Genomic DNA, 72,089 nt, shown 5'->3' with positions numbered 1-72,089 from the left:
AGAAAGGGAAGGATCAAATGTGACTCTTGCAGGAATCATGAAGATTTCATATATTTTAGCTGCCATGCAGTTTGCAGTCGTCTTATCGTGGTAGGCGTACTTTGAGCATATTTTTAGATTGAGTCCAGGAAAGAAAAGAGTCTACCAGTTCAGCATGAATAGTTCCTATCTGGAATGCCCTAATAATATTAAATTTTACTGATTAATTCCAAAGACTGGTGTCCACTCATGAGTTACTAATTTAAGGTGGAGTGTCCCTTTAATGGAGGATTACAATTTTTAGTGATACCAGCTCTAGGAAGTAGGAATATGGATTTCTGGAACCCATAAAGTCAACACTGTTAGGCAGTATTAAAGTAAAGAACAAAAAAATAAAACTATTTAAACCTGTTTAAGATCAGCATCTACTCAAGTCATTACCTAAAAATACCCAAATATATTTTTGAGAACAAAATATGATAAATGCTGCACCAAAACAACATAATTGGTTTTCATGTAAAGCTTACAAACTTTTCAAATACAGGTTGACAACCGAAAATCCGGTTCTTTCAGTTTCTCAGCATGAATTTCAGATAACATTTTCAATACAGGTACTGCAGTACACTGTTTGGCCACTAATATTTTGATGGGGCTGTTCTGCAGAAACAGCTATTAGGTCTCTCACTAAATACACGCCTAGACGTCCCTGCTGCCTGCTTCCTGGAACTGTGCCAGATGTCCTCAGGTGCTGCGAGAGGAAGGATGGCCTGTGTGTGCAGGTGAGTAAAAAAAAAAATACAGAATTTTTGAAAATACGCACACCTCAGGTCCGGAGGTTGCCAGATTTTTGATTGTCAGCCTGTAACTCATAAAACATCATAAAGTGATATTTGATAGTTATTACTGACCTCTTAAGCTTAGTTTAGGGAAGGCCTGTGTTGGAACCAAGGTTTTGGGCACAGGTAATCACCATCACACATTAGTCACAGGCCACAGATTAGTGATTGCAGTATTAAATCATCTTCTTGTGCTTATTTTATATACCAGCTAATAATTGTTCATATGACAGCAGATGCCTAAAATGTATACCTGAATCCATTTTTTAGGGTGATTATTTATAAAGGTAGTAGTTTATTAGGTAGTTTATTTATAAAATATCTGATTCCCTCAAACATCCTTGGTGGAGAATATTCCATATTGTGGTTCCAAGGCAATAATCGATTCCACCAGGGTATGTTTAAGGAAATGTCGGTTCCACTGTTTTATAAACTGAGCCCAAGAAGAACATACCATTAAAAAATGGTAAATCCATTTGTATTAGTTCACTGCACTTAACTTTCTGCCTTGAGAAGTTGGGGTAAATATTCCAGAATTTTCATTTTCCTCATCCTGTGTTGAATGTAGCAATACCATTCTTTTCGTCTTTCACAAGGGTGGAACCCAAGAACTGTGAGAATGTTTCTTTTTAAATGTAATGCCATTTTGTAAGTCATTTCAGGTAGTTGTGTTTTCTCTTTCTACAACATTTCCAGTTTGTATATAACATGGGAGTTCAATACTATGTTATTGGACAGTTCTATATCTCAGTTACAATGTAATAAGAAATACTTTGTGTTTTTTTACTCAATGTGTAAGTCGTTTACATAACTGTCTGTCTGCATGTCTTATTCAGTACCAATAAAAGTGATATAAGCTTCCCTGTGATTTTGTCTTCCTTGTATTTGTGATTATATCTATATCTACAGCCTTGGAATGTAGTAAGTTTAGTACATTTTCTGCAAATTCTAAAATGAATACTGAAAAACTGTCTTTGAGTTATAACAAAACACAAGTAAAGGTTGCCTGAATAATTACTTGACATGGTTATTAACCCCGCTGTGTTCCGACAAGGCTATATGAATATCATGGATATTCTGGTTCACGGTTCTCATCAAGTGCATGGCAGTCTGTGTGATATTTCCAAAAATTAATGGCAGGTCATTGTCACTCTTTGTTTTTTTTGTAAAATCCAATGACAATTCAGCTGAAGAGATTGGACTTTGTGGTGCAATCATAACATTGTGTTAAATACCACTGAGCTTTATCTGTCATCTCTTCTAAGCCTTCAGTTTGGAGGTCTTAAATAGAACTGAAATTCTCCTCATCTGACTCCGCTTACTGTAATATGAAGATTTATTTATCATTGATACTTTATCCTTTATACATTGGACAATATGTAAGAATTGTTTGTATTTATTTAGTGTTTATATAGGTATATAACAAAATACAACAAATGCAGCTGAACAGGATAGTTTCATTAAAAATAGATCATGAGAGAAAGCTCATGTTTACAACTGTATGTTGCTAACCCAAGGCAAGGAATAACCTAAGACTTGGGAGTTTCCCAGAGGAACATAAGAGACCACCAACAATAATTTTAGGGTCAAAAAAGGGATCCTCAGACTATTTGAAGAATGGGCCAGTTTTCTATCATAAGGATTTTGGGGGGGTCAGACATTGGGAGTAGAAAATGCCCCAGCATTAGTCAGAGTTGGTGGTTAGCAGGAGTAAAATATCACCCATAGCTAGGTATTTGGGGGAGCAATAATGCTCTATTCTTGGTGTCAGTGAGAAAAAAAGTACAACAAGGGCCAGTTACATGCCGGCATTGGGCCTCCATTTGACCATTGAGCTGCAATTTGGGGACTACCGAAGCAATATTAAAACTAAACTTCTAAAGCTGAACAAACAGAGAAATGCAGTGGTAAAATGCATATACAGCAAGTGTAAAAAACACAGAAAAAACAATTAAAAATAACAATAAGGCCTGTTCTAAGCTGTTATTATTGTGGAAGGCTTTAAACCACCAAATGGCAAAACTGTTTTTCTAATGTTCTTATGTTTTCTGTGTTTATTCAACTTTTTAGGGCTCCCTAAACTGTTTACTGTATTAGAAGCTAGTTAATAAAAATATTTATTTATCAGATTAGTAATTTAGACAATGGACTTCTTTATCAGTGGGCTGTGAAATAAACACTATATGTTTGTGAAATAGATCACTATATAGACTATATATAGAGAGAGAAAATTCAGCCTGATATGATAGACCTGCATTCACAGAAAGAAAAGAACATTTACTAAATGAATATACATTTATATTTCAACAAATGTTGACAAGATTTATTTCATTAATCAAATTATGTTTTTAAAACAAATAAAAACTTTTTACCAAATGTATATATATATATATATACATATATATATGTTAACTTGTTAAAAAAAGTAGTCATGTTAACCTTAGGTGTCAGAAATCAATGCAGCTAGATAATTATATAGGTTGTGACTTGCAGAAAAGATGAATGATCAAAGCCTGCCAAAGGAAAACTATATTAAGCCTGCAATAACCTTGGCAAGATGGTTTGAAAATATGGAAAAGAAAATGAAGATATTGCCAATTCTAAAAGTATAATGTGTTGGGTAATGAGCAGTAAATCAAATAACTGACACATTCTATACATCTATAAATCACTATGTAAAATGATAAGGCAATGCTCTTCAAGGTGGAAATTTAGGGACTGAAACATTTTTAAAATATGCAGAGATTTGGAGACCTAAAAAAACAAGCCCGTCAAACAGTACAAACTACTGCTACAAAATCATGTTACATCAGCCAAAGGCTGACCCTTCAACTTAATGTTTCTGTACAGCAGACTGTGTAACCTAATATTCAAAACTACAGCTTATTGGAAGCGTTCATCTCCTCTGACCCTCAGTCATTGGCTTCATGGAATTATTGATATAATGCTGATGGAAGACCTTGTGTCTTCAGGTGAGCAATACGCAGAGAAATTTATACAAACTTGGTACCACTGAGTGCAGTCTTCTCAAATATTTTCTCTTCCAACATGTTAATAATGCAGCCTGTCCCAGCTCTAGATTTGATTAGTAGTATGATATTATGGTATGAATCTATACCATCTTTGCCTTCACCTCATGTGCCTTCATACCTTAACATAAGGCTGTAGGCTTGCAATATGAGGAGAGGGGAATAGATGAAAAAGCCTATCTATTCTAACCAGGATATTTTGGATCTAGTTTACCATTTATAGACAAAAAAACCCTAGTTTAATAGATCTGCATCATTTATCAATAGCCACATTGGCTGTATATATAGATATAGATATATATATATATATATATATATATATATATATTTATCTATATCATACATACTTGTCATATTTTAGGATATAATTTATGTATAAAAAATAGTTGTGGAGGCTGGAAGTCCAGAGTGACAGTTTTCCAAAGTAGAAGGTTGCATGAAATGTGTATTTTTTGTACATTTTACAAGTATACATTTTGTTGCTCACAACTTTCAAATTATAACCTTCAGTGCTGCCCCAGTGATGACATTTGAAGAGCTGATGGTATCTATAGCAATGGTGCCATCAAAAGCTAGCAGTATTCAGGCAGAATATAATGACAGCCATTAAGGAGGCATAGATACATTACGCAGGAGGTTGAGACAGGAAGACATTGAAAAATGTTCAATCTGAGGTCACCATCAGAAGTGACTAAACAACTGTAGGTTGGCTTTACAATGCTTGGGAATGTCAGATTTCTACTTATGGAGGGTAAATTGTTCTGTCTTTGCAAGGTCACAACAGCATTTTCAGCATGGAAGCATCATCCTAAAGGGGGTGCAAAGGTTTCTGGCCAAGCCTAAGACCTTTTGTAAGCTTGGTAAGGTTTTTGGGGGGCAAGTAGAAATTACTTGTATAGCACTGCCTGTTGTCATGACATGACAAAGTGATACCATTTACTGTATTAGAAGGCTTCTGGGCTTTAGATGTGAAATATGTGGAAAAACCCTGCAACTGCAGACCCTGCAAAAACACTTGCATATGTGAAAGTTACTTCAAATGATGAGGCTTTTTTAATAGAGGCTAAGCACTCTGTAGTCCTAATAGGTTTTTTTGGCTAAACGACCAAAAATTCCGATTATTGCAATCTTTACAATTCATGATTAAACAAAGTGTTTACCCGCTCCACCTTTTCATAGTCCAGTGAAAATACTGGAATGCAACAAATAAAAAAACTAATTTACTTTTATTGCTTGCAGGTCATTGCAGCTGAACGTGATCATACTGGGCAAGTGTCCAGTATCAGACTGGCACCGAACCTACTGTAATGTTCTTTATTGGGCTATCAACTTAACGTGCCTTTACAAAATGACTGACACAAACAGAATACAGAAAAAATGTTTATGATTCAAATGGAACAGAACTTATAAAGTAATAAATTGCATTGATATAGAAGACATGCAGAAATGTTTGTTGTATCTAAATAATCTCCTGAAACATACTGTATATACTCAAATATAAACTGAGGTGCCTACTCTTACCTGAAAAAAAACAGGTAAAATACATTAACATTGAGAATGAACCTAGGGCACAAAATGCGGCCTCGCTGGAGTTACAGATGATAACATGACAGTGACAAGGGCTTTGTGGTGAAAATCAGAGCCTTTCATAGGTTTGGGAACCTTTTGGATAGGAGATCGGGGCAGCAAAAATGTGTGTGCACCCCCTTCCATCCATAAAAGGTCCTTTGGAATCTGTTTTGAAAAAGAAGCAAAGGGAGCAAACAGTGTTTAGCCACCTTACCTATTGGCAAAAAACAAACCATGCTGCCTTCAACTATGGCAAGACCCAAGGGTGTCATCCCCACAACATGAGCCCAGTGTTGGGAGGCTTGGTAGGTGGCAAGCTTATTGGTATCTAAAAGCCCCCTTTAATAAGTTGGACCCCAGATATTCATTTTCATCTTGATTAGTAAGTACAGAGGTACATAGTACGTCTTACTTATTCAACAAAGCAGAGCTGTTTCTCCTATCCTGCAGTAATGGTTTGCCAAATACTCCTTTGCCCTCTGCCTGTTTTATCCTGGGCAAGCCAATCAGATTGCAGCTCCTCTTTGAATAAAACTGAATTAATAACACAAATGAGTGTTTATTTTAATAATTATATATAATATATATATATATATATATATATATATATACTTTCTTTTTTGTACTAAATGTCATTATAAAATCTGCATTTTGCTAAGGTGACATAACAATACAATCTGCATTTGTAAAGCATGCCCAGTACATACTGTTATGGCTTGTCGCATTTTAAGGCCCAAAAAAACTCCATAAATTTAGAGAAATTCAATGCTCATTGACAGCAACTTCCCATCGTTATAGACAGTATTTTTTATTCATCAACTGCTAACTTAGTCTAACTCCTCTTTTGTTAACACAATACCAATCCTCTGTGTGTGTACAGTGTACCGTACATTTTCACAAAAAAATCATACTTGTTTTCTATTTTAAACAAAAACTTTAAACATTTTTTCTAATCTAATTCTTGAATCAGGGCCTGCACTTAAATCACCTAGTGAGGAAAGTTGTAGTGTCTGCATTCTTTAGAAATTATTACCACACCTAAAATTGCATTTCTTTTGCAGGTTATGTGGAAAAAAATCACTTTGCAACGAATACCCAATCCCCATGTTTGGTTAAAGCCAGCAAAACTTCATCTCATTCACTAATCTAAGTGAAGTATCTCTGGCATAAGGATACTTTTTTAATGCATGACATGTCAAAACAGCATCTTCTCAACCTAGATCACATGATTCCACTGGTCTGCTTTCTAACATGTGGCCTAGAAAAATTGCTTCAGAAACTTAGATCATTGACATAGGAAAGAGTCATATGACAATAAAACACTCAGTCTGATGCAGAGAAATAATATTTCCTTAATCATCGTCTATGGGCAGTCAGAGTGATTGTGAGGTGCTCAACAGGGAAGTAGAGAGAAGGGAGGTGGAGGGAGACAGATAAGTTTTGGCTACTGGTATGAGAGCACTCATGCAAACCTGTGCCCAGCACCCAAAAGTACAGGCTTGCTTTACGGTTGATGCTTTAAACGCAAAATAACAAATACATTCCCAGAGAGGTCAAGGAATAGGAATTGAAATGTATCTTTAAATTGCATGTCTATCACAGGCCTATCTAGTTAATTTGAGGCCTCTCTTGCTCACGGCCATGACTCTAATCATTACAATGCAAATTCCAAGAGCTGGCATAACTACAACATATTCTCAAGTTCATTCCAAGACCTTTGACACTATCTACTTAGTTATGATAATTTACAGATATTATTTTTAGAAGCCTGCCTGGTACACAGTGTAATACAAAGCATAATTATTGAGTCCTAGCTCTAAAGAAGAGTCCTTATCATTCTTTGTACCGCACAGTAGTAGGAAAGAGACTTGTTATGAGGGACAAATAGAGTAGGTTACACTTTTGCTACATATGCATGGCTGTCTTGAACCATTTAATTTCAAACAAACTGCCAACAAGTAACTTTGTTAAACTTTAAGACTTGTATATAAAATAACTATTAATACACTGAATAAAAAATATGATTGGGAACTAATACATTAAGCCTTAGATTCAATACTACACAAGCTGTTTGAACAAATATATGAACCATTATATAAAGTTGAACTAAGTGGGATGTTTTTTTCTGCCATTGTTGCATAGGCAGTCTCTGTGTTGTAATAACAGAAGCTGCTGGGAACAGTAGTGAGAAATGGTTTACTAGTTACAAATCAGTCTGCATTTTGCTACTGCTCACTCTTCCCATTTTTCTTGTTTCCATGACACTCCATGAATACTGAATTTGGAATATATTGTCCTAAAATAACCTAAAGTACAAATCCACCTTTCTGACAGATTTGATATTGGAGGGGGTATTGTTAAAGGCAATCTTGCCCATTCTGGTCTGTTATGGCTACAGGTAATACCCATTGTTCTGTATTGTAATGGGGGGACAATAAACTAAGTTATTTCAACTGTCTACATAATGCAGCTAAGTCAATCAAATGGTTTACTAACTTTTGTTAGACACACAAAAACATTAAAAAAAAACATAACTGTCTTATATAGACGTTCTGTAAATTCTACCTGTTTTACCTTACAATATCAAAATATTAAATAATTATTAAATGTAAGAATAAATTAGGCTACAAGAGCTAACATGCTGGTAAATTTGTATTCTGTCTAGGCTTTGAACTAAAAGAAAGTGAATCAAATAATTAAATACTTTTACCTTGACATGGAGCTTTGAGTAATGATAGCCATACATTGTGATTTTTTTTTAACAGAAATATGAGTTCTTCAAGATGAAGTTGTTTAACTGACTATAATGTATTTTGCTACATTTATGGTGAATATTCCCAGCAAAAACAGAGAAAACAAAACAAAGAAACATTATGGAATTTGTAAAACAAGCATATTGCATATTTTGGTATTTAACTGGGGGACCAAGATAAGTATTGGGCTCCCCATATGGTATGCAAAACTTGTGTAGAGTGTCTATGTCAGTGGAAAAATGGAAAACTGAAAAGTTTGAAATTGGGTGTACCTATGATTTGGCGAAAGACCAACAATCATCATAATGATTGTTATTTTTGTGCTGTGAATGTAAAAGGTTTCAATCATTACAAGAAAAACAAGTGGGAGTACCCTGATTTGGAATCAGCAAGATGACCTGTGCCGCGTGGTGTTGATGTTTCCATACCGGTGTTCAGTACACTGATATTCCTGTATCCGACATGGAGGATATACAGGGTTTGGAGTGTAATCCAGGAGTTAGCAGTGAAAGTGAATATGAAGGAAGTGTTTCATCAAAAAAACAGTTCTCCCAAGAAGAGCTCAAAAATTTAATACGTGACCTAAGTCTGTTAAAACAAGCATCTGAACTTTTATCATCCAGGCTAAAAGAAAAGAACTGTCTGAGACTGGAAGTTAAATAACGGTTTATAGGACAAGAGAGGTGACACTCCTACCAGATTTCAGTGAAGATGGAGACATCGTGTACTCTTGTAACATTCCTGGACTACTAGCCCATATGAGGGTATCAGAATACAGAGCAGAAGACTGGGGGCTTTTCATAGACAGTTCCACTGGAAGTTTGAAATCTGCTTTACTGCATAATGGCAACTGCTATGCATCAATTCCAACTGGTCATTCAACAAAACTTAAAGAAGAATATGAAAATATCAAAATGGTCTTACAAAAGCTTTGCTATCATAAACCCCAGTGGTTCATATGTGTTGATATAAAAATGGTGAACTTCCTACTTGGACAGAAAAGTGGATACACAAAGTACCCATGTTTCATCTGCTTGTGGGATAGTAGAGGAAAGCAGGATCACTGGAAAAAAGTGACATGGCCTCCAAGGGAAAACATGAAAAAAGGTGCAGCCAACATCATTAACGAGCCAATGACTGACAAAGAAAAAATCATTCTCCCTCCACTACACATAAAGTTGGGATTAATAAAGGATTTTGTTAGAGCTCTAAACAAGGACGGTGATTGCTTCTAATACATTTGTAGATTCTTCCCTGGATTGAGTAATGAACAATTAAAGGCAGGAATCTTTGATGGACCCCAGATTCGGAAACTGATAAATTTCACAAGTTACATGACTGATACTGAAGTTTCTGCCTGGCACAGCTATGTCATGGTTGTAAAGAACTTCTTGGGTAATCATAAAGCACAAAATTATGAAGAACTTTGCTCTTAAACTTTAAAAATTTGGGTGCTACTATGAGCATAAAGGTACACTATCTCCATAGCCATTTGCAAAAATTTCCAGAAAACCTTGGCGATTTCAGTGAGGAACAAGGGATATAATCACCAGATATAAAGGTGATGGAAGAAAGGTATCAGGGCAGATGGGATAGACACATGATGGCAGACTACTGCTGGAGCCTTCAATGTGATTTTCCTGATCATCAGCATATAAGGAAATCATTTAATCACTTCTTTGTGATTAGTTCTGTAAATCTACTGAATACAGAATATATTGACATTAAGTATTTCAAAAATGTGATTTTGTATATGTAGGCATATCCAGTTTAATTTTGATTAATTTTCATGTTTCATTAGTTTTCTATGAGTTTAGTATTGAGGTAAATATTTCAAAAACTAGAGCCAATCTAGCAAAACCAATACCATATTTAGAATCTGTACTTAACTTAAAATGACTTTAATCAGTTTGGCAAGAAAATGTTTGTTGACCAGTGTAATTGATAAAAAAATGCTGCTTTCAATTTTGGAACAATAGTTTGCCCAGATATTGATTATTATTACAATCCTAAAAAGAATACATTTTTGAAGCATGTAAAGTTTTTTTTCTAATTGATTGTAAACATTAATGTGTATGGTGAGCTCATCCTTTTTGCATTTTATCCTAATGATAGTGTTTTACAAATATTACAAAAGAGTTTTGTTTGCTTTACTGGCTTTTAATAGGCCTGATGGGTGGGTAATGCACTAATTTAATGGGTTGACTTAGTTCCTGAGCCTTGAAGGCTAAGATTTTAGTTTGTACAATGTACTGTATGTGGTTTTTGAGTAAAGGATCGTGTTAAAGTTTGATTTAAACTTTAATAAAATGCCACTTCCAAAGCATTTTCATATTTGTCTGGTGTTTTATATTTTTAGTTGTTGTTTATGTTGTACAAAGGGATATTGGGTAGTTTATAATCCCAAATCCCTTGTCTACACTCACTTCTCTCTGATATCTTTTAGGAGCCATGGTTGTTATTTAAACTGGACTTTAAACATATCTGTCTTTTTTCATCCTCATTACATGCTCATTACATGCTGAAAAAAAGACACTGCATTTCTAGCAAGATCAACACATATTTTCTGTATTTGTTAAAAATGTTTTAGCCTAAAAAAAGGAAACAAATGCAGCAATTACATCTAAGGACTAGTAAATTGCAATTTTAATTTACTTTCATTTTGTACTTTAAGTACAAAATTTTGCTGGCTGTAAATAATTTAATATGCTTTTAGTATTTTAATATCATCCTATATTGGAGATAAAAAAATTCTAACAAACAAATTACACAGAAAAAAGAATTCTACTATCCCTGAGAAAATTGAAAATTTAGATGCTTTGCATTATATCCCTTTCCTAAATGCAGGCTTTGCAATCTTTACTTGAAAAGCTTGTTTGCCCAAAGCTTGTTTTTTAATCTAGGTTAAAAGGTACTCATAATCATGAAACTCAGCTGTGAGAGTATGTAGTCCTTTGTAGTACTTCATGACCCAAACATCTGCATGCCCCAGAGCTCCATGTAAAAGGCATATGACAAACCGGTTATGGTTACAGAAGTCATGTAACATATGAGCTTTCCATGTATCTTTTTAGACCTTAATAACACAATGTATACCTTGTCACTGGCATACTTACATTTACAGCAGGGACACTATCTGACCTTGTAATCCTACATAAAGTCATATTCCCCTTGCTATTGGATATTGCATCTAAACCACTGGCCTACTCTTTATCATTCTTCTTTTCTTTTTGAAGAAATAAATTAATACTGCCCTATTTGCACAATTTTCAAATTCAATACAACCATATAACGTAGATAAGGTAGATTGAGTGTCCATCACTACAATGTGAATATCACTCCCATTCATCTCTGAAATACTCCAAGAACTATATGGAAGGAAGGATCTCTCCAAGTCATGGAAAGATGCTTTTTAATAAAAAACATATTATGCAACGTTACTCTGAAATATACAAATGCTTCCCAACCAGTTTAAACACAAAGACAAAAACTGTGATCGGCTAGGGTGTTAACTTCTAAAAAAGTCAGACTGGATAATCAAAGTCTATTTTGCCAATACTTCTTTCTACATTACCATAGAAATTGATAAATACCTATTTTCTTCATGGTGAAAGATGCCCTTAACACTTGGTAAAAAGTAAAAACAAAAAATCCAATATACCTAGATCTCCATTAATGTCCTTCACTTCCAGAGCTGTTTCCCCCACAAAATAGAGAATTTAAAATCTGGCACTCTAAGGGACTTCTTTCCATTCACAGATTTTTTGACAGTGGTCACCTGACATGCGTTTCATGCATGATGGATCTTTTCCCGACCGACGAAGAACGATCGATGTGCAAGTCAACAGCGAGGAGAACAGCAGGGTTTCAGTTGGTGGTTCTCCCCCTCCCTTGCCATAGAAAAGAATGGCGTTGTGTATATAGCGCTCGCTCATTTATCACTAGAAACAATTATGAAAGATCGTTTCCAACGTGGAAATTATCCGTGTGTTTGCAGCCTTGTTATCACCACTATCCTAGACATGCGCAAGCTTTCAGCGAACTGGGTGCCAAAATGTTTGAACAGTGATTAGAAGAAGAAACAAGTTGAAGCATCCAAAGCCGTTATGGCCTATTCTGAAGCTGCAAAGGACTTTTTGGCCAGGTTAGTGACTGAGGATGAAACCTGGCTTCACATCTATGATCATGAAACCAAGGAATATTCAAAGGAATGGCGCCACAGCAGGTCCCCAGGGCCAAAGAGGTTCCGAACCCAGAAATCGGCCAAAAAAGTCATGGTGTCCATTTTCTAGGACAAAGACTGTATTCTGTTGGTGGACTACCTACCTCAGGGCTCTAGTATCACCAGACAGTATTGTGCTAACCTCTTGGACCAGCTAAAAGGAGGTAATCAATACAAAATGCTATAGAAAGTTGGCCAAAGGGATTCTTTTTTTGCAGGACAATGCACCTGCGCACAAGTCCAAGGTTGTGGCTGCCAAATTGAACACCCTGGGTTTCCAATTGGTCCACCAACCCCCCTACTCACCTGATCTAGCCCCTTTCAGACTGTTATCTATTCCCAAATTTGAAGAAACACATGAGGGGGCATCCTTTTGAGGACATTTCTGACGTCAAAGATGCTGCTGAGATCTGGTTTGTGGCCCAACCAATGGACTTTTATTTGAACAGTCTAGAAAAGCTGCATCTACGCTGTACCAAATGCATCAGTCTCCGGTGGGAATATGTTGAATAAATGTGTTATTTCATAACTCTGGCTGTCTTCCTTCTGGGCAAAGCTAGGAACTTCTCAGCAACTCCTCGCAGATAGTAAACGATCATCGGATCCGCCAGGATGGTTGTTCATTTCCAGCGACATTCCTCGTTCATCGATGTCTTTAGCCTGTTGTTGTGCGCTTTTTTTGTTAACAAGTATCAAGCGATCGGTTGTATATCGTTCATTTCCAATGACAATTACTGCACATGTGTATGTAGCCTTAGACAAATGCACATTTTTTTTAAATACAGTATGGTTAGATCAAGATTATATTTTTGTGTCCCAACAAGAAAAATTTGTCTCTACCTTTAATTTCAAAATACAAAGATTTTAGTTTTCTTCTCACTCACACAGGAAGTGAAAGGAAATATCCCCAGCCCCTAACAAAGACAGCAATAAAAACAAATTCTCCTTTAGAAAAAGATGCTCAGGATGGGTATAAAAAAGTAAGGGCATAAATTCTGTTCTTCCCACTTGCCTTATGTCTTTTCATCTACAACAGATGCAAAGTATTTGTACAGATATTGCCTGCAGCCTACCTCCTCTCCACTATTATTCTGCATAATGCACCTATTGTGCATCCACCCTCACATTTACTTCTTACATAAGATTGAAAGGCCATTTGGCATCTCTTGTTGCACTAATTTAATTTAAGATTACTGCAGTTATGCACTTATTCCTGTAACTAAATAACAAATTATATCCTTTAGTGCTTTTCCCATTGTTTCCTCCAATTTTCTTAAATGCTTGTGCAAGCATGCTAGTTGTGTCTCATTTTTCATTTGGTTGCTAGGATACAAAGAGTTATGATACAGCGACATCCTAATATTGGCTTCAAGAAATTTGACACTGTGATCGCATAACAGTTGCTCAAGGGTCAAATGACATATGTCGGGACATTGAATGTTCTGAGGTAGGGGTGGCCTGTGAAAGTGGCTGTTTGCCTAAACTGGCAAAGGAAAGCTTTTTGTTCCCAATTCTAGATCATAGGAAAAGATGTATAGATCATTTTTTTACAAATATGCCTTAAGTTATGTTAAAACAGATCAATTTCCAAGGACTGAACCCATGTGCACGTTTTAGAAAAGTTACATTAAAATGAAAAGGGACCTTTTGTAATAATAATAATAATTGTCCTGTGGTAGACCGACCTACTCAAACAATCGCTCTGCTGAAAAATGGCAGCTACCAAATGAGCACCAGTCCAGGGAGCCTAGCAGAGGATTATAGCCTTTTCCTAAGCCAGTAAAGATTGTAAGTAAAGGCAAGCTTGCCAAATTTATAAACGTGAGAACAGATTTTGTTCCCTGGCAATCAATTTACTAAAATTGGAGAACTTAAGTATAACTCACGTGAAGTGACCAACTGCTGCAAAAGTGGCAATCAAGCTGATTGAAAAGCACAACACTGATCCCCATTGTGGCGTTTAACACTCCCCATGGCATTTTAAAGTGGCAAAAAATATCTTGCAAACTAGAAAGTGTCAGTCAGGCTGATATCTATTTGATTCATTTGGTGATTCAATAATGAGAAGATGCTGATCTTCAAAACAACAGTAATAATGCTGAAAAGTAGCAATCTTCTCAGATAATTGCCACTTATAAATGGGGTAAACAGGAAAATGGCAAAAAAATTGTAGTACTATTATATACTTCCTAAATTAGGCATTTTGGCTCATTGATATATGAAGGTAGTCCAAAACAAAATGCCTGTAAAGACTTAAATAAAAAGCCAACAATGGTAATAGACAGTAGATGTAGATGAATCTGCCCTAAAAACAAAGTAATCATTTTTAAAGGTGCTCTTAGATTGCCTAGATATCCATTTATTCTAGAAGAGCCAGAATAAATGAATATATGCACTTCTGAGATAAAAATACAAATGTTATGTGACTATTTTTATGTAATCAATTTATTGCCAGCAGATCATAATCATCATCTCCATATAGTGTTTCCTTCTGTGAAGTGTCTGAAATGTGCTGACTAGGAATATCTTGAAGTGTTATACGACAGAAGGTGTACGGTATGTCATAGACATTGTGGTGAATGATATAACCTGTGCTTTCTTCTGGTGGGATTTGGAGCTTAAACTTTAAATAAGATTTATTGTATGAAAATGTTTCCTATTTAGATTTAATGGTTTTGTAATTTTTAAACGTGTCTTGGAAATGATTGATTGGTAAAATTATTTTAAATTACACAAATCATTTTCTTGATTTCATATTCAGTTACAATAGAAATATAATTCTTCAATCACATTGTTGTGTATTTTCAGCCCAACAACACACCAAGACAGAAGTGTCTGCATCCAAATGCCCAACACACAAACACAAGTGAAGTAACCTGATATGGTTGCAATTTATCAAACAGATGGACTTTTTAATGTACATTTTTATAAGAAAATATTTTTTTTTACAAAAAATAGAACATAAAACAAGAAAGATACAACAGGAAACACATCCAAAACAGAATAGTGAACCAAATGACAAGGCTTAGTAAACATACATTACTACATTCAGGGTCTTCTCTTTTTATTATCCCTTTATGAAATGTCTTCTGGCTTTGTAAATGTAGGGTATTAAACAGTCCATTTCTACAGCTATTCCACATCCTCACAGACCCAAGCGTATAGTCATTAAGGATACATAGCAAAAAAGTAAGAAGAGGGGAATGATTGGGCGTAATAACTAGGAGGAAAAAGAGCAAAAAAGAAAAAGGAGGAGGTAAGAGTAAGGGAGGAAAGCAGGATAGCGCCAGGATAATATAAAATTTAAGGGAACAGGTATAACACCATAGCAACTTAAAACGTATGTATTAAACAAAATACTGATCCTATGGACCACATTTCTTAATGCCTGAGCAGTCTTTTAACATCAGAACAAGATACGATGACACTGGATTTCTGGCAAGATGAAGAGTTATTTCTGTACCTGCAGTATCCTGAGCTTGAAATAAGAAAACAAATGCAACCACCGTGTCTAAGAATTGGTAAACCACAATATGCTACAACTTTGTATTTGGGTTTAGATATTCTTTATTTGTAGACTAAGGTCAATAAAAATTCAACTCCAATCCCTCTGTCAATGTTTGCTGCCTTTCCCTCCAGAACATCCATCATAATTTGACTAACTAATGGTAGGCATGACCTGGATACATGAGAACATTTACTGGTAAATTTCTTTATTCATTATTGTCCATAAAACATTTTCTGTAATAAGGATTTCAGTATTTATATACTCAGCATTAAAAGTGTTTCGCACTGAGCATATTTCTTTTTCTAGGACAGACAGGCTGGGTTGAAACATTGTTATAATCATGGTACAAGTGATGGAGGTCTGTACAGAAGCATACAACTGCCATCTTTGACATGACCTTTATAAATGTCACTGCTCTGAGCCTCAGAGACATTTCAACACGTATGACATTTACAAACGACATGCTGAGAAAAAAAGATAATAAAGAAAAGTGAAAATAATAAAAAATGTGCTGTCACTGATAAGAAGGCACAGTAAGTGTTTGCATGCAGACTGGACCATTTGTTGTGGATGTTTTAATGCTCCTTTTTTAGCATGAATATTATGCCCTGTTACATATAATAAATGCCCAGATTTCTGATAAAAGAAAGAAAAATGTTTTATAGAGGCTTTTATTGCTGGTCATTTTCAACAGTACCTTAATACCTTATTATAGTAGTGTCCAAAATTTACCAGCAGACAATTTTATTTTCAGAAGCCAAACATAAGAGTATGTCCCAGTGATTCCTAAACTATATGCCTGGCACTATGACAAATGTGCAGGGGTTTTACAGGCAGGGTTACCACCTGGCTGGCATTTCACCAGTCAAGCAAGATCAAGGCCTCCAAAGCCTAAGCTGGTGATGGTCAATTTCCAGTCTACAGTATTTAGTGCAAAATATACAGTCAGACCTCAGATATATATATATATATATATATTTAATTTGTCATTGTATTTATTTTTTTATTCCACTTATATTCAGACCTCAGATAAGGGTATGTATGTTTTTGTGTGTATGTGGACTAGTATGAGGTCTGGATGGGGAATCTATATGCATATGAGGTCTGGACAAGAAAACATTATTCAATCAAAACCAAATCAATATTTTATGTTATGACTGATATTTTATTATTAGATTATTATTAGATTCTATAGTGGAGTCACCTGTAATTCAGATCAATTATTAAATAAGTAAATGGTGCATTGGATACTTGTAGTTGATCAGAATTATTTAAATATATTGTTAAAGGGTGAGAAATTATGACAATGTTTTTATTGCTATCTGCACATTTTTTGCCCTAATGACAGACATACCCCCTTATTTCTGGTAAAGGTGTCACAGGGAAAGGAAATTAGGGGAAATTCCAAACGTATAGATTCAGACAGATACAAAATCTGATTTTTAAAATATTTATCCAAAATCAGGACTTGGAATGTTTTTGGGTGGACTGACTTGATGTTTTACAGGTCCTAATTTTTTTTGAATGTGTGGTAGGAATGTATTTTTTCTAATACAATTTGTCAGTTATACATTCTGTGAGTTTTTATGGGAGTGTGAAGACACTCTATTATGGCAACGAGTGGCATTCTGTGGGATTAGCATTCATACAATAAATTTTGACGAAAATCGGCTTATTTAGGCATGGAGTATGCAAATTGCAGTGCTCCATAAGCAATGAATCAGACCTCATCGTTCACTGATTAGACTAATGCAGAAAAGCATAAAACAAGATGACGGCTTATCCATGCCATACAGTTTTGCTGTGAAATGTAGCACCGGGCGCAAGATTGTGTTTCCTTTGCATTATGCACAAAGAAATCCAAGTGATCAGCACTTACAACCCCAGGCTGCTTATCATTAATTGCAAATCCTCATTGTATATATTAAGGGGTGAGATGTGCCTTTTCACCAAAATCACATCCTACCAAAGTGGGTAAAAATTAAAGGTCTATTTATAAAGCTATGAATCCGACATTCACTGAAACATTCTCTGGTGGAAAATCCTCCGGGTCTCTGTGTTTCAAAGGCAGTAATTGATTTCCCACCAGGAAATGTTTTCAAATGATTCATTCATTAAGACCCTTGAGAAACAAGATTAGAATAAATTATAATAAAAATATATAAAATAAAACCAGGAATACAAAGCAAAAAACTGGTAAACACACAAACAGTACTTTGGAATAGGCTGCATCAAATGTAATACTTTGCATACTAAAATGCACAAGCACAACTGTAACAATAAATATAAACGATTATGTATAAAAAAAAATAAAGTAAAACTTTAAACTATAAAAATGCACAGTCTTTTTAACATAGAGGAACACATAAAACTTTTAAGTCCAAAAGGTATGTTTACACTATAAGGTATATATTGGGCCCGATTTATATAGGTTCTTCAAAGTTGGAAAGAATGCATTTTCATCAGTGAAGCAATTCTGGAATGGATTTATTCAAAGTCATTTGCTAGCAAATGTTTTGAATCCTGGACCAGATTCGTTCCAGGATTGCTGGATTACCCAGCTTTACTGATGAAAGTGTATTCTCTGCAGCCTTGGAGATCTTTAATAAATCAGGCCTATTGATGTGAATAGTAAGTTGTTAATATAGGAATAACATTACATTACATTATTGGAATTACATTACATTATTATTGGAATTCCATTATTGGTTTCTAGTGGTTTGGATGTGGATATATTTTGCTTTCTGCAGTTTTAGAAGTTTAGCAGTAACAGCCTTCATGTGCGGGTTTACATCATGGCAGTGGGCACCTTGAAACATGAGAGATAGAAAACATTCAGATGAGTGGCATTGAGTATGTGCTCTGCAGTTCAATCTTTAAAGTGGAACTTAATTCCCATTTTACAAAATTAAAAATCATGCAGGCAGAAAAGTGATAGGCGATGTCCCTTATTAATGAATTATAGTTTAATAATTTCAGTCTGCAATGCAGATATTTGTATAGATACCTGCCAGGCTCATTGAACTCCATGGTTCGCTCACCTTCTGTAAACAGGTGCTGGTGCTAAATGACAAGCTTTTTATAAAAGCGTATTTCATTGTTGACCCGATGCATTTGTTTTTCTATTCAAACCAGCGCAAGATAAGAAAGAATGTGTTTTGTTCATATACACTTCAATTCGAGTGATACAGACTGTGCAAGACCCATTTAATCTGCTGAATGTCCAGCAGGCCCGTGTGATTGAGCACCATCTGGCAGTGAACAAGTTAACCCAATTCACTTCAATGAAGATTCAGCTGAAAGGCTAGAAAGGATTTTGTTAATCAGGATTTAGCAAAAACTCCTGCTATATGCATAATAACATTTCTGTGAAAACAGAATGAATTTGTGATGTGAAAGGAGCGGATTCGCAGTGTTATACCTCAAAGCCAGCTTTGTGTGACACAGAGCTAGGGTTGTGACCGTGAAGCTGAAATATCATTTTCACTCCATCAAGAAGATAAAGCCCAGAGGTGACAATTTCCTCTACATTTTCAGAGACAACAAAGCCACGCTGAATGTTTCCCTTGGTTGCTTAGCAACTAGCTTCTAAACGTAACACGGCACACGAACCAAATGATGTTTTCTTCTGACCCTGTGAAAATGTTGTTTTTGGAAGAGAAATTAGGAAAAATGAAATATATGTATGAAATATAATTAAAAATCAATTACCCTTTTAGCCAGACATGTTCCAGTTGAAATATCTCGTGTGAAGGTTTTAAAGTTTTTTCCAGAAAGCACAAAAATACACACAAAATGTGAAAGACACAAAAATAGGCCATAGAAATGATATTGTGTTAATTTCCTTGATCCATACAATGTTTCTCTTCCTAATCCCCTCTTCACAAAGACATTCATTGCATTGTGAGAGCGTCAGCTCAATGAGTGACATAAAGGCTAAGGTAAACACAAAGCTGAGAATGGTAAGGGGAAAATATGGAGGGTTTGGGGAAATTCCCTGTATTCCCAGCTTTCATCACATAAATCAAATACAATATTTCACCAAATTTATGTCACTGGGATCAGCAGCCTACATTGTCTGTCAATGTGTATGTGCAAATCCAAAATTTTTGTAACTAAGGCCGGAAAACAGTCTTATTTTTCATCTAAATAAACCAGGGGTGCATGGCAGCATTTATGTAAAAGGTTTTTAATATTTTGTGAAGGATGTTGAAATTTGGGATTTTTCCTAGGGTAAATTTTTAAGAAATACATTGGAATCAATCGGAAGCAACATTTTGCATACATTACACTGTTCACCCCACTGACCATACATTTTATCTTCTACAAAATCTAATGATGTGAAGTGGTTTGCCGAGCATTACTAGGCACTAGTGGTAGTCAGATACAGTAGTTCTAAATAGAGTCGATTCCAAATTGGATCTGAGCTATTTGAAATTTGGAGTTTGAGCTCTCCATTGGTCTAGGATGTCCCTGCCACTCTCCAACTGGTGACTTTTCTCTCTTTTTCCTTTGTTCATGGGTGGGAACCAGAACTAGGTTATTCTATTTCATAAATTGTCTATTAGCAGTGGGTTCCCAGAAATGTGGTACCTAACTTTGTCACTAAGATCTAGGACCCTGAAATGCCTCCATTGCTTTTTCCCCTCCAAAACTATGTAGGCGATGTGGTAGGGAGGTTGGCACTATGCTGTATGTTTTCTGGTCATGTCCATGTCCAAATGCAGAAACTTGCTACATATACTCTGCAAACAGACCCAAGTTTCTTCCTGCTATTAAAGCATATAGTCTATTGTTACAGTGGCTAATTCTTGTATTCCTACCTGCTGGAAAACTCCTAACCCACTTTTGGTTTAAGGTTGGGCAGATTTACCAACTTCATAATCACGAAGGACCTCACGGCTAGTGTTCATGGAACATTTTACTCCATTTGAGGGTTAGAATTTTCTATAGAGATATCCCAGATTTTAATGCTACTTGTATCCTACCACTTAATTTTCCTTCAATTTAGAGTAATCTATAGATCTTTTTTCTCATCTTGTAAGTTTTATATCATCAGTATCAAAACTGGACCTATTGTTGGACTTTTTGGCATAATGTACCATGTTTTTCCCATAGCTTAGTGTTCTCCCCATGCAATTCATGTTGGAGTACTTATTTTACTCTGTTGTTTGGTTCCTTTTTATTTTCTGTTTATCACTGTTTGTATTATTTTAAAAAGAAAATCCTCAAATAACGAACATTTAAAATAAAAAGAATTTAACCTCTTTCAGTTCACATATCCCACAAGTGCCCTCACCCAGGATTATCAAATGACAAACAACCATGGTCATGTTGGGCCTGGAGAGGATAGATTTTCCACAGTGAAGCTGGCTGATACAGCAAATCTGGAATGGATTTCATTAAAGTCATTTAATTGTTAGCAAATTTTTTCAATCCTGGACGAGATCCATTGCAGATTTGCTGGGTTACCCAGGTTCACTGATGAAAGTGTATCCTCTCCAGCCTTGGAGAACTTTAATACATCATCCCCATTGTTATCTACAGAGGCCTGTGACCGGTAGAAAAAAACAGGGACAGGGGCAGAGCATGGAGGGAATCTATTGGGACACTTAGGGTTTTAAAAAAAGGGGTCAGACAGTGCTTGCTGCAAAGTACCTAGAGAAAAGTTATGTTTAGGAACATGTTTTGGGGAAAATGCTTGGGAACAGTGTGACTGTTCATCAAGTAAAATTGCAAGATTCATTTACAACTGTTACTCAGGCAAGCTTTTTTTGGATTCAGACTGGGCCGCTGCTACAACACCTTGTAATAATGTGGAGGAAGGGTGGGATGTGGATATTTTCACATTTTCTGGTGGCTTTTTAGGTTTACACATGTATCAAGTGCAAAGGTTGTGTTTAGAAGGCATGATACCATAGAACCTTTGAATGATACAGACCTTTAGGCAACTATAGTACAAAAGCTATCAGAGAGATAAAAAAAAATATATATATATTGTAATATTAAAAGCAATAAAAGTGCATTGGTGTTGAGTTATCCTAATAGACTATCTTATGCTTTGGCCTTTATATCTTTTTTGTTTCTTGGACTGTTTTTTAAATGGCCATCAAACACTGTAGTCATAAGAAAAAAAATATCCATCAATTGCTGAGTAACACATAATAAAAAGAGACGACCCTTTGATTCTAAAGTTCAATAAAAGCCATGATCTTTTTGTCAATATTCTAGCAGACTAAAGACTGTCTGCCACAGAAAATCAAAAAGAATGATAAAGCTTTTCTGTAGTCAATTCTGAGCTTTAAAAGGGAATGGTATGCAAAAACATATAAATAAAATATGACTTTTAATGACATACAAGTTAAAAAGGTACGTGTGTACTAAATCGTAATTAATCATTTATCACATTTATGTAATTGAATGGGACTGTGAAATTTCTAGCACAGCAGAAAACCATAGCTGAAGCTTTTGTGATCAGGACATCCATAATACACATTTGAACCCCAAAGCTCTTCTAGGGCCAGTTCAAATTTATTCCAATAGATTACTCACAAAGCTTCAAACTGATAACGTGCTGCTTATGCTTTGCACTGTTACACTAGTATTTCCCAATGCTAAACTACAACCTGGCTCCATGAAGTTATAACAAGCACAAGGCAATGCTCACAATTCCCAGCAATGATAACGTTAGGATTGGAATTATAAAGACTGTGAAAAACTCAGTGGAGCTAAAATATATCCATTGCCGTAATGGTTTTTATTTAACAAGGCATTGAGCAATGTACAAAATGGAGCAAGTAATCCATAACAAAAAGTCAGAATTGCCTGCTGTAAACAGGTCACCCAAAGTGAGAAAAAAGGGCATCTGCCATCAGTAATATTCTGCCATCAGCAAGTTTATGATCTCAAATTTGCAAGCCATTACATTTTAATATGGTCATATGGAAGATGATCGTTTTTAGGTGGCTACCAACATTTCTATTATATATTTTTAAAAATGTTATCTAAGTTAAAAAATAAAGTGGAATGGCACATGGAATAAGTATTAAAAACATGAAGAAAAGTAGGAAAAAAGCATGGGAAATAGCCTGGTTTAACATACAATAAAATATTTTTTTTTATATCCTTTTTTCATACAAGGACAATACTACAAGAGATATTAGAACAGTGGTATGGACAATTAGACAAGGTAAGAATAAATTCATTATTATTTACCACAAAATGACTTTCCTTTTAAAACAGCAGTATTAAAAATACAGTGTTTAAAAGTTGTTCCAATGGCAATACAGTAAACATACTAGTCAATGGGCCAATAACTAAGTCAATGAAAGAAAATTAATTGTTAGAGAAAGTATTTTTTAGAATAGTGTCTATTATTTTAGAATAGACTTTCCTATTATTTTAGAATAATGTTTTTAGATTCACTACAAACAAGCAATTGAAAGTCAAAAAAGAGTTCAGATTGTGAATATGGTTGTATAGGGATTACCAATTTTTCAAGAGATGGCTTTGCTAGAAACAAAGCCGTCTTAAAAAAAAATCCTTTATCCTATAAAAACTGACCTACATGCAGATATAAAAAGAGAAAATAACACAGATGTGCATTGCTTTATAAATAAATGCACTTTTACATACAACTACTATATAGACTTGAATCACTCTTGATATGAACCGCTGTCTTTTTTTGTACAGCAGCACACAGACGCTAGGAGCTAATCCGGCATAAACATGGGCAGGCATAGAACACACTGTCAGGAGAGAGCAGAGTGATTGGAGTTCATGCCCTATCAGGGTATTGCCAATTAGCAGACTACAGGCTGAGATATGATACCACTGTATGGTTTATTAGGGGATGTGATGGCACCATTCTAGCTGTGCTGTATTGGCCAATTCAAGCCTATTTCAAATGTATATTTAACTGACTGCCTGGAGATTTTAAAAATGTAAACCAATATTTGAAATGACATGAACATGTCAAATTTTTTGAAACTATAATGATATGGTTTAGACCTAGTTTACATTCATTATTAACTTACATAAATTACGGCAATATAGATAACGTTGCATTGTCTTTTAAATTAGTTGTGATTACTATTCTCCCAAAACAGTCCATTGTCAATAACATGTCATTCATGTGCAAACATTACAATTACCAAAATCAATCCAATATATCCAATCCAAAGTAAATACCAATATTCCTTCCGGATGACTGCGGCGTACTGAAATATTGATGCCACGCTAACTGTTTTGGTCTAACCTTCATATCCTCAATTTACCTTACTTGCTAACGAGGCTGTTTTGAACTTCCCAAGGCTTTGTATGGTCTGGGCAAAAAACTCTGCTTCACAGTCTAGGGTTGCTGAAGCATCAATACGTCCTTCTCTGCAGCATTTCATAAATCAGGGATCCGTTAGCCATGTGCTTGTTGACATTTCTTTGATACTAGGCAGTTGTTTTATATTTGTGTTGTTCTAATTCTCCTGAATAAGAAGATTAATTCTATGAAACACTTTGAGATCAAAAGGGGTGTCCCTGGTGACGCCCCCTTTAATATATTAGAGCGATTATTGGCTTGTCTATTCAAATGTCAAATTAAATTATGTCAATAGGAAATATTTGTTATACATTGCAAAATATGTTAAATTTTATTCTATAAATGTTTTATCAGGAAAATTCTAATAAACTAAAAAATTAGGTTTTAAAATTTTAATTCCTTGTCGATAACTATCTGCACCTTTAAAGCCACACTCTCCTAAGTGTTGTTTGACTCTCAATATTATAATTGGGATGTGGTGTTTTTTCTCGTTGTAAACTATATGGAAAAATGGGCCTAAACCGAATATAACTAAACTATGAATAGGGATGAGCGAGAATTTAAAACTCAATCTCACGGCGAATTCGGCCGTTCTCGCTTACCGAATTTTAAGCGAGAATTGCCATTAGAAATTTGCCTATAAAGATCGAATTTTCAATAAAAAAAAAATTAAGACCCCCCCCCTTCCCCGCTTTTTAGGACTGTGTTTATTAACCTTTCAGTGCGAGATCCCCGAGCACTACAGGTTAGAATGAGGGCTTGCCAAGGATTCCCATGGCTGTATTTATAAATGCAGCCGTGATAATCCTCCTATAGTGATTTCCTATGGTTTTGTAAAATTTTGCCGAAATTTCGCGGGGCCATCAGAACTTCGAACACCAGAGTAAGTTTTTCATATTGATGCTATTTAGGATACTTAAACATTGGGACTTGAGATCTATTGTTTAAAACTATACATCCTTATGCACGTGGATATTGTTTGATTTGAGGGAGTTAGTACAAAAAAATAAAAACCTGTATTCATGATCGCCCTTTTTATACTTAAAGACTAATATAACTGCAGCAGACTAATACCCTGACATAGATGGACTTACTTATACAGCAGCTCCAATTCACATTACTTCTCTTGAGGGAGGTACAGCACATTTCCCTATATAAATTAGAATTAAAATTAGAAAATTAGGTAAATTAGAAAAAAAAAATTCAGTCCAGGATTACCAGGAGTCAATGTTAAAACCCTTTTGGCAAAGGGTTAAGGATACACATGTAGGTAAAATCTAAAACCAATAAAGAAAGATCAAGAACAAAGTGAACTATTAAAAGTAAATATTTTAAGAGGCTGGCTATGCTGAACAGAAATCTCATTAAAGCACAATAACAGCAGAATATATATCATGTATGTAGGCGTCTCAAGGAATTAGTCTGGCCATCTGTTTCCAGTAGATTCTGATTTTTATTCTTCTTTCATGTAAAAAGTTTGTTAAATTATGTTTGTTTAACCAGTCCTGCCATAGCAGTATTCTTCCATAAATATTTGAATAGAGGGTTACCACAAACACTGCCCTGTTGTTCCTTAGGGTGGAGAAAAGCTTCTGTTCATTTGATAAGGCTTTTCCACTCAAAAAACATTGAATAACCATTAATGTGTACTAATTTTTCCCCCTAAACTGAGCTACACTCCAGGATCCCAAAGTATTGTAGCTCCAGTGTGCCTATAGTACTGTTTGTTTGATCTGAAAATATAAAACTGGTTGCCAAACTCACATGTTTCTAATATAAATTATTCTACATTTAAATATGTACATATATATTTATTTAACCAAATGCATTAGCTATTAGGATAACTGCTAAAAAAATAACAACATACAATAGCATACATAAACGAAAAAGTAGCATTGTTGACTACTGGCAACTGTCATGTTTAGTACGTGAATTTTCTAAATTGAGAATCATCTACAATCCACCTTTCTAAAGACCAGGTTTAAACATTCCCGAGTTCAGCTCTCTCCAAGCTACATGTGCTTCAATCTAACATCTTAGGTCCAATAGGTCATTGTAATCCATGATATGGGAGTACTCACAAAGGTTGTATTGATAATTTCTTGTTGAAAAGTATGAAAAAGATCAACATCAAATTTCATATCCTAAAATTTTATATTTATTTATAGTTTTTGTGGAATACACAGGTAATGTTTATTTATTTTATGTTATGTGAATGCTACAATTGGATGATGTAAAATTGTAGGTGGATGAGATGCGGTTTTGTGTTATTGTTTTTGGGCATCATATGTTTTTTCTTTAACTTACTAGATATATCCTTGGGTGGTATTTTGTTACAGCAGTAGCCAGAAAGGTGTTAAAAGGATAACGTAGCAAGGTTTTCATTTATACAGATTTTACCACATCAAGTAGAAGCAAGGTTGGCTCCAGCAGAACTATTAAAGTAGATCAAGAGTTGTGGAGTACAAAGGTGATTGTTTTTTTTACTATTTATACAATATTTTTAGAACATTGGAGGAGTTCTGTATACAGTAAAAAAAAAAAAAAAAAAAATAGTGATAGGTAATCTATGGAATGCTTTAGAGAGTTTAGACCTTTAAATTCAATTAAAAAAATGAGAAAAAAAATAAAAAAAAACAGAGCTAGGACATAAAAAAGCACACTTTAATATTTGAGAATTACATGATACAAAATAAACCAAAATCTTCTGACTGAGACTTTACATACCAAATAAAAAATATTTTATCGCAAAGGTGAAATGAAAGTTTCAGCCTGCTTCACTTTACACTTGGCCAAATATGAGTCATTACTCCTTGTATATCTGCATCTGTTATGAGCCTTTCTGGGCATTCATCCCACAGGAAACAGCAGTCTAGAAGAAGTCTGAATAAATATCCTGCCTTTAGCTTTTCTCCTCAAATATTAAGTTCAGAAAAATAGTGATGAAGAGGCAACATAAGGACTATAGGTATACAGGGTTTTGGTTTGGACTGAAGCTTCCATTTTTTGTTTTCTTTCAGTCTATGAAATTTTTCTTTTCTGTATAGCTTCTGCTTTAACCGCCAGACTTCTCGCACATATGGTGAGAACCACGATCAGCACACCCACCAAGAAAGTTACTAGTGGCCATAGGAAGCAATGCAGGAGGACATTTGCATCATGGGACCTTTTCAGCAGCACATCTTCAGGCCTGAAAGACAGTAATTAGGAACACAAGACTTTAGAAACAGGTCTAAAAGATAAATAAAAAGGACTAGATAAATGATTACAATCTTTTATATATATATATATATATATATATATATAAAATGACAAAGGATTCACAGAGCACCATAAGTTTCATAAAAAGTCAGAACACTGATAAACTCCTTTCAGGCAGGGACAATTTTCTGTGCTGAGTCATTCAGTTCCCTCCATCTTAAATTCAACCCACAAACCTGGGAACTGGATAAAAGATTGCAAAATTTACCTGAAAATAGTTTTTTTGCCCTAAAATATATATAAAACCACTATTATTTACCTTTAAAGCAGATCTAAAGTTCCACTTTAAAAATTTGTGAGCAGCCAGGGATTTATTGCAGAAAGGAACAAGTGACGTCCCCTCTGCATTAAGCATTATCGGTCTGATTGGTCTCTGAGTGAACAGCTCAGTATTGGAATGAATGAACTCCTACGCTGGCCTGGCCAATCTCATTCTATCAAGATGGCTAAAGATTGCAACTAGGAGGAAAAGAAGAAAGAGGATAGAAGTGCCCTGGGACAGAACAAGGATAGGAGAGTATAATATCGTTTAGTTACACTTTTTGTGGACATCCTTAGTTGTAAAAAAACTGCCCTCCTTAACCTCTATTAGTACTACCCAGGATAACACTTTTATTACATCACAAAACACATATCCTTATATTTTGAGAATCATATTATTTTGGATACATACGTTCAGACCCTTACATTTAATTCCATTAAATGAATTCATGATTTCAATCGGATCAAATTGGGAGATTATCTAATCTAATCTAGTGCATAATTGTCATCAATAGCCACAAGGACATCTTTAAGTTCCAACCATATTTAGCTTACATACATTCTACACTCTATATTACACTAGCCAGAGCTGCTTTAACAACAACAACCAAAAAGCATGTCTCAACCTTACCAGTTTAAGGGGCCCACCAATAAAACTATATGAATGCAATACCAGTTCTGCCCCTAAAGGAAAGGAGAATTTGAGATCCTCTGGGCACAGTAAACCCCAGCTAGAATACAAACAATAGGTAGCAAACCAGCACACTGCAATTCCCTTAAATATATATTTTATTTCACATATAGACAACAGCTTCCAATAATTATGCTGATGAGTTTTACCCTTCGAAAACCTTAGAAAAAAATTTAAATAAAGCTGTTAAATCCTGAAATGTACCAGTGTGATTTTTAGAGACTTTTATCTATATGTAATTACCCATTGTATGAGCCATCCAAGGGATCTTCTAGCATAGGCCATGCTATCTAAGCATTGCATTCTGGGTCCTAGAACTGTAAAGGTGAGGGTATACAAGTTTGTATATAAAAACCCTGAGCTTTGTAGATTAGGTGCCGGCTAGAAAATGAAGGTTTGCCATCCACTCTTATGTTTTGTTATTTGAACATATATAATGTCACATAATTAGAAGAAAAAGATGGCAGCATTTTCCCCAGCAGGCATGCAATTTCAGGTGATCCCTAGTTTATTATTTGAAATCTTATGACTGTATTGGCCTGACACCTAAGCTGCAGTGCTGATTACTAACAGTCTAAACAGGACAAAATAAAAAATTCACAGTTCCTCTATTCATAGGGATAGCTGTGAAATGACTGACATTTGCCTTTTGTATAAACATGTTTTATTTGTGCATTCTTCCCTGTAATACTATTGATTATTTTTAAAGACAGGGATATCTTTGATCAGATTTGACTATGATCCCTATTTTCCAACTATTTTTTAGCCATTTGAAAACTTTTTATTGCAACCTACTACATTTATAAGGTTACAAAATGGACTTTGTAGAAAGATTACCAAGGTAAATTTGTAACCCAACAATTACATGTGATATTTATCTACCATTTTCTCTATTAAAGACTGAAAAGTTTCAATTACCAACTTTTTTACTTTTTAATAGATGTGTCTACAACCAAAATTGTACATACCTACCCTTCCCTCTTCCATCGCCCTAAACAGGGAAGCTAATGGGACTGGAAACCTTTTATTCAAGGATGAAATTGTCCCAGAAGAGATCATTAGATTTGCATGGACATTCAACCATTCAATTATGTCTTTGACTACTTTTTGGCTGCCTTTTTCCTATAAAGCTGATACAAAGGACAACTTGATTGATGTATCTCTGTCTGTATTTATAGAAAAAATATTACCCATAAATCTAGGAATGTACTACAACAGTTAAATGATTTGAAAGTTCAGTGATCACATTTTCACGTTAGTCAAATGACCGATAGCAGGTATTTTAATATGACATTAGCATATGTTCTACCTTCTCTCCCAAAACAAATAAAATATCAAATATTCTGCACTGGACCAGGCCATCATTACATCATAGGATTTACTATATAATACTCAACTTCATCCCTAAATGCTTGATGGTCAGGTGCTCAACCATAGCCACTAACATAACATTAACCACATTGTTTCTCAAAATTCTGTCACACAGAATTAAAGAATTATATATATATTTCCAATATAAGCTTTACTGTATATGGTTAATACATTTTGACATTGTATATACATTATGAACATGTTTGTGGTAAATGTGATCTATTTATCATTTAATGGAAGTAGAATAAGAATCAAGGGATGTGAAAGTAAGAGCCTTCCAAAAGCGCAGTCATCCTTAAAAGGAACCTGTCAGATTAGGAATACAGGAGACGCTATTTGTGACCTGATTTTGCAGCTGTATGCTTTAGGACTGTCATCTTTTCCTTGCTTCACTACTTGTGGTTCACTGACCCGAAACAAGCATGTGTTTATCTAAAACAAGGACCATGGAGTTCTACAGATAATCCAGAGGAAGAGACCATCTCCTCCTCTAGTAGTAATAGTATATGACAAGCCCCTAAAAACAATGCTAAATCTAATCAGTTTGTGTTGTCAAATAGTTGTTATGATCCGAAACCTTTGATCTGAGTTACGTTTTAAGCTAATTACTACAACATGTCTATAGTAGCCACTCAAGATTAAGCTTAACTCCAGTTTTCATGTACACACATGGTATAATGGTCACTGGAAATGATCTTTCTTGATCATTCCAGTGACAGATGAATGAACAGGTTCTGGACACACATAGCCGTTCTGTTCTTTAGAGAAGGGATGGGGAAGGAATAGCCAGTGGTACCCCGCTATGATCTCTTTAATTGACATCAGTCAGTCCTAATCAGTCATCACCAGAATGGATCAACGGATCAATGGACGATGTCGGGGGTCCTCTGTACACAGATATTTGCTTTGTGCGTGAGTAATTTAATGTCGGTATGCAACCTTACTCATAATTTTAAGAAAAAGACCTGTTGTGAAATTGTTGTCAAATTTCCAACTTAAAAACATATAAAGATTATGTTCCAAATTAGCTATCCAAATTAGCATTTACAAACCTCAAGGTCCCCACATTTTATAACTGCAGCAGTTTGCAACCCCATTCATAAATGATATATATATATAGTTTGGATAGAATGGGCAGGCAGAGGGATGACTTTGCACCACTGTACACTTTCTATTGCTGAATGTGTTCCCATTGAGGAGAGATTGTTGTCTGTCTGCATGCCAATTAAAGAGATTTAACTCAATTCTTGTTTTGCCTGACACCAGTGAACTGGACAGGATATGCACAGAACCCTGTCTAAAGGGACACAGACAGCAGTAAAATCCTAACAGGGATCCAAACCTTTGGGAACAATTATAGTTACAAACTATATTTGAAACAGAACATTTTGAAATGTTAAGCATACACAGAATTCAATATGATCTACTTAATATATAGTGTATACCTGTATAAAACATTTATAAAAAGCAGAAGCCTTGATATATGCATACTGTATATACTGTATTTATTTCATACTGTTAAAAATTAGGCAGGTGCTCATCAAGTCTGTCACCAAGGGGTTCCATCTCATATCCTTGAGCTTTCCTGCCTATGAATTCAAAAAGTAAATGCTATAGGTGTGAATCTGTCCCTCTGTGTGTGGTTGCTGAATGCCTATGCATTTAAAATGCTAGCAGATTTCTAGGACTATCTGGTGACTGGGAAAAAAAGTATTGTACTTACAACTAAGTGGATAATGTGCATATTGGCCAGCATTGTACAGCCTAATTATCATCAACAGGAACAGTCAAGCAAAGATGCACTTATACAACAAAGCTAGTGTTCCATCATTAAAAATGTTTCTTGACAGGTAAGAAACATAAGAGCAGTTCCAAAGCTTTAAAGGAACCCTCTATCTAAAAAAAAAGAAAACATATATAAGAAGTGCCCTCCCCATCTTCTGCATTCAGTTCTTCTAGGAGTGTCAGGTCCCTGGTACCGCTATGCACCTTCCGTTGGCCCCCACGTGTCCAATCTTAAAGTATAGGACTAGCCATCTGACACTCTATTTAAGGCAGTAAAGAAGCAAAGATCAGTGGGGCTTCTGTGCATGGGACAGATTTATTTTTGTGTAGTTTTTTTTTTTATTCTATCAACAATGGAAACAACTTTAAAAGATAACCAGTGGTCTACTGGAAAACTTCAATTAGGTACAGTAAAGCATTTGTACTTTTAACCTTTAAAAACATAAAGATAAGGATAATTTATTAAATTAATACCTAACGATTGATTAGTCACTGATATTGGGGGGTATGGGGGAGTTGCTTATTAAAATATTTTTTTTAGGAGAATTTGCAAATCATTTTAGTGTTCTGGACACAATATTACACAGACATTCTAATATTAAAAACATAAAAATGCTCTTTTCCAATAAAAAGCAGTTGCACATGAATAGCAGAAAAAAATGCCAATAATGTAATATGTTAGCAGTTCTGTTTATCTGACGTCAACCACTATAATTAAATACTACAATATAATCGCCTTGTGCTTTCTAGTCAAGAAAAATCCATTACCAGTATTCCTGTAAATAGATTTTCTTTAGTGTTTTTATCTATAAGGAAATTATCAGTTGGAATAAATCAGTCGGTAATAAAATCAGCTATAAAAGTATAGCCAAGGTACTCATGGTCTGCAGACACACTTCAATGACTTCACACAGTATGGATGCTATAGTTTATGGACAAGTTTATCATAGTAATCTAAAATATAAGTGAAACGTTTTAGTAGTGAAAATATGAACAAGATTGAAAAATCATAAATGTAGAAAAATAAGTAATAACTTTTTATCAGATAAAATAATAAAAATGCCTAACCACCATCTCTTTGTTATGCCACAAACACACACACACAATTCCTCTTGTGCTGATCAAGGCCAGTAGCCATCAGATACAACCCCCACCCTTAATTACTATTAATTTCCCTTTATTTCTAAAGCAGGTTAACCTAAAAATGGGAAGAGGTGGAAGGACATTGGGGCTCAGGGCCAGGACAAGAAGGCAGCAGGCTAGCCAGTCTGTCCCAGTAGATGACCCACTTAGACACAGCTAAAGCCATGATACCCATTGATGTTAACAAGCTCCATCCACTAGTAATGTCTATAAATATAATAATTGATGCAAGAAAAAACAAGTGATTCAATGTGGGTGTTTATACAACTTAGAATTGTAATATGGACTTGTAGAAGAGTTGGTATATACACTGAAGTGAAGACAAAGATATAGGCAAACTTATGGGGCTTTTGTGCAGCACCCACCGCTCCATTTGTAGGGGCTCAATCGATAAGACACAAAAAAAAAAAATGATATTAACGAGAACTGCCAGACAGCAAGCAGTCAGAATTTATTTCCTAAGCTAAACATTAGGTAATCTCTCTTAGTTATAACACTTTTATATGACCATTGCACTTTTCTCTGCCATAATAATAAAAGAGTATAAAGATAAATGCTTTGTAGACCCTTAACATGGCAGCAGCTGATGTTAAATGAGGACTACAGGAAAAACTCCTTTATAAAATAATGAAAATCAGGCAACAGATGAGGGAAGCTGTTTTGTCTTCTTTACTAATTAGATATAGAGAATAATACATTGTCTACAGAAGTGAATGGTGTAACTGTGGCAACAGATAATTTACTGATTTTCATGCTGTGAGGTGAGCATATCATGCAAAGCTACTGGAGAAAAAAGTTATCAGTCAGAAACACATTTAAAGCAGTGTCTGAATAACATACAATTCTAAGAAAACTCAGAAAAGTTCAATCTTTATTATTAATCTTTGTATGGAAGTTCGTGACTGGTAATATTTCTGCCATTATTTAGTATATATGCCTTGGTGTATGCCGTGCCTAGACACTGATAGATATATTATTTAACATCATGACTTATTGATGCATGGTAATGACGCTGAACTTACAAAAAGGTCATAATTACAGAGGCACAGACATCTAATTATAAACATATGTAGTTATCAATGCAAGGAAAATGACAGTCATTACCTCCCCTATTAGCTTTTACTGCCACTCAAGTCAATTATATTAAAATTTAACATTTTATAAGAAATGATATATTGTATATATAGTATAGGAGATTTTATGATGTAACTGCAACATGGCATTCTGTGCAGTGCGATTCAGTTTGAATGGCACCCTAACACACAAATACAAAAGTGACAATGGACTCGCACATGCTATGTGTTGTGATGCAAAAACAAAGTGCAGGTCCATTTTTTATTCTATTGCTCTGTGCTGTCTAATGGCTAAGGATCTTATGCACTTCTGAAAGATGTCCTATTAAATGTCTAAAATTTAAGATTAATAACCCTTAGAAATAGGCAATATATAACTACACAAACCACTGAACTGGTAAAATGACGTTTTATCACTGTTATTTGTTAATAATAAAAACTGGGGAAGAAGACAATTATTTCCCTTCTTCACTAACAGTGAAGAATACTTGTTTCTTATAATCAATACTTGGAGATGTGAGCAAGCAGAAAGCAAGTTGGTTCAATAAATGACTGTAATTCTGTACTGACAAAATAGTAAAGTGCAGCAACATTTCAACTTATTATTATTATTACATATTATTTATATAGTGCCATCATATTACGCAGCTCTGTACAAAGTCCATAGTTTTATCACTAGCTGCCCCTGAAAGGGCTCACAATCTAACTTTCTAGTGATTGTGATTTACCAAATATTAAACTGTTTATATTAAGACAAGTTTTTTGTTCTGCTTAGTACTCAACGTAATAAATTTGTGGCCATAACTTAAAAACTCACAGGTAGTGAGGCAGCTTTATGCGACTTCACTGGGGAACATAAGGAATGACTGATGATGGGACAATGCGTCATCCCAATTGCAAGCTAATATACATTATATTTTTTTATTTGAATAACCCATTTGACAGTAAAATAAATATGCTAGCATAATCAGGACATACAGATAAGAATATTGGTTTTTCTATTGACAAGACCCAGGCATAAATATATTACATAGTACACCGGTTATGATGGAACATGATATGTCATTTAATATGAAGCTTATTGACATGTAATTCAATCCAGTTCATGGTTATGCGTTTACTTGTATATTCATTTATTTAATTAATTTCATATATTCATATTAGGTCACTGAAAGGTATATTACAGATATATTAAGCTTTCAGCAATCAATGCATGATCATTTTTCAAGAAGGATCTATAGCTAGGTCAACCAGGAGATAAAGACTTGTGAGGATGATGTAGAGCAGTTCACAATCTCCAAACCCAACATAGTCAATGCTGTTCATTTTGAAATATATCTTGAGGAATCGCCGGAATCTGTACTTTGTGATCAAATTTAGTTTAATACCTCAGCTCCCATATATAACTACCACCACCATATCTAAATGGTAAAACTTCACTGTCAAGATGCCCCTGTAGCTACTACACAGGTTCAATTTTAGGGGTGATGGGGTGAACTATAAAATCAATGTAAAGTGAACCTGTAATGTAAATAAACTGACATTATTAATAAAATGAATTCACCAAGTAACTTTAATAATGCTTCAGATCCATTTTTTTATTGCAAGGGGTGGACTTTAGATAACAAGCCTTAAGTTTTTCCAATCCTATGTTAAGGTCTGCCCCTTTCTGGCTGTAAGCCCTAACTCCCAGTAACTTATTATTATTATTATGATCATTATTAATTAAAAAAAGAAAAAGTTCTGCTGATCACAGGGGGGCAGGCATTTGACATATGAGTTAGAGAAACATGTATGATTATGTGGGTTGGGCTTAACGTTGAATTGGTAAAAGTTAAGACCCTATAAGCTACATGCCTAGGATCTAAGGTTCTCCTCTGACATAAAATAACTGATCTTAGTAAAGTAAAGTAACTTTTACTTGTAATCTTATTTATACACTTTAATGATTTACTTTATTTCACCTTTTAAGCTTTAGGTTGGGTAAGAGGTTAAGAGGTTGACAAAGTGGATCTAAACCTAAGCACTAAAGTCTCATATAAGCTTAATTATGATAATGTCATTTTAATATTAGTTTTCCATTTTTGTAACACTACAGCTTTGATTAAAGAAATACCTGACAATCCTGCTGATACGTATTGTGTAGTGTTACGACTATTAAGCTGGATACACACGTGCAATAATAGTCGTTAGAAAGGATCTTTCACGATCCTTTCCTACGACTAATATTGCATGATGCATGAACAAGTGCTCAAGTGCTGTACATACAGCACCATTCTGCTCTATGCAGAGGGGAGAGGGGAAGCAATGTAGCAGCACCCCGCTGCGCGCTCTCCCCCTTCCCTAGCTTTAGGATCGTTAGTCATCCATAGTCCGTGGATCCGCCAGGACGGTAGTTCAGACAATGGACGACTAGCGCTGTACACACGCCAGATTCTCCTCTGATATCGGCTCTGAGCCGATTATCGGGTGAGAACTGTTGGACGTGTGTATGTAGCTTTAGTCTCCAGCAATAATGTGAAGCTGACGCTGTAGTCAATAGATACAGACAGGAAATTACTAAAAAAGGATGGAAGAGGATGGAAGATCTACAGCACCTAAATACAAAAAGGTTTAGGAAAAAAGGTAGAATAGCATTTGTTAATTATACAAACGCTTTAGCAAACAAAATGCCATCCAGCTAGGGTTTACATCAGAGTATATTTACAGCATAAAAAGTCATTTTAGAGTTTATGGTTTGTTTACAAACATCTGTCTTAATAAGATGTAACTAACCATTACATACAGGATGATCTGGATGAAAATACTTCCCATAGAATCACATTCATCTATTTAGTGGTGCCTGTCCCCATGGTAATTAAATTATAAATCTCATCTCTCTTTTTCTTCTTTAATATGAGATTTAGAAAGGAGGAACTGAAAGGTCACATCCGTGATAATTTACAGTGAAGAGGGCTCTCAGAGAAGAAGAACATTTGAAAAGCTTTGTATTTCTGCATCTATTCTGTATAAATAGGTGTGAATCGGCAACATTCAAAACTGCTTACCTACAATGTGAAACAAAATAGATATTCTACAAATGCTGGAATTGTGTTATTGAGGGGCGAGGGGGCACTCTATTTTGTGGGTCCGGTCCTGCTAAATCTAATAATCATAAGACCTAATGTGAGCATAGCAGTTTTTTTCACACTAATATCTGTTTAACCAGTTGTGGACATTGGGTATCCTAGGATTCTATAAACATTGTCCATGTATAGTATTGTTATGGTTTCTTCCATCATCTGCCTCTCCTGCTGGTGGCGCTGAATACCTGGTATATCATAAACTTCCACTGGCCACCAGCAGATGGCCACCTTCAGGAAGAACTTGTTATGCACACTGCTGGAAGCTCCCTATTTAAGGTTCCGCCCTTCCATGAGTCCTATTATTAAGCTTGCTCCCTGCTGTGCTCTCTGGCCCTGATCCTGTTTTTGTCCTAAGACCTGTTGATCCTTACCTGCCATTTACCTGACCTGAGTTTGTTGGTACTATTGTTTTCATATTAGTTAGTTAGTTGTTTTGGTTGTGTTTTTTTCTGGGTTTGTCACAGTGCTTGTTCACATGTATATATCTGAACCATTCTTAAAATAAATTTTGATTGCACCCATCAATGATCTCACATCAACGTATGCTGCCATTAGTGATCACCTACTTTACTGCTTGTGCAGATTGTACCAAGTATGATTAGCTCCCCATCCTCCTCCGCTGAACCTCTCCAGCCACATTTATCAGCTATTTCCCTAGACTTGTTTTATTTATAGGAGCAGATCTTTCCACTCCTGTGTAACCTTAGGCCAGGTCTTCACACGCTTAAGACTCCAATGCCTCGAAAAAATGAAATGTGGTAGAACACAACACGCTCAATGCATTCTCAATGGACATGCCTGGATGCTTTGCTTCAGTTTACTACATGCTGCATTGGAACTACAGCCTGACTGCTTTCAATGGAAAGTCTTTGTAATCCATTTCAGATGCTTTATATAATAATGCATGTTTGATGCACTTAAACTTGAGGATTTAAAGACTGGAAGAACTAAAAAACAGAAAACTTCTATCAGATCCACTATGATCAGAGTAGTTGGGAAATCTAAATTTACTGGTACACATGGTGGAAAACATATTAACTCATTATATACATATATGCCATACTTTCTGCAATGATATATAAATGTTTGCGTTTTTCTGCTGCTAAGCTGATATATGACAGTGTACTTTATTTCTCATTGACAGGCAGAGTATGTCTACGCCAATTCAGATGCTGTACAATGACAGCTTACATAGTCAGGCGGCCAGATAGACTGATACCTATGATATAGTACACTGCCATATGTTAGATCAAATCTCAAATTGCTCAGATTCTTTGATCTGATGTTGAAGTAGATGCAATCTGAGTCACAATCAACTTCAATCAGAACCAGCTGACCAGCAAGTTAGTACTAAAGCTAGGTACACACTTGCAATAATTGTCGTTAGAAAACAAAGGACTAACAATTATGCACGATTATTTTGATCGTATTGTGCACAATTCTGTACATGCTGTAAGGATAGGATCTTTCAAATATAATCCACCAATAGTGTACACATGCTAGATACGATCGTTTGAATGATGCAGGAAGTGACATCTAAAGGAGAAAGTGTACTGCAGAACCATCCACGATCACTGAACGACCGTACACACAATAGATTGGGAACGATCGTCACCCAATGAGATCCGCCAGGACGGTCATTCTTTTCCAGCAACAATCCTCGTTCATCGGCGTCGTTGTGCACTTTTTTTATCGGACGAACAGTCGGTAGTCATTCATTTCCAACGATAAATATTGCACGTGTGTACACAGCTTAAGATTTAAACTTGCTATTATAGATAGGTTACATGTCAATAGCTCAGCGCTAAGAACTACCACCATGGTCAATCTGCTGTCTTCCAGTTACCTGTTGGACTCGTTATTGTCTTCCGACAGATCCGATAGGCAGCCTAACAGATATCCCAATAATGCTGCTATGGCAGTGGTTACAGTTGTTAGTCTGCAACAGCATCCCCGGGAAAGAGACTTTGAAAAGGAGTTGCAAATTAATAATTTGGTTAAGAAAACAGTATATGTACAAACCATCAAACTGAAAACTTGATTTTGATTTACATACACTGTATACTGTACAGCCACAATGAATAGGCAAGAAATAGATGTGTGTCACTATATTTCATATCACAATGTTTGCAGGGTTAAGGCAGTGTTGGTGCACCACAAGAACAGAGATGTATTTTCCACATCAGGGTTAGAAGTTCTGCAAATTTAGCAGCAGTGTAATTTATGGTTCTGCAGTACAGACAGCCAGACAAGTGACTTGATGGTTGCAGTTTTTACTTACAATAATCAATCACTGAGGAACGCATGTGGATGCAGTAAATTAAGTTTATCTATTGTGCTTTGATAAACCAAACTCAGGACTGAGAAGTAGAACAGCAACAAAATCACTTTCTAAGCTGAAACCATGAGTCGGTGGCAACAGCCATAAAAAAAGGGGTTATTTAGTCCTTACAAAACATTTTCTGTTTTTTCTTCTTTTGCTGCACCAGACACTGTATTAGGCGTGGCATAGGGACAGGCATATACCGTATTTACACGACAGATTTAGTAGGATTTTATTTTCATGCTCTAGAGAAAATCATGGTGTTCCCAGAGGTGAAAATGGGCCTCCGAAACCTTGCTAATAACACACTGCTACCAACCTGTCACACTCTGTAGTATCAAATTAAATAGAAGAATTTTACAAATCAAGATACAAAGTAATAATGCTAGGCACATATAAAGATCTCCCTTTTATCTTGTTTTTTTTCATTAAAATGTTTAAATATATTATTTTACAACTAGAACCTGAATATTTAATGTAATAATCTTTTCTGGAAGCAGGGGGTAGAGCTGTCAGGCAGTTGGAATATACTGCATTGCTGTCAGTTTACAGCTGGATGCCTACTAACAGGGGGACCAGGCAGAGTCCGCACAGTGATTGATTTATTCTTGTGCTGTTGAAATTTCATTGACAATTGGCATGCTGGGAGTGATTCAGTGGCTAAGCTGCAAGGGAATCACAATTTTGGATGAAAAGAATTGCATTTTTTGGAAGAACGATATCTTACTTATAGCTGTCAGATTACCTAAATGATATGCTTGTTTATTTATATTTGTAACCAGCTTGGGATCTAAGGCATACAGTATGGTGTAAGTTGGTTTAAACATTAACTTTGTCATACATCATGTGTCTCTTCCCCGAAATCTGCTCCCTCACAGCCATTGCCGGCAAATGCCAGCTGTCAATATGACAGCCACAACATGCTCTGTACTGCAACAGTGGCTGTAACTGCTGCTATGTAACATGAACACTCTAAAATAGTGCAAAATATGGAGAAATGGGGAAAGAATTTATTATTTTCTACTTTATTCTTTTTGTTTTGTCTATAGATTTCAGAGAATTCAAAAACAAAAAATGGCAAAACAACATTACCAAAAAAAAGCCTTTTCTGTTCCAAAAAGAAAAAAAGTTGTATTATCCAAATCAGGGGTCAGCAAACATTTTTGGCTACTAGGCCATTTTAAGAGGTCCAGAAGGCACACTAGGCATGTGATAGCTGAAATAGTTAAATAAGGTGTCCCTAGCTCTCACTATTTACATTGAACCAAATATATATACATCAATGAAGTCCAGTATTCAAATAGAAGCCAGCAAGTTTGATCATGGCTGCTGCAGTATAGTATAATCTAGCCCTTCCATTTGCTGCTACCCTGCAAACCTAAGAAGAAAGCAATCTGAGAGCTGAATGCAGTGCTTATTTTACCTTTGGCGTATGTTACATCTTATCATTTATGCCATGGCTACATCCTTTTTGACATTTCCAACAATGTTAACTTTTTACCACAGCACTAAAACATTCCTGTATCTAAAGGGAACTTTGGCAATCCAAAACAAAAAGGAGGACCCATCTGTATAGTAAGAGGTAACTTCACTGGTGGTAAAACTGATAGGGTTGAAACCCTTTGGGACCCTTTGGGCATAACTTACACAGGCCCTTGGCTTTTCAAGTTCCTGAAAACTGTGCTCTGCAATTTGAGAAATCACCTGCAAAATCTTAAATTATATGTCTTATAGCACTCTTCAAAGATTCCACCGCTTTTAAAGGGTCTAAAGAAGGAAAAAAGTGTCTGTCTCAATACATAAAAAAGTCTGACATTTGTGGAATCCCTAAATCAATTTCAAAACCCTTTATTTATTTGAAATCCTTTTGATATTGATCATCATTGCAATAGATTTAAAATATAAATTGGTGTTTAATAAGTGAGAAATATTCATTTTCATACTGCTCATCCAATAGTCCTAACTTTATGTGTCATAATGATTGTGAAAATGAAGCATGTAGAATTTCCTAATTATTTAAATCCTATGCGGTAAAAGGTAATGCTGACTTCAAAATAAAAGAGAAGTTCATTTCAATCATCCAATTGTACCAGAAATAAGCCCAGTTTTTTTAGATTTCACTTGTACGTGATTGAATATTTAAAGAATACATGATGTTACTCTATAAAATATCTTTGTGTTCTCATGCACCTTAACAATTAAGTTGGCAATGAAAGTTTAGCCAGTAGGTAAGCCTTGTCATCAGCGCCCATTCAAGCCTGAGTTATCACATAGAAAGAAGAACACAGGCGGTAAAATGTCACACCTTGACTTCACCATTATGCTGCAGGAACTCCTTCCTTCTACTGGGATCACTGATTGCCTCTATTTGTCTTTATATTCTGACCGGGGGATATGCAGAAATCAAAACTGCTGTGTGCACATTACCATTTAAAGCCATTACATTTCCCTTACAGGCACTGCAAATGTGATCATTTAAAATACAATGCCGCTTTCTGGATACAAGTTCAAAGATTAATGCAGTTTTTACCTATATAATTGTTTTTCTTCGTTTGGTCCTTTTTCTTCTGTTTTCTAATAGATTTAACTACTTTTTTGCCATTCATGTGTTAGGAAAGATGACTACATTCATTTTTTTTGAACATTCACACGTTTATATGTGGCAGTATATCTTTTTTTTATGAAAGTTTCTAAACTCTCATTCTAAACTCCCAGCCCCAAAATTTTCCTTACAAGTTCTAGCAGGCTGTGGTAATCTATGAATGTTGCTAATTTCCTTGCTAACAGAAGGAAAAAAGTGAATGTTCATTCTGTGTTACTGAACTAGAACTGAGCTCCCCCTAATGAATGCAAGCTGCATATATGAATTATTGACAAGGAAGGTTTATTATTTACCTGGCTGAAAGGGAAAAACATTTGAAACATACTAAACATGATAATGTAAGTCAGAAAAACAATTTCAGATTTTCACTACACTGCTTGCCTTCTGGCTGAAACTGAGTGTGTATATACAGTTAGGAAAACAAGTATCATGGGGCCAAATGTGAAAATGAGATAATTCTAGCAAGGCAATGACAGCATGATATATGACACACGTTAGGATGGCTTTTACAGATTACCACCATTATACAACAAAAGGATTTTAGAAAGTCTAGGTGGGAATTGTAAGAAATACCATTAAAAGAGTAAATACACTTGATCCTATGCAGTAGTTGGTTCATGGCAAGTTTCTTTCATTAGTTTAAATAGGATGATACATAGCTGGTTTTCTCTACACCTAGGAATCACATAACAAAATATTGGCTCAGTCTGCCTTTGTGAACATATAGTTATGGGTATAACATTAAGTCTACATTGGAACAATAATTATTATATATTTATATAGAGTCCATAGCCATTCCATTACCTGTCCCTTAGAGGAGCTTACAATCTAGCATGCCTATCATAGTCTAAGGTCAATTATTTTGGGGATAAGGGGAGCCACCATATCTACCAGTATATTTTATAGTGGTAGAAAAAATCATGGAGAACATACAAACTTCAAACAGATAACATCCTGCTCAAGATTTTACCCTGCAAACTCGGTAGTGCAAGGCCAGAGTGCTAGCCAAAGGGCCACCACAGTACCAGTACACAAGGTCAATAGAAAACAAACACTGATACTGCATGGTCTACAATACAGCTTTCTTCAGATTGGTGACATGTGCAGGTGTTCTCCTGCAGCTTCCATTGGCTGGCATCTTGCCAGGCAGCACTGGGTGGTACCGAACCGCTGACTGCTGCCCCCATTCATTCTCTATTGGCAGCCACAGGTAAGAAGCTACATGTAGCATTCCCACCAATCTGAATATAGTCTAACAGCATAGCATATTATGTGCACCTACTGCATTGTAGATCTGTAGGTGACACCAAGTTAATAAATATTTCATAATGTATGTAGAGATTATACTGTACCTTCTATGCTGGTTAAAGTAGCAAGTAAATGGCTGGAAACCAACTTCATTCCAATATTTCTCAAAGCGCAGAACACTCTCGGAATTCTTCTGGTTTTCTCTCTCACACGGAGGGATATATGAGCACTGTTAAAATAGATTTAGAAACAATTACTTTTCTCTCTACTTCAGTGAATTTATTATTTATCTGACTAATTTGTCAACTATCTGACTTTTATTTTACTTTGCTAAGACAAATGAAGTTCAGGAAAAGAGTGGAAAAACTGAAAGGAGGCAATTTTCTGTTAAAACTACAGCCAAACTTAAACATATATATATATTTATATATACAGTATATGCTACAGACTAATGTTACAATTTATGCCTGCTTCAAGTTTCGGATAAGGGGGGGGGCTTGCATTTCTGTAAGGTTTTGATATTCTGTGGGTCTGTATCAGTCTTTAATTTGGGTTGATGTGCGGTAACGTTTCTTATTTATTGACACATTTTTATTTTTTACAGACAGTAGGCTCACTGGTATTTCACTATTCACTGATGCACCATTTTTTCCTTGGCTTTGTATTCTGAGAATGACCAGTGTTTGGAGAAAATAGGATCGAGTGTTTTAGTGAATGAAAGCTGCATTAGAGCTGGTCTGTTCTCCAGGGATGTCTCTTTATCCAAAGGAACAGCTATAATATAATTAATACTAATTTATTATTTATTGTTGGTGGCTGAAGTTGTCTATAGCATACTATGGCTAAACAAGCAATAAAACATGCCACATTATTAATTCAGCATTTAGAAAATGATTGTACAATATTTTCAAGGCCACCTCCATAAAGCATAGGACTGTCAATAGATGTTCTCATACAATTCCAATAAAAACATATAGGTCTAGATAATCAACACTGCAGTCCTACCATCTTAAAGGTTTCAAACAGTATACAGCTGCTATACAAACTTTTTTTGTAGTGTATATTACAGATATGACTTCTATAACTGGCAAAAAGATCAAACATACTATTTCTAATAAAGGGGAATTGGTAACACAAATATTGATAAGAGCTTGTAATTTAATGCTTATGTTATAGACCCACTGATGTTTTTAGCCATAAAACTGATCATATGACTATACTGGACGATCGTGGCACACATCATTTAGTAGGTAGGAAGTATCTTAAGATATAAGAAATAAAGGAAATTTGAGAGTGGGTTACATGTATCTCAACAAGAAAGAATTTTGTTGTTTCTTTCTTCAAAAGTTGAATTAACATTAAAAAACATTTTTTTAAGTTTTTCTGACAACATAAGGACCTAAGATCTTAAGAGACTTCTATGATATTAAATAAAAAAAAGGACATTGTTAGTTCTGGATTTTGATGTGTGTGTGCATAAATGTTTAATAGGCAAGAGTAGTACGTGACACCTGTGGGAGGTTATAAATGATGTGAACATCTAATTCCATGGAAAATTTGGTATTCACTACCTTCTGGATACAATGGGATTTAGAAACACATCCTGTGATAATGAAAAACAGAATTTTGTTTTTTTACAGGACTCTAAATGTAAAATCTCAATCCATGTGCCAGTATCACAAGGGCTCTTTAATTCTTCCCGGAGAAATGTTGCATGAACATACTGCCAAAATCATTTCAAAATAGGACTGGCCAATAAACTGCTCCTACAGCAGGTTAGTAGATCCCATGTTAGACGATAGAGAACAAGAAAAAAGAATATTATGGGAAGCTGTCAGTGGTACTGAATATATGACGATAATAAGATAAAGGATTTCAAGTCTCTGGATAATTTATGTTTTTCAAGAATTAATATATAGTGATATCTGCAACACAATCAGTATAGTATTCTTCAAAATACTCAAAAGCAATTTCAATAACATTCTGAGACTTACAGCATTAGACGCTGATCCTCATAAGCACAGCAAGATATTCTGCAGCTTTATATTTCAATACTTTATTTTTTTTTACCTTTATCTAACAAAAGACATTTTCCTGCAATTGATTTGGTTAGCCTGTTTGTAGAACACAGCGTGTAATACACCAGCAAGGGGCTCAAATCATTGTAGATAACCATAGTCAAGAAATGGCCATCTTGGAAACTGCAATAAAAACACTCAATGCCAAATTCCTTGACAATGGTTACAAGCAGTGGTGAGCATTCTCATTATAAGATATTACCATGTTAAAAAATGCATCCCTGTTTTGTGCATTGTATGGTGCTCGCTGGCACATTCATAGAAATGGACTCAAGACCCATTAAGACATAGGGCTGAAATCAGGGTATAGTAAGGCAAGAAATAATATTGAGATTTTTCTTCTTATAGAACATGTTGATGCAAATGCTAGAATCGCCTTTTTTTGTGGATTTTATATATGAAAAAAAGAAGTTGTATGCATCATTCTCTAACCAAAAAATAAAATATGTATCTGATGAACACAATCTAAATACTTTCTTTTCATTTATACACAGGTCCTATTATATGTAAAAAACTGTCCATTTAAACAGTAATTTGGCCTTCAAGTAATACAGTATATCCATGGTTAATCAAAGCTGTTTGATTAAAATGAATATTCATTAAGACAAGAAGAGCCAATATTCTGTCTCTGAAAGGATAAAAGGACCATATTCTTGGAATAAAGCAACCTTGATGACTCAGAAATACGTAAAAGCTTTTCTAATTAGCTGTAGTAAACACGGATACATGTGTGATGATAAAGTTATCCACATATAATTTCACATATATACCTCACATGTATTGAGGGTAAATGGTCTGGTTATACATAAGGTCTGCTTTCTATGTATACTTATTTTTCCTCTAACTTCTGCCTGTGGTGTCTAGAGCATTATCTTCCTTCCAATAGGATCAGGAGAATGTACAGTAGCCCAAATCTTGCCGAGAAGCCATTCAGCCATTCTGCTACAGCCATTCTTTTTAGTTTTTAGCTTTCACCAAGATCATATTGACAGGGGAGTAATACCAAAACTTTTCTGCTCTACAGGTATTTTTTAACACGTGCCATGGTTCAGCAAAGAGGAGGGGTCTTAAGATCTTTTGTGGAGCTTTAGGCAGATCATGGGATCATAATGCATAATAATAGTAAACATTATAAAGATTTTGTTCTACCTTCACTAATTAACACTTTGATTTATTATAACAATGAAATTTTTGACTCGATTTATCTTTTGTATTATGGAACCCCTTCAAAATTTTAACTGCCGTTTGTTTTCCTGCAGGGGAATTCACTTCTCTATTTGTCTTGCTGACCATTGTCACTGGGATTGAAAGTGAAGGAAAATCTAAATTTGAGCTGCCATCCAGAAAAGGTCAGACCTCAGATGACAGCTGCTGAGAATACGGCTGCTGCTGAGAAATTTCCTCCCATTTACTGTTGGATGTGACAGAAAGTCTCTCCAATGAGATTTGCCTATGCTTAATCAAGGACTGATTTGTAATATATATATATATATATGTCTTTATTCTGAGAACTTTGGTCTGATTTGTGCTTTTCACTTGCTCAATAACTTTTAAAGTTCTTTCTAACACACCATTGCACACATTTCCAGAAGATATATTGCCTTCTGCTTTGGTTTTACTATACCACCTAAAAGCTCTAGCACTGTTAACACTTTTTCACGCAGAAATTTAATAAAAGAACTGTTACAGTCAATTATTAGGACCTATTAGTGAAACCACTAAAGAGGCATGCATAAGAATATACAGATAATTACTTTATACCTTTTTTTAAATAGGACCTGAACAGTGGAAGCTGTGCCAAAAAACAGCAGAGGAAGAAGGACTAATCACTGATTTTGGCTGCCCTAAACTTTATCACTGTACAGACTTATGAGACCTTGCTCCAAACTTTGTCCTTGTGTGAAGGCGGCCATATAAATAGAAGAAATAACCCCAGTTTTTTGCCATCACATCCAGTTTTTACGATACAGTGTACCCTTCATTTTTGTCAAAAAACATACAATATTTACCTACAATGAAAAAATAATGAAATAATAACTTTAATGTACTGTTTATGTGAATTTCCTTTGTTCATACAAAGGATTTATTGTTACTCTATGAAATTTTTTTTTTCAGTAAAACATTTGAAAATTATTCGGGTAAGCAGTTAAGGTACAAATGTACGCTTTTAGCTTTGCCTGGAGTGTTCAGTGTTAGGACAATCCCGCTGGATGCTCCAACAATAGTCAGCTATCATATGTACATCCCATCTACCCTGATACCGTCCTTTCATCACCTTCAAATCTTGGTGGAATCGTTAACCTTGCTCATCACTGACTGCATCTGGGTTTTCCTGGAAGTTAGAAAAATGGCTATGCAGAAAATGCACCTTGATGCTCATATTGCAACCAAGCATTTTGAAGCTCTCCAAAAGTTTCTGGACAATTTCTTTGTAACTATTTGCTCGTGTGTTTCCAAGAAAGTCCTTGACAATTGCCTTGGATGATAACCAAGCATTCTTTTCGACTTCTGACATTGTCCTGATGAAATGAGCTGCTGAATCTGTGGACACACTGGACTTTATTTTTTTAAATGACAGGCTAGGAAATGCCAAAATGAGGTACTTGAAACAATGGCCAATTGGGACTGACCCAAATATATTGCAATTGTGAGGGAGGACACACTTTAAGCTCTGCTTTGAGTTATCGATGAATAGTCACCATTCAGTTGATTTATAGATTGGAATTCCCAATTACTCTATTAAACCAGGTATGTTATGGCAATACACAAAGCCACTGTCAGTTCAAAAGTACTGCAGAAATGCAATTTTAATGGTTCAAAAGTACGATACCTTTGTTCCTTTTTCAAGTAAGTTTTTCTCACGCAGTCTTGATGCTAGTTCTGAAGCCCTCTTTGATAGTCCCAAATCACTCAACTTATGCTGATCAAATCTCTTACGAACAGAGTCCTCTTCAATTTCAAACTATTCATCATTGTAAGCACCTAGTTCATCACCATAATCATGTTCTTCAAGAGAGGGTAGTGTAACGAAAACCGGCACTGGGATTTCATCTAAATGAGCCACTGGGCATATAGCCGATGGCAGACTAGGATACTCTATGTTACATTTATTTTTCCTGGTATATCCTGAAGTTTTCACTATACAAAAGTAACAGTCACAGAAATAATCTCCTGGCTCTGGCCAAACCATAGATATATAAAATGGCATCTTATCACATGTTCCCTTTGTCCACATCCGTAAACCCTCGACACACTGTTTGCACACCTTATGAGGGGCCCAAGACTTATCTTGATTACCAAGTTTAACTTTGAAATATGCCAAATAGGCTTGCTCTACAAATGTGCTGATGTTCGCCCTTTGATTGGGAATGGGAAAACTGCTACAGATATAAAAAAAATGAATCAGGGTTGTTTAGGCACTTATGACGAAGAACAGCAGAACCAGACATAATCTGAAACAAAGGAAATACGTGTGTAAGTAGAAAAATACATTTTGCTTATTCACTACGTAGAGCACTGCACAACCTCTGACCACACTGTCCTGCGTGTAAATGAATATCCTATACAAATCCACACTACAGTAATTGCATTAATATAAGCGGTAGAGAAAAAACCTGACATCATAGAAGAATATAACTGCACTTTCAGAATCAGCTTACTTATTTTAGTGTAAATAACCTTAAAAAGTCAACCAAAAATTTGTTCAAAATTGTTCTCCAGTGTTATTAACCGATTACTATTTTTAGAAGATGACAACTTCATAATCATGTAAAAATGCACATTTCAAGAAATAAAAAAACATGAGGAAACAGGTTTATTCAGACGCTGTTTTATTATGTGACTTGTGGGTATCATTTATTTATTTTTATTAAATCTAATGAACAGCCTTTAAATATATTTAGCAGATACTTGGCATAAAGTGGTTTTGGACCAGAGCCCAGGGTAAATTTATGGCCATAGAAGACTTATTCGCCGTTTGATTTTAGTACGAACTGTTTGGTTCATTCAGTAAGTAATCCAATCCAGACTTTTTTGTTTATATATTATGTGGATAATACTGGGCAAACTGGTACTAGCATTATTCAGAGGATATTAAACTAGTGCTCATCTGAATCTATTATTACCAGATATGCCATAATATTACATCTGGCACTAGTGATGAACAAATCAGTTTAAAATGTGCTGTTAACTGGACACATAAAGGTGAATCAGATCTTTGTAGGTGTAACAAAATTTGAAATTATAGAAACATCTTTTTAGTTTTTATAGGCTGTCCGAGGAAATATGAAGAACAAATTACTTTTAAAGTGAACCTGCCCTCTGGTACTGCAAGTTTATTAACTACATTTTAGGCTATATAGCAAACATCCTAAGATTCCAATTCTTACTGTTCCAGCATACTTCATGACTTTCTGAAAGTCAAACTCTCATGGTCAAGTGTGTTGCCTAAAAATGTGTTGCCTAAAAATGGAAGCAATGGGTTTTAAACTGGAGCTCTGGCAGAAGATCAAGAAAGCAAGCAGTATATCTTAGGTTCCTCAGTACCTGTACAGCATGGTTGAAAGGTAATGCACTGCATCATGGGAGGAGGACACATGCTCTTCTATAATAAGGCAAGGTACACATGTGCAATGGTTCTCATCCCATATTCGGCTCATGGCTGATATCGGACAGGAATCTTGCAAATGTACAGTGCTTGACGTCCCTCCTGGCCGATCCACGAATGATGGATGATGAACGAACAATTGTAATGGAAGTGAAGGGGGAGAAAGTGCAGTGGGGTGCCACTCCGCCATTCTCCCCCTGCCCTTATCATACAGCAGAACAGTGCTGTATATACAGCACTTGTTCATTCATCATGAAGTCGTGCATCATGAAGTCTGAGCATAGGCTCTTAGGCTATGTACACATGTGCAATAATTGTCGTTGGAAAGGATTTTTCACGATCCTTTCCAACGACAATTATTGCACATGTGTACATAGCCTAAGAGCCTATGCTCAGACAAAAAAAAAAGGAATTAAAAACCCCTATGGGGTAGACTTAGTGGACTGTCTTGTTTTTTCAGTTTGTATGTAGTGGGGAAGCACCTGAGAAATGGGTAAAAATTGATCACCAGCTGGCTTTACATACATATTGTCACTTTGCCCTCAATGGACAAAAAGAATGTGAAGTTTATTCAGTGAAGGCTGTTTATTCACTGAAGAGTAAGGCTGTTAGTTTACCAAAGTACATTATCTCCTTGGAAGGGATATTCTGCTTTGCATAGTGAATTTAGTTAAATTTTACTTTGTAAAGACTACCCAGTCACATACATTGAGATCAGGAAAAACAAGATGTTTGCTTGCACATTAAAGGACATTTGAAGCCAGTAGAGTTTCACCTTAATCACTAAATCAAGTAAAATATTCTTTGAAAAGGAAAATTTCACTTTGCTAAGATAACTTCCTGTATGCTTTTTGTAAATCACCCCATTGTCTCTCTAATTGGACCATTCCTCCTGGAGAGAACATTAAAATAATTTTGGACAGCTCTATGCTGCTTGGTATTATTATGTTGTTATGGTCCTGTATATTTACATAAGCTATTAGACAATAAAAATGTTGGTAAATGTACATTCAGCCATAGGTAATTACATAACAAAAGCCAACCTAATGTTTCCTTCTTGACCTGCACAGTATACAGGCTTTTATACCTACATGGATCCATTCCCAGGTGGTAATAGAGTAAAATCTTCATACCTGTCCTGGCTACTAAGTGAGGACACTGTGAGGATCTGCTCTGTTGTATGCGAACACTTTATAATCCTCCTAGACAGATGCCATGTGTTTGCTAACAAAACACAAAGGCATATGGAGAACAGGTAGAACAAACAAACTCAGCCACTCTTCATCTATTACAAATGTTCAAGGACAATTTAACCCATCTAGCACTTAAATCAAAGAACTGACATGATCACTATTGTAAGCCATCTATCAGGTATGTTTAAAATATAAAAATTGCAGAAAGGCAAATCCTTTACTGCAGTAGGGACAGGCAATAACACTTCTCCAATAAAATACACTTACCTACTACTACTGTTTTGAACAAACTCACCTGCTCTCATTTCATTTTTACCTGGTGTGCTTGTGTAGGGCACATCAACAAGTGTTCCTTTATACCCCCTGCCTAATTGCACATACGTACCTTTTGTATATGGAAGAGTTTATTTGGTGTTTCCACCCTGTATGCCTAGTATGATTTAAAAAAAAAACATTTAAGTGTTGTGTTTTGTACTATGCTTTAGTAAGAAGATATCTTTGTTTCTTCCCGGTGCCAATCTATCTCAGTGTTAGAAATATCACACGGTCTGGAAGTTGAACAGGTTTACTCACCTAACAGAGAGCTAGAATGTCTAGTTACATGTCGCAGCAGGTCAGGTCTTACCAGCCATGGCTAATAGCCTGAGCGCTATTATTTGCTTAAATTACTATGGGCAGACTGTGGACAGACTGACAGCACATGGGTAAGTATGCATCATAATCAGCAAGTATGAAGCTTACACCCACCAAAGAGTTTAATTCTGCTTTACGTCTAACCAATAAAAAAATACCAGGATTAATTCAAAGTAATTAGAATGGTAAAACTGACCTTGTTTAAGACCTCATATTAAGGCATTGGATGCTAAACAGTTTGCTACATCTGATGGTTGTAGAACAAAAGTTCTCCTTTCATTTACTGCACAAGCCATTTCCTGATTATTCATAAAAAATGGTTTAAACACCATAATGTAACTTTTTCTTTACTATATTTTTATTGGGATGTATGTAACAATACAGCAAAACATTGAAATGGTTGGAATTGGTTGGCACAACAATGCTGCCTGGCATGTTAACGCACAATAATATGAAATAAAAAACAAAACAGTATCACCAGTATCCCTAATATAATAACGCCTTCAAGCTGAACAAAAACCTCTCCAAGGCAGGGTGGGTAGAAGATAGGGTTCCTGGGTGGGGGTTAATCCGCAACACACTAATAAAGAGAAAAAATGTTAGGCTTAAGTTTAAAATAATTGACCCATGGTGACCAGACAGATAAAACCTAAAAAAAAGATTTCAAAGCCAAAACAGAACACTTACATGAATACAATACTATTCAATTCGTAAAGTTCAGCAAACATGATTACATCACTGCCTCATCCTCCTTTCTCTAATTTTCGTCACATTGTGTTTTTATGGAATTTTCAGCACAATGTGTTTTTTGCAAAGCTCAGCATGGTTTAGCTGTTGCCAGCTTGTGTCTATAGCTTTGTATACCCACTAGATTACTTCTACCCGAGATATACATTCAGACAAATATCCAGCACCCTGTGTGCTTGGTGCTCACTTGTCCTCCCTTCTCCATAGAACAGAACAGTGCTGTGTGTACAGTGCTCATTCATTCTCTTGTTACTGGAAATTATATCATAGGAATGTTTCCACTGACAAAATTTAATGTCTGCACAGAGCTGTGAAAAGATAGGAAAAGCAATAACATGCTCCTTTATGCAATAATAAAAAATTTCAAAAGCGATGCACCAGCAATGCCAAATGTCATTATACTATTTATTCACAAACATGGGTACAATTAAGTCTAATTTAAAAGAAGCAGAGAACCTCGAAAGAATAAACAGCAATGTTATGTATTTCTGAATATGTCTATGCTTATGTGTGCAGAAGCCAAATATAGCAAATCATGCTCTTGATGGTCATTTGCTAAAAGTGTGCCATTCTATCACACCCTAAGTCAGTACAGTAATTGAATGAGAGCAATGTCGTGAGTGTTATATAAAAGGCACTGTGCCCACAATATTATGCTCTCCACCAGCTGAATGCTGGTTCTGTTCTGTTGCCAACGCCAATGTGTTGAGTATGGTGTAAATAAATTAATAAAAAAAAAATCACTATTTTGCACAGTATTAGTGTTCTATTTTATTGGGCAACGTCTTACTGCCCAATAGAATTATTGTAATTTGACTGTGTTTTGGACATAGTATTTGAAAGGATCTATGAATTTGTTTTGTTTCAATGCCGGCAAAAAAAAAAAAAAACGTTCGGCCAATCTCAACATCACCACGGAGAAACTTTAAATCACTATCAAACAGATAAATGCTGGCGTGTGAGTTCTCAAAAAGTGGAACTCCATATGATAGTTGTGAAAAACAAAAATTAAATTTGGTAATGGTTGTTGATGATCTTTAGGTAGCAGATAAAGGACAGAACTCAATGCTCTGATACTGGAGTACTGCCACGTACACTGCAGCCAAAAGTTTTAGTGAAACCATTACTATACAAATTAAGGTCAGCAACAGCAGAGCAAAGCACTCTTGTTCACAAAGTATTCTTATACCTGGTACTTCCATGTACAGTTTATCCTATTTACAGCACTGGCACTGATTTACTCACATGGTACACATTCAGGGCAAAGAAGGTCCCTTCTACTGGTCATTGGTATGTGTTAATAAAAGATTTGTAGCTCCATTGCCCCAATTTAGTCACAGTCTATTGAAAGAATCATCTATTAAATTCTTCAATAATATTTTCAGATTGACGACATTTTAAAAGTAATGCATTTCTGATGAATATACAAGAGTTGCAAATCTCACATTTACTGAGCTGATTTTGTAAAATCTGACTCTGTATAATCCTGTATTGATTGTGAAGTGTTTAATGAAGTACACCTAAGCCACCTTGTGTGGGTAGTCATTTATTTGTAATTAAAAAATAAAAGCGGTACTGCATCCTGATTTTCTTGGCCTTTCTTACTAAATCAATACTGTATGATAGGAAAACTCTAATGTGTTTAGTTTTGCTGTTGCTGCAATGTACTATACGTCCAGTGCAAGGCATCAAGTAATTATAAGGCCACGATACAATATCCAATCCTTTAAGCATATTTTATGACTCCAAAGGAGTGAATTCAAAGTCTGTTCAATAAATATTTTTGTGATCTAAGGAAGAACAAATCCAGCATGTATATGCCACCAACACACATCAGCTGAATGGGGAGAAAATGGCAGCTGGAGCTGGAAGCACAGTGCCCATTTACGGATGAGCAGATGTCTCAATGGCCTTCATCCTTAGACGGACTTTTCATGTCCATAGCTACCTTTAAGCTGGTGACATATAAACAGATGTCAACGAAAATACAACAAATGGGCAGCCATGCTTTTGGGTAAGTGGTTGGCTTTGGAAGAAATGCATGGCATGCAAATGTGTTACTTGTAGTGCAGTTTGCTCCTCTTGGGAGCACATCAGCAGTTTGCAATGCACCCATGGGTGGGCAACCATGCAGTTTTGCACCGCATGTATGAAAGAAGCTTAAGAGCTTTGCTGCTACCATGGCTCTAAGTACTGCTTCTATGGCTGTAGGTACATGGGAGTAAGTTCTACCATGTGATGTAAGTACTGTGGTCTTGTAATTCCAGTGCCATAGGTAATCCAGGGCAGTTTGATGTGGATAATTAAGGTACAGTTCTATCAAGAGACTGAAATGTGTTATTGAAAAAAAAAAAAGAAACTTTATAAAAAACTTTATAAAAAAAGTAAAAGCCCTCCCCAAAGAGACCAATCATATTTCCTAATTTTAGTTTCCCCAAAAATTTATATGAATAGGTATTGGGTATAGGATGGACCAGACTGATAATACTTTATATTTTTATGCAGTGAATCTAAATAATTACGTACTGAAAATGTATAATCATTTTTCTGAAAAGTGCCACAAATACTAGTAAGACTGATGATAAAAAATAATGTAAAATAAAAACATGAATGAATGTACTGTTTGTTGCTGAGGCTCAGAACGCACATAACTAAATTCAAAACATGATATAAAACAAAACAACATAAACATGAGCACCAGATCTCACCTTCCTATGCCCTATACCAAAGAAAAGAACAAGCTTACTAACAGAGACTTTCTTCCTTGCGTGATATGAAACATCAAAGTCTCATTGTTGCTAGTCATTGTCAGTATAGGTCACAAATTGGGAGCACTAATGGGCACCATATCTACCGTGAACTATTTAGTACATTTTGGGCATTTCCAGGATTCTAAAAGCAAGGCCAAGTTTACTGTAAACACTTACATAATTTCGCTTTACATATAACTGAGTTAATATAAGTCAGTTTACTGGTGTTCATAAATACATATTAAGTACATTTTCTTCACTGCAGTACAGCTAATTTATATTTTAGCAAAATATATTACTTTAGCTTCCCTTCATTTTTAATTGGATGTATGCTAATACTACATTTTTCCAAGAATATAGTGACATTGACTTCAAGTGAATTAATTATTTCATTTACTGAACAAGTGTTCTCATTTTACAAGGTTTTTTTGAGAAAGTATTGCAACTAAGTCAATGCTAATTTTCTAAATCTGTGTACAGGAACTACATTTTAAAATTCCAACCACATTCACAAAAAATAAAGCACTAATATATATATAGAGTCAAATATTCAAAAGCTGACATTTTTGGTGCTGTATAATCAGTCACCTGTCAGCTTCTCTATAGAGATTGGATATTTTTATTATTACACAAAAAGATCTTCTACTTTATATTCATTGCATACTTTATCTGTATAATGTATTCTTAAAGGCTTATATGTCACTTATATCAAAGATAGCCTGTTGGGAATGTAAGGTAATACTGAAAATACTATTTACCTAAAACCATAGGAAATGCTGGCAACAACCTCAATGATATAAAAAAATATAAGATCCATTCTGAAAACTGTAATTTGTATAAAAACAATAATCTGTAACCATGACAAAGCTATAAATAGAGATGAACCTAATTAAGTGTTATTATATCTAAAATGGTAACATAATGTAACAGAGTTTCAGAGAACCTTGTTCTCCTGCTGTGAAAACATTACGGCTGGGTTCCCTATGTCACTATCAGTTATGCACAGAATTTCAAAAATATGTAATGTGTTTGGCTGCCCCTACTCCCAGTTCTCAATTTTGTAAAAGGACAGCTAAAGGTGCAAGAAAATTCTGGATGTATACTTTAAGATATCAGTGCAGGGAATACTAAGGGGTATGGTACATGAGGACTCAATACTCCTACAATGCTGGCCATCAATGGAGCAGCATCTAAACAACTCCTCAATATTTCAAGAAAGGGACAAAAAGCCATAGCAGCAGGGTCCCGAAAAAGCATTGTAGAATGGTTTCAGGCATTAAGACATGGAGCCAAAGAAGTTTGAAACATTGGAAATACTTTTTTACTATTTGAAAAGCATGTAGTTGCCTCTTGTCTTCCTTTACTTTACCATATTCACCAATGAGACGTATATTCAAACTTATTTTAAAAAAACCATTTATTATATTGTGTTAAAAGGCCCTTTAACAAAACAATTTACTTAGCAAAATCAGAGAAAATGTAGATGGGAATTTTCTTTTATACTTTAATCAATAAGGGCAACAAACCTGTGTATGCTTGTTCAGAGCGGGTTACCACGATGGGAATTGTACTTGGCCACACATAGCATGCAATTCGATTACCGCACAGTTGTTATTCCTTCTTCTATTTTAGGGATGTTAGTTTATGCTCTCACTGCTGTGTGATCTTTTATACCTTTAAGTCCTTAAATAATCCTTGTTACTGATTATCCCTTCCACCATCTGATTATGGATCTGTCTATTGATTTCAGCTCCTGACTATGGATCCGGCCATATTTGTACCCTGTGTGGTTCTGCTTGAGTTTGACTCTGGTTATAGGGTATCTTAAATAGGGAACTGGAAATCTGAGGGGGGGTCTCTATCCTTCAAATCTTTAAAAATGTTTTTTAAAATGTATTCTCAGCCTATAGCCATAACACACAGCACTATGGTTCTTTGACCCTTACCAGCTCCAACCCTCAGCCTGAAAAGGACTTGTGAGCTGCCCCAAATACAAAACGTAATGCAAAAAGTACACTGGATATTATCTTCTTACCAACCTATGGTCCATTCTTTAAATTCAGGAAAACTCTGTAAGTCCTAAGCACCCCTGAAAAAAATTCAATGTGACATGTGTTTCCATGTACAAGCTACCCTGAGGAAGCCCTACATGGGCGAAACATGTCGGGAGCTTAAATATCTTTTTTTATCGTGATAAAATGAAAATGAAATAGATGTAAATATGGACTCACAAAATACTGTATTTCTCTGTCTATATAAAAAAATATATGATCTGCCACAAAACCCCTCCGTTTGGTGACTGATTGAATAATGCATTAGGTCCTAAAAAATATTCCTAGTTACTGACCACGATTAGTCTTTGGTTTTGCCTTCTGTACTCCCCTGTCTGATCTGTATTAGCTGCAACTTTTGAGGAATATGTGGAAGTTACAAAGATACTGTCTGTGTCTCTCCCTAGGTACATTTTGATAATTAACCTCCCTAGAGGTAACCCAGAATGTGACTTGGGGTAAAAAAATTTGCTAAAAGTGGTAACCCCGAGTCACACTCAGGGTATGTAAACCTATGGGAAGGTAAGTAAATACAGCTCTTACCTGATCCGCCGTCGTCTTCTTTCTTCTTCCTTTAGCTGGCTTCTGCACACGATGAGTCACCGGGGAGTTCCCAGTGACGTTAATACGTGTGTACGTTGCCGGTGGGACGGGGCGGGAAATTCTAAATCCATTTGTATTGCATTCAATACAAAATAACTGTATTGAATGCAATACATTGGATTTATATGTGTAAAAGCAGTACATTGTTTTNAAGAACATTTATTTTACAGTATATATATTAGTATGAGTATAATGTGTATTTTTTTTAAATTAAAAAAACATTTTTTTTTTTAAATATCTAGATTTTTTAATTTATTCAATTTATTGTTTTACATGATTTTGTGTTTCAAACTTTATTATACTCATACTATTATATTATACAGTAAAATAAATTTTCATGAAAAACAATGTACCGCTTTTAGACATATAAAACCGGAAAGAAATGAACCGCTAGGAAGGTTAAAGATCTCCTGCTGCTGATAAAACTGCTGACCGGGCACAACCTGCTGAACATTGGCCAGCCAATACTGGTCACCAACTTTGTTTAACTTTACAAGTCTGCATGAATCCTGACATGTCACAATGTTGAGCAACAATACATTTATCTTTCTAGAAAATTAGATTATCTTGGGGTCTTCTGTTATTTATAAGAAAGGTAATAACTGCATGTATTACACATTACTTAGAATACATGCCCAAACATGGAAAAAATGTATCTGATGGCAAGTCCACTTTAAAGAGATATGCAACATGATGAGTGCCTGTTCCCTCCAGTGTCTGATGTACAAATCTCTATATTTTATACAATTACATTAATATAGAAGAGCATGTAAAAATGTGAAAACAACGTCAAAACTGACTTTTGGGTAAACACTGCAAAAATAGCTTATGATGTGCGTATTTGCTTAAAAAAAATCTTTAAAAGTACTTTAAGAAATTTATATCGAGTTAAACTGGTAAGCGGTGACCGTATGACAACCCCTTTAATATAACTCAGTTTTAAAGATTAGAACAGATCCTGACTGTTTACATTGTTTCAATTAAACTATGAATTGAAAACCTGCTGTATATTGTGCAATGGAAATCAATAGGAATTGATCAGAACCATCTGTACACATAAGGCCAGCATTACAGATATATATAAAAATGTCAGAAACTTGTAGAACTAAAGACACCAGACATATACAACTTTCTGTATAAGTACTACTTGTTTACAAGTTATTTTCATGGCATTCATTATTTTATCTATTGGAGCATTCATCTAAAATATTCAGCTCTCAAACAGAAATATCAGCTAACAGTGACATTGTAAGTTTTAAATTTGTCCAGGATTGGCTGGCCCTGCAAAATCAGAGCTGACGATTTAAGGCTAAAAAACTCAGAGAACCCTAAAATCAAATCGGGATATGAAGGCTTCTCTTGCAGCAGTCAGTGTCAAAGCCCATGCATTTTCAATAAGAAAGATATTTCCCCAAATAAAACTGCATACATGCTAAGAAAAGGCCTTGGCCCTTTGCTTGAACTTAAAGGCAGAAACCAGGACTTCTCCATCATCGGGACTGATTTATCAAAGCTCTCCAATGCTGGAGAAGATAGACTATTGTGGGTGAAACTGAGTAATCTAGCAAACCCGGAATTATTCTTATCCAAGATCAAAAGCATTTTTGGCAACTGAGTTTAAGAAAATCCATTTCAGGTCTTTTGAATCACCCAGGTTTTCCATGATACTCTGCTCCAGTCTTGGAGAGCTTTATAAATCAAGCCCATTGTGCTGCTGACTCCTGAATCCAAACGTTGCTTGTCCACAGCAACAGTAGATATAACTGGTGTGAACTGAAGACAGCATTTTAGGGGAAGAAACCCATAACCACACAATTTTAAAGCATGATGGTGTAAATATTTGGTTTGTAATTGCTTTGCTGCCCTAGGATCTAGGCACCTTGTAGTAAGTCAACTGATAATTTTGCATTATATAAAAGTGTGATTGACAAGATTATGAGGATATCCGTTTGGAAATGCTTATTGGGCCGGCGATACTGTGCTGTGCGCCACCGCCGTATCCCACGCAGCCTACTTTGTCCAGCAATGTCACTTGTAGCAGCAAGGAGAAATAAGAAATAGCAGCAGTCCCTGCTTCCCTTTAGCCATGCAGCCTGACGTGTTTTTATCGGCATCCCCAGCACACACTGTGAGGCTGTGTACAGCTGAAGGGGATTTTAGAGACTCATCAGCTCCTGACTCTATTCTGGACTGCCATTGGCTGCTGGGACTTTATAGCCTCCCTGCTCCCAGTCACCAATGCCTGTTGTATGCATGTGTATGTTAATTTAGGCTGACGTGCTGCTGGTTTATGGATTCATGTCATTTACTGTTGCTGACTTTGCCTGTTCCTAACCCTGTGAGTTTTTCAGCCTGGATGAACTTTTTGCCTGTGACCCCGACATTGCTTGTGTCTTGCCCTTGTGTACCTCGTCTGGTGGTCAGATTATCTGTGTATGACCTCTGCTCTGTACTCTATCTGTGGGCTCCTGGTCCTCTGCCAGCTCTTCCCCAGACACCATCCCTTGCCTTGGGGGCCAACTGTGTGCCGGGAAGTGCCACCATGGAAGGAACCCCACCAACATATTGTAACTGGTGGAATTTTGCATGGAAAATTGGGCACAAAATTCAGTCAATGTCAGACACTGGTGTAAAGTTATTAAAATTCTGTGGATGGGGACAACTCCAAGGATATACTTACTTTTACCACAGTACATCATTATACCTATTTACTGTATATCTGCATTAAATTATATTTAAAATGATTGAAATGTTTTTATCACAAATGTAATGTTTGCCAGTTTATGGGTATAGAAGGAAAGAACAGAAAGCGGCTTTTTGAAGGCAACATTCAAGACAAGGTGATTTTTATTTGGTGAAAAAATGGACTCCTAACTAAACAAAGTCCACCAGTGCTATACAAAAATTTCTTAGACAAAGGGGTACAGTATAATAAAATAAAGCATACAGTAAAACACAGTATTGTATTGTATCTTTTTGTTGATTTTTGTCTCTTAATCCCATTGTGTTTCACCTAGTGGCTTCCTCAGGGGTTGTTTTTTGGAGACTAATACTAAACAAAAACAAAATCATATACCACAAGGGAAAAAACATCAATCAAAGAATAATAAGCAAGATATAAACATAATTAAAATCCAAAGGCATCAGAACTCTATTTCTAGATAGTCATTTTTAGTAACTAGGTATTGGTAGTTTGTGTGTCAATACGTTATATTTATATCAAAACATGTATCAATAACGATACAACCTATAGCTCATATATAGATCTCATATCAGAATGAAAATACATCCTATAACTCAATATTTTGGTATAGAGTCAGTATATTAATACATACTAATGGAAGGATCAGTTTTTACAAAATGTAATAATATCAAAAAAGGCATGTCATATGGTTGACCATTACATTGAAACATATTCCAAAACTTATCATGAAAGACAAAAGTACAAGAGGATTTGCAACACTTGTGCTTTGAAGATAGGTGAGGTGCAGAAACAAATTTAATAGGTGAGGATCTTTTATACTCTGGTTATTCTGTGACGTTGGAAAAGTCACCTAGTGGGGACAGTCAAGTCATATAATAATGAATCACTGAACAAGTTCTATAATCATAGGTTCATTGTTATCAGGGATAAATAAAGATGTTAAAGTACTCACATATAGACAATTATGAACAGATAAGGTGATATTCCCAAAAAGTATGGGTTTTAAGGCATGGTTTGACTGTAAAAAGGGGGTTGTTATTATTCGTATTAAACTCTAATAATACAAAGGGTTTGCATTACTATAAAACTTACTTTCTGGGTGGTAAAGGTATAAGAAGTCCAATTTATAAGAGCTAACTTGCATCCAAAGATTTTTTGCTGTTTAAAAGAACAAAATGGGGGATGTATTTATACACAGACAATTATATTCTAGTCACGTATGTGAGCTTCCAACGCGTATGTGCGAACTAGCGTGCTTGCGTTGTGGGGATAGGTAATCTACATAAATGAATTGCAGTCACGTATTTAATGTTGTACTGCGCATGCGTGAGTTAGCGGACATGCGTAGTAGTATTTGATTAAATCAGAGGGGGAAACTGCTTCCGCCCTCTTGACGTGGAATGTTATGCTCATGTGATCTGGTCGTAAGGACTACTTCCGCCCTAGTCATTTCCGATTGTTAAGATGGTGTTCATAAACTCCTAGTTGTATATGCGCAATAAATTGCGCTTGCACAGAAGGTATGGAGTATTGCCCAAGGAATTTATTAAGTCTAATAGATGCCTGTGCTCATAGGAATGCGTATGCTGATAGCATGGGAAAAGGCTAAATTGGTTTAAAAAGGGGCTCCAGTTGCGCAGTTTATTGCGCAGAAAAGAGGGAATTGGACCAGATTATACAGTGAGAGGACATTATGTTGAATTTGCAAGTGCATTATTTTCAATCTCTATCCCAAACAGCCCCGCCAGGTCAGGCTTCACCCCTGGAGACCTGGTGGTCAGGGTTCCTAGTCATCCCTAAAAATGTGGTAGCTAAATGGGGAGTATCGGTGAGGCTGGACCAAAGGGATTAGTCCTGCATCCACCAAATAAGGGGGAGGGCGTAGACTGCCAACAATGATGGGCGCCCTCCCATCCACCATAAGGCGGAAATGGAGGGGGGGAAAGGGGGGAAGAGAGAGAGAAAAAAAATTTAGAAAGTAATTGGAATATGTTTATCAACCCATGAAATACATGGTACAGCAAAATGTTTAGACAAAGTTCAAAAAGGGTATTTTCAAAAATGGTATCCATGATTGTCATGACAAGATTCTTGCTCATAGCACATGAAAGTATTGTATAATTACAAGTTTCCACAGTGTATAAGTGATATAACAGGTTGCATATATCTGCTGTTTACATATCAGAATAAATGGTAGAGGGAATGACATTTCTAATTACATAAAATATAGTTCTAATAAAGTAATATGTTTGCCTGTTTAAATATATTGAAAAAGTCAACAATTTCCATGGGTTGTACAAACTTTTTAGCATAACGGTATACCTTTCTAATATAACACAAGTTTAAGCTTATTAGTCATTTAAAACACTGGAAGTCTTTCAACTTACCTTTGTTTTTGGCTTCCTTACAAGGTATTTAAATAAAAACCTTAATTAAACATGTAATAAAATGCTGGAACACTAAGGATAAATTACTCAAAGCCTTTGCACAATATAAGTAACCTAAATTTTACTAACATAGTAGATGCTGACATTTGAAATGTTAAATGCTGCTGTAAAATATTTATACATATATTTATTTATGCATTTATACTTTACTTACAATTTTTGAACAGAATACAGCAATGGATTAAAACATTTCAATGTCAGAACATGTTATACCGTGTTTCTTGTCCTTTAATTAAAAAGTGCACAGAAGTGTCTCTCTAGGTCTAGCTCCGTGTTATTAGACAGTCCTTCAAAGTAAAGTTTTGTGATAATGTTTTCTGATTTAATTAAAACTTGTTGATGCATGACTATCTAATTCCAACCATGCCCCTGGCAACTAACACAAAATATAAGGTGGATTTAATTACAGTCATGTGTACTGTAGGGCATATCAATAAAATATTAGTGCAACTTTGGCTCTTTTATGGAAATCACTTGCAAAATAAAGGCTGAACTTTGGGACGATATAAAACATGAAATATGTAATTTGAGCATCAAATAATGTAAAACTGTAATGATTAAATGTTTTTGACTTTTTCTTCTTGTAGATAAGCACTTGGAGCGAGAGGGTGCTTTGTAAGCCAATGAGGATTTGCTCCATTGCACATGTGCTGACAGTGAACACAAGGAGAGGAGTAAAAAGCACGCTGAGCAGCTAGCAGGTGGATTTGACACTTCTTACAGATACCACAGCCAATTAACTTAACTTAATGTTTTTGAAAGTGTAGGGAAAACCAGAGTGCCCAGAGAAAGACCACTGAACCTAGGACCCAGCATTGGGGAATAGGAAAGTAAAGTTAGCAGAGAGTGCACTAATCAACATGCTCCTTCTATTTCGTTATCCAATCAGAAGGATGGGGGTGTGTTTTGGACCAAGCTGTGCTGCCGATGCAGTGATGGTCAGGAGCCAAGTTGTTCTCTCTGCTGGAGCTGCCTGGATAACAGTGGCTGCACATAATAAGAAACCCTTTCGCAGGTAACACTTAACATATATTTTTAATCAGATTACCTGTGCAGACTCTGCTGAAATCTCAATCAGTGCACCCCCCATTAGTAGTCTGAGCCTCCTTTCTCTGGAACCAGTAGTAGTCCCAAACGTCAAGAAAATTACCATTTCCAACTGTTACTTTTCATGTATTTTGTTCATTGACTGTTTTGCTATAAGAGTTGTACAGCATTCATAATTGAAAAGTAGGTATGCTTAGAAAATAACCTTAGCTAGCATTGCCACCCGCTGAAATCATATTCACTGGCCTGAATCTTGCAGTATTCGCTGCCTTGGTAAAACAAAACAGCAGCATTTCCTATAGCAGATTTCTAAAATTAAATGTTAGTGACTGATGATTTTGAAACAGGCAAATGTTTAGGCAAAGAATGCCAACATTTGTCAGGTGAATGATGTGCAGTCAAATGTATATGAAAGAGCGTAAAGATGTCAGAACTATTATATTTATTCTACATCAATGTCTGTGTACATGGGAGAGCCTTGCAGTTTATTTTTTTTAGTAATAACATTCTATCAGTTTATGGAAAATGTACATAATACAGAAATTAATTTTGATCATGTGCTGAAAATATCCGCAATTACTAAATGATTGTACCTAGTAAAATGCTTTAAGTACTAAACCTAGATTCAAAGCTTAGTAAAGCACACTCCCAACCACTCTCGATTAACCTAATAAGAGTAATTGGGAATCATTGTGTGTGTATGTGTTTGTGGTTTTGTGTTGCGATGGGGTTTTGGTGGAATCCCTTCACAGGGTTGGTTTTGGCGATGCAGTGGCTTTTCCTGGTCTGTATAGCGTCAAACCATGTGATTTTAGACTGCAAAGATGGCAATTAGAACAAATTCCACGTTTCCACGTTTTTTTATCTCAGTATTTCTGATCTCCTCCGGCCTCTGGTAGGTACTACCTGTCTATGTACTTGTTCCAGCATCATCTGCACATCATTGCTCTGTACTGGGTCCCTTCTAGTGACAACCAGGAATCACACAGTGCTGGCATGGCCATAGTTCCAACCAGGTCACAGGTGACAGGGTAACAAAGAAAGAGTTGCTATTGGTTGTTATCACCCTATAGAAGGAAATGTCTCCATAGCAGCAGCAGCAGGTATCCCTTTAGGCTAGTTTTACACTTGTGCATTGCAGTGCCAGTGGTAAAATAAATGTTCAACACTATTGGTCTGATTTATTTAAGCTCTCCAAGACTGAAGACTATCATGGGAGAACCGATCTGTTCAGGATTAAAAACATTTGCCAATAAAAACATATGATGTTAACAAATCCATTCCAGGTTTGCTGGATCACCCAGGTTCTTTCATAAAAGTGTATCTTCTTCAGTATTAGAGAGCTTTAGTAAATCGGGTGCAATGTGTGTTGCTTTGCCCTTAAATTAGAATGGCACCCCCATGAACAGATCTGTATCTGCCAATGTACCAGTGTTACAGAAACCAAACCACGTCTATCCAAAAACTCAAAACAGTCTGTATTATTCCACATAAGTGTGATGAATATTTAACAAGAGTGAAAAGTTTACCCATACATCTTCCTTGTTCTTGTTAGACACTACAGGGCTTTTGTCCGTTCATCCAGAAGTAATGCCTAGAACAGTGTGATGGGTACAGGTGACAGGACGAATAAAGTTTGATGCTGTGTGAATAATGAGTCTTTGGGCCTGCCGTGTTCTGATTAGGTAGGCCATTGTGTATCATTGGATCCCCTCCGCAGTACAGAACTATCTGGCTGTAATCTGTAAATTCATTTTAGAGTTCCTTGTTCTGAAAGCCTCAGATACTAGCAAATCTCATCCCCTAGGCAACAGAGCTTATCTCACAACGGTGACAACAATCGTATTAACTCGTTCATCAGCCCTGATTGGCACAATACCCAGCAACAAGACTATTTCATACATATGCTGCTGATTAACTGCAAATACCCTCTGTAAGTTATCCGGCCATGTCACCATTATAGTAATGATCATTCTTTGCCCATCGCTTGAGGGTAAATCATGGTGTGTGGTACAGGGTACATGAGAGGACAACAATTACATGTGTCCCTCGGATTATTATTATACAGCAATAGAAACAAGTGAAATACGAATTCCTAATGGAAAGTGCCATTACACTACCCAGAATGAGACAAATCCATTATTCAAATGTTACTTAACCCCATGATGTTGGGTATCACAACAGCAATGCAATGCTACCCAGGGCATACAGAACACTGCATTGCTACATGAAACCCTGGAAGAGGAAAACTATCATCACCCCATGGTCCTGTAAAAGCAGCCTATGTGCAAACCGCTTTATGACATTATAGGAAAGTAGCAGAATGGAGTATATAGGAGTAAATAAAAGTAGAGTATATAAGAGTATATAGGAGTATATAGGAGTATATAGGAGTGTATAGGAGTATATAGGAGTAGACTATATGAGTATATAGGAGTGTATAGGAATATATAGGAGTATATAAGAGTATATAGGAGTATATAGGAGTGTATAGGAGTATATAAGAGTATATAAAAGTATATAGGAGTGTATAAGAGTATATAAGAATATATAGGAGTATATAAGAGTATATAGGAGGGTATAGGAGTATATAAGTGTATATAGGAGTATACAGGGGTGTATAAGAGTATATAAGATTATATAAAAGTATATAGGAGTTTATAAGAGTATATAGGAGTACATAAGAGTAAATAAAACTATATGAGTATATAACAGTATTTAGGAGTATATAGTATTATATAAGAGTATATAGGAGTATATAGGAGTATATAAGCATATATAGGAGTATTTAAGAGTATAAAGGAGTACGGTATATAAGCATATATAGGAGTATATAAGAGTATTTAAGAAGGAAACGATGATGACTTGTATAAGCACAGAGTCGGAGGAGATCACAGCATGGCACTGAGAGCCTGGGCATGGGATGGGTAAAAGTTTGACAGATGGCAGTAGATGGGCATGCACAGTACCTTGGGGTTGCTGATGAGTTGCTGCTCATCCTGATGGAGCAGAGCTCTGGAGTTGGACTCGGAGTTATTGACATAGATCTGTAGGCAGGGGTACAGAGAGGTGCCCTTACATTCACTCCCGCAGGTGAATGTGCACTCGAATGTCTCCCCGATCAGTTGCACGGACAGTACGGTGCAGTTGGCTGTCTTCCCCTGCAGATCTTGCAGAGCTGGATTGAGCCAGCAGAAGCCCAGGATAAAGAGAGACACGACCCCGGAGATGATGAGGAATAAACCCAGCCGGATGCTCTTATCCTCGGCTTCCGAGTACTCATATGCCACCCTGATTTTAGCCATGGTGCCTGGATGCTGCCTGGATGCTGCTGGTCCTCACAGGAGCATGGCTGGCAGCCCGGGGCTGTCACCGAGTCTGATCGGGAGAAAGTCAGCCATGTACTTTGTGGTGATCACTTCCAGCACAGCGACGAAATCAGGCTGCTTCACTGCTCACTACCCCTCCCTACAGATAGGGGGCGTCACCATCTCCCTCCCACCAATATAGCTGGATGGGAGCGCAGAGACCAATTACAGCTCAGAGGTTTATCATCGGGTCTTACATGTAACACGGGAAAGAGACAGACTGTATACAATCAGGTCACAGGTCCAGAAATACACTCAGAAAGGTTCTGACACTAAGATAACTAGCAGTTCCAGTGGTCAGGCAATCCTGCACCTCTGTTGGGTTCACTGACACAAATCACTTGGCTCTTCAGCAATATCCAGCATGGAGAGAGCACTACAAGTCCCAGCAGCATCCAGCATGGAGGGAGCACTACAAGTCCCAGCAGTACTCAGCATGGAGAGAGCACTACAGGACCTGATTTATGGTCTAAGTTGGGGGGGGGGGGGCACAGAGGCTGGGCCCTGCATGCTTCAACGATCTGCTATGCAGAGGATACAGCTTAACAGATACAGTGAGTACTGCTGGGACTTGTAGTGCACTCTCCATGCAAGGCTATGCCATGATCCAAAACACCATCAGCACCACTCTTCACCTAATAACTGCCCATCTGCCACATCCATGGTCACTTCTGGGTATAAAATGTAATGTTTACCTATTACAAAGTATTGTTTTGTACTAATTTTTTCATTCAAGCTCAAAAAATGGGGGAACCCTTAAAAATACTTTCAGGTCTTTGGGGAACTCTAGATATAATGAATAGATCTGCAGCTCACCGTACATTAGTGTGGCCAGTGAGAAGAATGTCATGCTTACAGATAGCCAAATCCATCATTGCTATCAGTCTGACCTAGGAGGCACAAATTGTCCATTGGTCAAGGTACCCCTAGCAGACTCTGGATAAACCACAGAATCCTGGTTGGGAACACTAAACTAACCATACTTTGCACTAAAATTCCCTACAGATATAGTGTAAGGATGGGAACTGAGTTTACAATTACAAAAGAATTGCAGTAGACCAGACATGTTCATTTTCTACTAAGGAGAAGCGAATAAAAGCTAGTGCCTGCTCGGTTGTCAATGGTAAAAGAAACTTTCTGTAACATTCAGAAATCAGCCCAGTTGCGACCACCTTTCAGCTGCCCAAAGGAAAGAAGAGTTTTAGATGTTGAAAACATGAATCTTCCCTGAAAAAGGCACGCTTATATGGTAGCCTACCACTCACCCATCAAAACAACAAAAACAAATAAAAGAATGCAAGAATACTCTATTAGAAAACCATACTCTGAAGACCCTTAAAAAAAACAAGGTGTCCACATGCCACAGCTAACTTAGCCCTACTCTTACACTTGCCCTGAGTGTATGACGCTCTACCCCCACTACTACTGTCCCCACCACCATCTTTGCCGGGTCCCGTCCTTTACATTTTCATTAGCTTCTTCCACCCTCCTTGGACATTACAGGTAATACCACCTGTTCACATAAGACTAGTACCTGTCTATATTACAGGAAATTGTAACATGGTGATACTTTCTGTGGGAAGGAGGACAGAGGGTGCTGCTCTTTACTTAACTAATCTCAGGATTTCTTCTCTTCTGGCCCAAAGAAAGTCAATCATTATTTCTTTACTTTTTAATTAGCCAGGAAGAGATTTTATTACAAAATTGTCATGTGATTTACTAGAATGATTGCGCTTCCTTCCAGAAAAGGAAATTAAGACTATCGAGTGTTGGTCTTCTTTAATTACACCCCTTCCTATGGTGCACTAGCCTAGGTCAGGGGGACATCACTGGCTTTTTCTCCAGATCCTGGAAAGCTAAAGATTCCACAAAAATGTGTTTCTGCACTGAACAGGAGCCTCTTCATATAAGAGTTAGGCACCAGATTCCCAAGATCCAACAATAAGGTTCTGCGATATTGGCAAAAAGAATCTGAGTTGCACTCCGTTATGAAAAAAAGTGGACCTTTCCTAAAAATGCTGTCCAATGATATAGATTGGTAATCCAAAAGCTTTTATGCTCTCTTTGACATGAACTTTGAACTGACCTGACTTTCTAATCGGCATGCTTGAAATCAGTTTATTGACTACTAGCCAACTAGTATTATTAGAAGTAGGACAGCAATATCAGCTTCTGTTTTTCTCTCACTTCACTTTCCATTAGTGCCAAAATAAGTGAAAAAAGGTGAAAGATCTGGAAAAAAAAAACACTCTAAAAGAGGGAACACTCCACAGTATATAGCACGAGGTCAATAAAACTTCTGAGATATCAATCAGTTCGATTAGAAAGAATAAGTGATTGTGAACCAATTTCACCTGCTGTAGTGTTTTCCTCTCTTTTTTCATCAGTCCTGCATTCTGTTAGTGCCCTTGTCACCGCTGGTACTGTACAGTAGCTGGGGGCAGTTTCTGAAGCCCACTAAGGTTGCACAGGTAGTCCAGATCCTCCAGGATGGCATACTGTGTCTCCCTGCACAGTCTGAAGAGTTGGACAGGGCTGGAGAAGGGCAACAACCCAGCAGCAGGACTGGTATCTTCTTCTCTGTGCCAGGAGGAACAGGAGGAGCCCTACAAGATAACCTCCAGTGGCTTACTTGTGTACATGTATCTGAACAAACTGTCAAAAGTAGTCTCTATGGCATGTGGTCCCGATGTCATGTAGTGGGAGCTGTGCTCACAGTTCTGCACCATGCCGCTTGACTGAGAACTAGAACACCATGATTGGCAGGTTCACCACAGAACACATGTGACAGATGGAAAGGATTCTGAAAACACCCCGCTGCCATACTACCTGAAACAATATGCAGCATGAGTGGTTTGGGTCAGTGGAGCTCTGTGCGGCCCTTGGCACCTCCGCATGCTAGCTAATGGTACTGTGACTGCTTTTAGCCACCCAGATGAAATTCTTAGTCTGATCTTTGCTGGTACAATGAGGCCTGAGTTCCACCTGGTGCAGGTCGATGCCTGGTCTTATGTGGCCAGAGTGTGTAGGCAATTCTCCATTCCCCAGGACCCTCCAGGACATCATATACCGGTGCATCTACCAAAGACTGTCCAGGAGCTCGCTGATGCCCTGATCCAGACCTGGAAAGAGATTCCCAGGACTTCATCACTATTTCATCAGAAACATGGCGAGGCATTGCCAGGAGCACATACAGGCTTGTGGGGGTCATACACACTACTATGCCAAATTTTAAACTGGTGTGATAAAACAAATGCAAGTCATATCATTCTGTGCTTTTGGTTTTTAAACCCAGGCCCCTGTGGGTCAATGATTCTGGTTTCCATTGACTGTTCTAACATAAATTTGTTCTCAATTAATTCTAGAATGTGTAGCAATAAAGACTTTCAACCTAAATATTTTGGTCATTGAGATCTGATCTATGGTTTTTCCTATTTGTTAGCAGTGTACAATGTAAGTAAATATGAACATCAGGAATTCATAGATACATTTCCCCAGAACACAAACCTATAAATTGTATGGGATTGTGACTTATTTTTTCTTGGAAATAACTATGTATGACCTCTGGTTTATCCATTTATCTCCCATTCACACAGGCATATTTTCATCAAGTGTTATCCAGGGAGGTGGGGTCACCCTAAAGGGTCAGAGGCTACAGTATATTAGCCTTTGCTGTGTAAGTACTGGTTGCTGTGACTTTGTTTCAGCTATTGGTATTGAGAACTCTTCCAGATGTGTGCTTTACTTATACCCTACCCTGACCTTTCCGCCTGAAAAGCAGACTAGGAAACTAGGATTTCTACAAAGGCTGTCTGGTGCCATGTAAAGTGGATTTGTCTATTTAACTTTGATGAATAAATACCTATTTAAGTCTAACAATAAATGTAATTAGAAGCATGCAAACAAAATGAAAAGATTTGTTTCTTCCCTTACCTGCTTCAACTGAATTAACTTTTTCTTGGCCTTGATTTGTTAAGACTGCAGCAAAATAATTTATAGAAAACTGAAATGTTGAAACCTCGGCTGCATCTCCAGATTCTAAATAATTGAACATTAAATGTTATATGTAATGGAAATATTTTCTTTGTCAGATACCAAGATAATCTTACATACTGAAAAAGGCCCATTGCGAAAAAATAATAGTTTCCTAATGAAACATAAAAGGCAATGTTTGCAGTAGTCTTTCACAGTAAGTATTCTTGATAAAAAGGGAACCGTGCTACAGCCCAGCAACAAGGGTGAGCGAATTAAATTGATGTGAATATTTGGAATCAGAAAAGAGATAGAGAAATCACCCATTCTGTCACATGATGACATTATATATATATATATATATATATATATATATATATATATATATCATGAACAATAAAACAACCAAAGACATAGTCACACTTTAAATTTTTGATGTATTATACAATTAATACCATTGCAGCTGCAACTGCAGAGATATACTCCAGGTCATTAATATTTATTGGTAACCAACAAGAGCTAAAACAGAAGCAGTTTGTGTTCAGTTAAAAAAGTTTAAAAAAACCCAAAAGCTGTAACTGCAAATGTTGGTTTTTTCAACACAAACATGGTTTTCATTTATGGGTTTGTTTACAGGATATTTTGTACTGACAAAGTAAGGAGTGGCATACCATGGGTGGGCATGGATTGGTCCTCTTCAGGTGCTGGTAATAGGGGATATACTGTCTGTACCAACAAGGACCAATAACAAATAGTTAGTGTGTAGGAGTGCACATTTTCACTGATCATAAGCAACA

At 36.2% G+C, this 72,089-nt stretch overlaps 2 protein-coding genes across 3 annotated transcripts in view; one reads left to right on the top strand and one right to left on the bottom strand.

Moving 5' to 3' along the window:
- PTPRB (protein tyrosine phosphatase receptor type B) overlaps window positions 1-1,683 on the top strand; it is a 73,057-nt gene extending 71,374 nt beyond the window's left edge. For both annotated transcript variants that reach the window (XM_072401365.1, XM_072401366.1), the window contains one exon: window positions 1-1,683. This exon is cut by the window's left edge and continues 4,179 nt beyond it. The gene's annotated coding sequence lies outside the window, so the exon portion shown is untranslated.
- A 25,170-nt stretch (window positions 1,684-26,853) lies between these two features.
- Window positions 26,854-67,411, bottom strand: KCNMB4 (potassium calcium-activated channel subfamily M regulatory beta subunit 4). Its single transcript, XM_072398731.1, has 3 exons — window positions 66,922-67,411; window positions 43,198-43,322; window positions 26,854-27,400 (listed from the first exon to the last, which is right to left on the bottom strand). The coding sequence occupies exons 1-3, from the start codon at window positions 67,255-67,257 to the stop codon at window positions 27,232-27,234; spliced, it is 630 nt and encodes a 209-aa protein (XP_072254832.1). The 5' UTR covers window positions 67,258-67,411; the 3' UTR covers window positions 26,854-27,231.
- Between the last annotated feature and the right edge of the window lie 4,678 nt (window positions 67,412-72,089).

This window comes from Pyxicephalus adspersus, chromosome 2 (assembly GCF_032062135.1).
Source record: "Pyxicephalus adspersus chromosome 2, UCB_Pads_2.0, whole genome shotgun sequence".
Lineage (NCBI taxonomy): Eukaryota > Metazoa > Chordata > Amphibia > Anura > Pyxicephalidae > Pyxicephalus > Pyxicephalus adspersus.
This window is presented reverse-complemented; position numbering and strand designations above follow the sequence as displayed.

What these genes read in the sequence shown, in the direction of transcription:
- KCNMB4 (XM_072398731.1), bottom strand. Translation starts at nt 67,257, where the DNA reads ATGGCTAAAATCAGGGTGGCATATGAGTACTCGGAAGCCGAGGATAAG. An exon ending in AACTCATCAGCAACCCCAAG is followed by an intron (nt 43,323 to 66,921) that starts GTACTGTGCATG and finishes CTATTTTAACAG; the next exon opens with TGCTCATATATCCCTCCGTG. An exon ending in TACTTTAACCAGCATAGAAG is followed by an intron (nt 27,401 to 43,197) that starts GTACAGTATAAT and finishes ACTGTCTTTCAG; the next exon opens with GCCTGAAGATGTGCTGCTGA.